Here is a 72,089-nt window from a genome sequence, read left to right on the forward strand (position 1 = left end):
AACTTTGTATAACCACTCTTCCCTCCAAGTTTGATTGAAATTGAAATCCTCAGTAGAGAGTTATTCAAGTTTTTGTAGCGTTATGGACAGACGACGGACGGTTGCCGGACGGATGACAGACGGACGACGGACGGACAGACGCCGCAGGCAATCCCTTAGTCTCCCCACACCTCCGGTGGGCTTGACAATAAAACTGCCTCTGCAGATGTAAAACTAAAACTCAATAACGATGATATTTCACAGGTTGACAATGTCAGTTTCCTTGGTTTGATTATTGATCAGAAATTATCCCGGGCCAGTAATACATGTATATTTCCCGCAAGATAAGCATGAATATCGGTGTTATGCATAAGATACGTACTATAATGTTATAATTAAATGCCTTGCATGCACTGTACAACAACTCTATATTACCTTACTATAACTACTGTAACCTCATATGGGGTTGTGCACCTTCCTGCCTTTTAAAGAGACTAATGGTGTCACTCAGAAGGCGCAAATATTCATAATACAACTCAAACACATCAACAACAACAAGCAGGTTATTCGTCTTTGTAATGGCTCACATCCCATGCGCATACACAATACGCCCATGATCTATTTCGCTGCCTCGGCGACTTAGCTTGGTCTGATTTGGTTTGGATTTTTTTTTTTATGCATAAGCTCATTCATAATAAATTTCTATATGTTTTTACGAATTATTTCAAATGTTGTAATGAAATTCACTCAAAAGACACACGGCATCAATCTAATATTTATCCATTTTGTTTCCGAACAACTCGTGCCCCAAAACAGTCGATAAGGTTTCATGGATGTAATATTTGGAACACCAATCCGCATGCATATAGCGCACTTGAACTAATACAAACAGACAACACTAGTTATTATCTTTCTCCAAATTCTTCTGCATCTTACAAAACAGCTATATTTGCAGGGCCAACCAAACTGTTAACCAATGATTAAAAAACAAACAAAAAACAATGCACTGTATTTGAACTCATTTATTTTTGAGATATGACAATGGATAAAATATCATGACCATTTGCACTCACATATATGTAGACATGAATGCGATGTATATTAAAGATACAGTCAACTCTGCATGAGTCAAAGTCACAAAAATTAAATTTTGCTTTAAGTCAAATTTCTCCAAGCAAAATATTGAACACATAGTCAAATATTGCCCATGACATAGTTTACTATCTTGTCTCAATTGATTTCAATACTGCAGATTGGACTTACATTAGTGATGATGTATTAAAAAAAAAAAAAAATCTGTCAATAACAGCAGCAACCCGTCTACAAAAGCCATCTTTCTGGTTTCCCTCGAGTGGTCACTGTATAGATCTGACTGAAAACAGGCACTCCAGATATTATCAACATTATGCCTTTCATGGGACCTTTAATGGGAAAACATAAATGGCCATAGGAGATTGCAAGTTTACATCAATACACAAAATCATCAAGAACACAAGGTTAGGCCCAAAGAGTATAGAAGCTACGCTAAGAGGGCTTACTCTCGCGATTTCGCGTAGTACGCTCATGGGCGAAAAACTGACGCCATTAGCTGAATGACCGATAGAGGGCATATTTTATATGATCATAACCCAGATTTTATAGTAGTGACGTTTGTCTGCCTTTCATTTTCCCCCTTTTTAGGGCGCATACAGGGGAAAAGATGTAATTAGGACTTCGTTTTGTCATACAGAAGTATCATTCCTGTCTAACCATGAAATGCAATTGAAGAAATGTCATTTATTTTCCAATATGCAGTCCCACAAAGTTTGAGCTAAAGTAGACCGAGAGAGAAAGAGGTAGACGGCGTTTGTCGGCTCAAATACAATCTTTGAAGGACTACAGATTAAAAAGTAATGACATTTCTTCAAATCTTTTTTAACGTATCGACAGAAAATAAACTTCTGCTGATATTTTGAGGCCTGAAACACAATTCTACCGCTGTGTTTTTTCTTAAAATGAAGAAAATGAAAGGAAGGTAGGGTTTTCTCCATAGGCTTACGTGTTAAGAAGATCGCGGTTTTGATACTAAAATGGCCGCCGTTGGGCTCCATGAGGGGCGCGCAGGGCTCCATGGCATACTACACCCGTTTGCGTGCGAAATCGCAAAAGTATACCCTCTTAGCGTAGCTTCTATACTCTTTGGTTAGGCCTAATCAACTAAATATATTCCCCTGCATATGAATCTCAGTGAAGAGTATTTTCTTCCCTCTGACATCAATCGTGGGCAACACACTTTCATATGAATGTATCACAAAGACTCCGGTGGTACCTTCCCATATATAAAACTGTTCGCAAACATCCCTTTCAGCGCTCTCCAAGCGGTCCACTTAAAGTCCACTCATGTTTCGTGCTGCGTGATATGCACTTGTGAAGATCAATCTGATTCTTTTTCAGTTTGAAGCAATGCCACTGCATAGCCTATGCATCATTTTCATCTTCTATACAGGATGATCCATCCCCAATTCGTTTCCATCGAAGAGAAAACATTAACACATCTGTCACAAAGATGTGCACCTGTATGTCCCTACCATAGCTTTTGCATGTTCTGCAATCAATCTAGAAATCCTTATTAGTCATTCACTAGAACATGTTACTGTAAAACAAAAAATTTTTGTGTGCAATGAAACTTTCGCCAATTTCACGAGGAGCCAAGACTAACGAAAGTAAAATGCATGTTAGTTTTTGTTTACACAATGCATTTAATGCCAGTGGAATTTGCCAAAGTTTCGCCAATTTCACGAGGAGCCAAGACTAACGAAAGTAAAATGCATGTTAGTTTTTGTTTACACAATGCATTTAATGCCAGTGGAATTTGCCAAAGTTTCATGCCGTGAAAAACGATGTCATCTCCAATTTGCAAAAGTTTCCGATTTTACAGCATTCTTCCTTACTTTCTCTCTCTTTCTCCCTCTCTCAGGCTTTCTCCTTCTCCGGGATTAGCAATGATTAAAGGAGACCTCCGGATGATTTTCAAATTTTTACATTTGAACATATATAAATTAGTTATACTGGGTACAGAGTTTGAGGATTTATGATGATTGGGATGAAAAATAAGAATGTTTTCGAAGTTTATTACAAATTGCAATGAACAAGGATGATGACATGGCAGCCTCACCATAAGAATGCATGAGATGTGGCTCAAGGAAGCAGCTCAAAAGAAGAAGGCCTGCATAGATTACACACAGGTGAGCTTGCAAGCATGCGGTATTGTAATGGAATGACACTGCTACATTTCTGAGATATGTGAGGCTCCTATGTCATCATCTTTGTTCAGTGTAATTTGTTTAAGGTTTTTGAAAGTACTGTTTCTCTGCTCAAGAACCACAATAAATTCTACAAATCTATACATGAAGCTGTTGATTTATGTACTACATGATGTGAAATTATGAAAATCGTCCGGAATGCCCCTTTAAATCTGCTTGATCGTTAAAGAGTCACAGTGACAGATAAATATTCCCTCAAAACTCCATCAGATAGGTTCACAAGTCCTCAGAATTTCACCGATGGAGGTGGTCGTCCTGGCTTAGTTCTGCTCTGAGGCAGGTACATCTTGTAGCCATTAAAGTTGCGCTCCTGGTACTTCTCGTAGGGGTCGTCCACAAAGTACCGCCTCTTCTTCCAGTAGCCGCACACCATGCGGTCCAGCATCTTGGATTGAGTTTTGTTGCAGAAGACATGCTGCTTCAGACGCTGCCTGGAGAATGAACATTTTGAGATGCGCAAAATATAGATATGTAAAACAAATTGAACTGCACAAGAGTTTGCTGATATGGAGAATCAGGAAGAAGTTTGATAGGGCTTTAAAATGACAAAGTCTGACTAAAACGAAATACCTCTGCCACAAGTAGATAGACTAGGTTTTGGAAGCACCAGCCCTTTGGCCTACATATCTTATGAGCTGAGTGCAAAAATTTCCAGAAACAATATTGCTAACAGAGCAAGCTCTCACCTGTGCAAGTTCTTATATTGGCATATATACATGTATTAATATTTATCAGTAGATCTTTTGTAAAAATATGTTTTGGACACTATTGTTATGACTACCAATAATCAAGTCACACTAACGTTGGGCTGAGCAATGCAAAATAAGAATGCTGAATGAATTGTGTTCATGAATTTCAATGATTTGATTCATTTCTTCATGAACGCTACAATTTTTTGTATTAGATCAAAAATATTCTCCACTGAAAAAAAAAATCCAAAACAAAACACTGAAACATACATGTCTTACCTATTGTCTTTTTGAGAGCACTTGCAAGGCATTGTTAAAAACATTAAGAACACTATTATGTCAGTACAACACTCTACCTTCGTCGTCTTGACTTCTTCCACAGTTTCTTGGCCCTCCCTGCCTGAGTGCGCACCCATAAGCCACTGTTTGTGGAAAAAAGGAAAACAAGGAAAACAGACATAAAGGAAGAGTTATTTGAGGGAGGTGGGGTGTGTGCATGTCTGACAGTGAGTTTCCTAGTGATACACAAAGCTGCAGTGACTAGTTTCAACTATGCTGTAGCTTCAGGCAGACAAAAATAAATGAATTGAGCTCATGGCAAGACTGCTGTGGACAAAATGTTCATCATTACTCTGCTATTTGTATCTCAGACAGCCAAAAGTATAAGATTTGTGTTATTTGCGAAGAGATTACAGACTGTCCATGTTCAAAGTATATGACTACCAAAGAACATTTTTATGTTGACTGATCTGTTGTCATTTCACAACTATAACCCACTTTTCCCCCACCAGTTTATTGAATGACCACGGCCCTTGTTTCAGAAAGCTGTTCATAAAGTTACGCATGACTTAACAAATGACTGGAATATGAAGTGCCAATATGTGTGCCCATTTTTTTCCCCCTTACATTTAACAAAATACAACTGTATGTCAATATTTCATCTACATTGGGGCAGAAATACACTTTCAACTAAAAACATGTGTTAAAATGTAAGAATAATCATTATCATCTGCAAATCTCAACTTAAGCTATTGAAATTAACAATGATTACAAAACCCACTTGGTTTGCCATATTTAAGTCGTTCATAAAGTTGTACGTAACTGCAAGTACAGCTTTATGAAACAGGGCCTAGGTGATTGGGAATGTGCCATTATTGACAACTGAAAGTCTGTCTGTGTACTGTACATAGATAGATACATGACTTATTCATATACACAAATATAAAATGCATGTAAGATATGATCTGATATGTGCTGCTTGTATTCTGAGGTATCTTATACATGCCTTTGTCATATAATCAAACATGTGTGTGTGTGTGTGTGTGTGTGTGTGTGTAGATACTGCTGCCATATCATTAAAACAAAACAATGTCATTATGCTTTGCTTATTGAGCAAATTGTTAAGTCACATCTCAAAGTTCTTTCTTCCTCAGATCAGGAGAGTTTTTCATGAATTTCCATTATGAAACAAAAGCCATTATCACCACGACCATGATTTCCATGGCATTACATGATACATGTATGCATTATCTTTTTTATTCCATTGAATTGATTGAATGTTTTCCACCCTGATGTTCCTAACATACTTGGCCAGTCTCATGAATCGATCAACCACAGCTCTTGTGGTCTTCTTCTTCCCTTTCCCCTTGCTGAACCGCACCACAGTTCTGTGAGGTTGCTGGGCGAGAACTGGGTTGGTAGATACAATTGCCGGTGCTGTGCTGTAGGCCAATGCAAGGAAGTGGGTATACAGTAGTTATTTAACATATATGTATCTCACATAAATCAATTGGATATAGGCAAGAAAGGCAACATGTAGCCCTAAGATGATTACAACAGGTCCTCCAAACATAAATTTGCAAAGATTTTTTAAAGTTTAAACAGCATGGTGGAAGTTACCCTGTAAGATTAAAGCATCTCTCAAAAGGATGTACCCTACATCCAAGTTCACAGATGCCATGCTTTACTGACCAATGTGATCCGGAAAATCATGACCAAATTTAATGAGAAATCAAAGAAATAACACAATATACACTGTACTTTCAATCCACTCTGAGTGCAGATTACTATCATAATCATTATCATTACGCTTTTTCAATCTGTTTACCTTTTTTATTTTATTTTTTTTGAAGAAAAGATATCTACTCATGAGTAGCATTAACAGATCCAGGAACAAATATTGAGAGAAAGGGAGAGACGGTATATTTTAGTGAATCGTAATCTACAAAGTGTGCGATGTCAGGTTGACATGATGTCTATTCTAAATCAGTTCTTACTGAAATATCATGCCTGTTCAACAATTCAAATCCTTTTGAAAAAAAAAAAAAAACCCAACACACAAACAAACAAAATATGTTCAAACTAAACTTGGTTCATCTTAACATTACTGAGCTAGTCAACTTTGATACAATTACTGTCAAATCTTGACAAGGCCATGCAAACAAAACAACCCAGAGTTTTTTCTAACTGGTTCACTCACCGCAATGGATACAGTGCGCCAGTGAGAGGTCTGCTCAATACCAGGCTAGTCAGTGGTTGTGCAGAACCCAGCCTGCTCTCAAGATTCAGGGAGTTCAGTCTGGTGCATATTGCAGACAGAGCACCATCCGATTTGGGGAACGATGAGCGACAAGGTTGAAAAGTCCAAACCTGCTGCCCAAATGTACTGCGTAGTCTGTGTCCACCCACTGATGGTACCGGAACATTTTGGCTGGCAGCCGAGGTTTGTAGACATCGTTGACTCGCCTGTATTGGTATTCCCCTCGTTAATGACCACCATGATGAGAGCAGGATGGATTGAATGTTTTGGGCTGAAAGTGAAATGCAAATTGTTCAGAAAACAAGAGTATTATACCATAATCTTTTCAAGAGGGCACATTGTCTTTAAAATATTGCAAATGTATTGTTGTTTATATATGCTTAAAATGCAATTCAAAGAGAGCAAACTATTTCTCTCAAAAGGACTCATTGCCTATCTTGCTTATTTCTATGTGGTGCTGGCAGTCAAATTCACATCTGGGGAAGATAGTGAAAAACAACTACCGGTATTCAACTGTCCGGATGTGATTCTTGCTTGTTCAGCAACAACCAGCAAACATGTTTGAATTTTATGGGTACAGACAGCAGAGCTCAGAGCTAGGCTATGAAGAGTATGATTTTGCTGCAGTTCTGTAAACAACCCAGTGGTACACAGAGAACTATTCAGGACACATGTATCAAGGCTCTCTTATTGAAAAAGAAAAGAAAAGAAAAAAACAAGACTCAGAGAGTGAGAGAGAGAGAGAAAAAAAAAACTCAAACGGGATGCTAATTGATAACATATTCTTTTAGACATTTGGCCTGTCTACCAAAGCCTAAGCTTTCTGAATTTCAGGTAGACAGATAATTTTAAGACTGTACACGCTGACACCAATACAATCACAGGATTTAATTATTCAAAAGCACTAACAGGACATGAGGGACACTGAAGAAAAATAACATTGGTTTGCATGTAGGCATGTATGTATGGCCTAGCCGTAGCCCCAGCCTCGACCTCGTCCTCGTGCATAGCCATCGTGGTGCTCGCTCGCGGATCGCACTCGCTTGTAATGTTAGTCATCGATCTACAAGCCACATGAACATACATGCTTGAAATAAATGATGTGGTCAGAGTACCAGCAACCAAATGGCAAAACATCCTGTAAAACTGATGAATAAGAGATAGTAAACAGTAAATACCATTCCATCTACCACAAGCGAAGGTAGAGACTGCTCCTGCTCTGGAAGCTGCCATTTTGAAAACGCCCTCTCGCGATCATATCAGCGCTAGAGTAGAGATGAGACACCGCGCGAAACTAAAACGAGGAAAGGAAGAACGGACTGCGACAAAATGAGTGAAGAATTCAGCGAAAATGTCGAAGGAGAGTACTCGAGTGATGAAGAAGAGGTCGAAATGACTGCAGCAGATGTGCTACAAAAATTAGAAGAGGTAAGTGGCATAATTTAGAGCGTTTCTTTTCACGTTTACAATGTGTTTTGGTTGTGAAGTATCACAGACAGGCAGGTGCACTTTACTTGCAGCTTCTCACACTGAAGACTCACTGTCGCCCATACCCACCGGCCAACGCACGACCACCTACCCGACCAGACTCGGCGCTGCGCTGCCGTGCTTCCGTCGCGACACTGACTTGTGTACAGCGACGACAGGGCTGTGTCTATTTATACACCACCTCCACTGCCATCAGCCACTCGTGATCGTGTAACGTTAAATGTGGCCGTGGGACAGTTAAATTTCTAGTTTACAATTGCGCAAGAATGCCTACAGTACACGACAAGCGCGATGACTACTACTACTAGACTAGAGACTAGCTTGCGCTTCTAGAGCTAGAGTAAATTAAAGGACAAGTTGAACATAAGTCATAAGGATTAAGAGAATGCAGCAATATGTAATAGTACTATTAGTAGAACACATCAGTGAAAGTTTGAGGAAAATTGGACAATCGATGCAAAAGTTATGAATTTTTAAAACTTTTGTGTTGGAACCGCTGGATGAGGAGACTACTACGGCTCGTGATGTCATACGATTACGAGTACAACAGTATAAAGAAAACTTTCAAAGAAAATTCAACATATTTTCACTTTTTTCGCATAATAAAAGAGCACTTGATTGACTTGCCTCTTTCTAAAGGCAATGGGAATAATATTACTCATAAGTACCTATAACATATGTCAGTAACGAGTCAAGGGGATGTGTATTTTTTTCAAAAGATGAAAATTTGTGAAATTCTTTTTATATTTTTAGCTCACCTGAGCCAAAGGCTCAAGTGAGCTATTGCGATCGCCCTTCGTCCGGCGTGCGTCGTCCGTCGTCCGTCGTGCGTAAACTTTTTAGGTGATCCGAGTATCCTCTCGGATCACCTTCTGTATCTGTACGGATTCTTTGTTGGGTCTTCTTCTTCTTCTTCTTTCTTTATTTCTGGACAAAATTTGTGTATCGATTAGCTCAGAAAGTGTTCTTCCTATCAATGTCAAAATTATACCATATATGTATCATGTCCCAAAGACGACGGGTCAAATAAAATCATAGTGATCAGTCGACCGTGACGTCACTATGACGTCATTATATGAAAACACATTTTCATTCATATCTCATTAATGGAATGGAGTTTTTCAATGAAATTTACGTCACATATATTTCAAGTTATGCGGATTCTACTCATATTCTCAAAATTCATATTTTCTCTTAAAACGTGCGCGTACGCGCGCGTAGAAATATTTGTATGCTCAAATCGAGCTCAAAATTTTTTTGCACACGTTTCAGACCATTTGGAGCATTTTTTGAAAAATTGAAAAAATTGGACGGACGCGTACGCGCGCGCATATATACGCACGCACAGCTCATATGCAATAGAAATTTCCCGTTTTTTCACACTTATCGGATGCCTGAAATGTCAAGGAATATTTCTACCAAGTTTCAAGTCAATCCGACTCAATATGACGTCATACAGACCCGTCAAAGTTGAAATTCCGCGCGCGCGTCAATGGCGATATACAGTCCAACAATGCCAAAAAACCGCCAATTTCAAATCCGATTTTACTCGTCAGGATGGACGGTGACCCCCCATTTTCTTTACATATTCTGAAAGCTGATGAGTTGTACATGTCATTTCATGGGTTGACGATGCTGAAAAAATGATTAAAAGATATCAAATTTCTTAATAAAGTAAAAAAAGTAAATTTTCAAAATGACGTCATCAAATTTTAAGTTCATTCGAGCGTATCTCACTTATCCTTTGCCAATTTTCACCTAGATTTCAGTATGTTGTAGCTTATTAAATGCTCTTTCGGTAATATAATAACAACATTTTGATTGGATGACGGCATCATCTCGTAAAAATGGATTAAAAGTAACATTGTTAAATTTGACCAGTTTACGTGTTATCTCTATGGGAGTGCAGTTTTTCTGGAAATGAAAACTGACATGACTATCTTTATCGAGCACTAGCTCACTTATGCTTCGGTGAATTTCTCCCATATTTTAGTATGTTGTAGCTGAGACTTTGGGCTATCGTAAATGTGCCCTTCGTTTTTTCATAGGGAGTCGGCATCATGCCCAAAAACTTGGTTGAAATTAAAGCTTATCTTCCATGTATTTTCATATTCCTTTCTTTCTGCAACTTTCTTTGCAATAACTCAAGAAAAACAAGCTCTATCAGCCCAATATTTTGCACATGTTTAGTTTATGTCACGTACATTATTTCATAAAATAACAACTACTTGATCGGACACCTTCTTGGGTATGTAAATTAGGGTCAAAGGTCAAAAATGTTTCATCCTGTATCTTGGTGAATACATGTCTTATCTTTCCCATATTTTGCATACGTAAAGAACATGTTACAAGAATCATTTCACAAAATAACCACTTTTTGCTCAGACGCCATCTTGTCTGTGCAAAGTAGGGTCAAAGGTCATATGTACTTCTTTCTTTATCTTCATTATCACGTGTTATCTCTATGGGAGGGAATTTTTCTAGATGTGAAAATTGACATGATTGTCTTTATCGACGACTAACTCAATTACCCTTTGGTGAATTTCTTCCAGATTTTAGTATGTTGTAGCCAATGTAATACTCTTTAAGTTTTGTTCAATCAAAGTTTTAATCGGATGATGTCTTCACCTCGTGAAATTAGATATAATGTAACCTTGTCAAATTTAACCAGTTTACGTGTTATCTCTATGGGAGGGAATTTTTCTGGAAATGAAAATTGACATGACGGTCTTTATCGAACACTAGCTCACTTACTCTTCTGTGAATTTCTCCCAGATTTTAATATGTTGTAGCTCAGACTTTGGGCTATCGTGACTATACCCTCCATTTTTTCATACGACGCCGAGATCACGTCAAGAAACTTGGTTGAAATCAAACTTATCTTCGATGTATTGAGATATTTCTTTCTTTCTACAACTTTCTTTGCAATAACTCAAGAAAAACAGCCCCTATCACGCCCATATTTTGCACATGTTTAGTTCATGTCACGTACATTATTTCATAAAATAACAACTACTTGATCAGACACCATCTTGGGTATGTAAATTAGGGTCAAAGGTCATAAATGTTTCAACCTGTATCTTGGTGAATACATGTCCTATCTTTCCCATATTTTGCACACGTAAAGACCATGTTACAAGGATCATTTCACAAAATAACCACTTTTTGCTCAGATGCCATCTTGGCTGTGCAAAGTTGGGTCAATGGTCAAATGTACTTCATTCTGTATCTTCGTTATAGTTTATACCAGGGAGGTACCTCCCTGGTTTATACCGAATTTGGTACCAAAGATGGTAGACCTCACTCTCTTTTCTAAATGAGAATCCAAATATCACACGGCCAATGTCTCTAAACACAGATAAAATCTATATGGTCATGCCTATTGCGATCAGGACTCGAATCATTGATTAAAAAAAAAAATCGGATCACCTAATTTGTCAGTCTTGACAAATTCCGAGTCTAGTTACATTTTCATCTTCTTCTTGAAAACCCCAAGACTGATTTCCATCAAACTTGGCAGGTAGCATCCCTAGGGGGTTAGGAACTCAATTTGTTAAAATGGGCACCATGCCCCACCCAGTGGGCCCCCAGGGGGACCCAAACCCCCCCAAAATTAAGGAATCTGTAAAAATCTTCTTCTCTAGAACCAGAAGTGATAGAACTAAGTTAATGCTATGAGTTAGTACATACAGATTGATGACTGTAGTTTCAAGTTTGTTCATGGCAGAATCAGGGGTGCCCCCCTTGGGACCCAGGGGAGGGGGGTGGGGAGCGGACCTAATGGGGCCTAAATTGTACATTTTCATCTTTTTCTTGAGAACCCCATGACCCATTTTCACCAAACTTGGCAGGTAGCATCCCTAGGGGGTTACGATCTCAATTTGTTAAAATGGGCACCATGCCCAACCCAGGGGGCCCCCAGGGGGCCCCAAACCCCCCAAAATGAAGAAATCTTTAAAAATCTCCTCTAGAATCAGAAGTTATAGAGCTAAGATAATACTATGAGTGAGTATAGTAAGGGTACTAGGTCTCGCGCAGGGACCTAATGATCGCGCATAGCGTAACTGCGTATAGCAAGCGATATTACGCGTAGGAATAAGCGCAAAATTTGCCGATACGCCCATGGAATAAACATACCTGACTTACCGCTCAACATGAGAAGGAAGCAGGTAAGAAATTTTGATTTCCGACAAATTTTCCACTAAATTTCCAATTTTTTACCTTGTACAAACCTACCTTCCCTTAAAATCTGTTCTAAGGATGTTGTAGCCTAGACGTGTCGTCTCGCTTGTCTCGTTCGTAGTCGATAGAATTCGTAATTTGTTCGATCGATCGTTTACCACGTGACGTCATCATACACAAGAACAATGTATGCTGCCAGCTACGCTGAAATACTGTTAATAAATGTTGTTTTAAGTCAAATTTTAACACAACAATTATTATATTACAAAGGAATAAATATTTCAGTCTATCGAAGTTGAAGTGTGATTTCAATTTGAATTTGCTTGTGATTTCTTGCGCTAACTTGTGATATATTTGTGACAGGGGAGGGCCATAATGATACTGAAGAAAACAAATTAGATGAGAGTGTGACAAATGGGTGACGAAAATGAGAGGGTGACGAATGGGTAAGCAAACACACAAACACACACACACACACACACACAAAATATAATTTGGATTATGTTCATATTTTACTATTTTCCATTTTATGTTACGTGTATATTATTGGTTAAAGTGATTAGAAATATTGTAAGAAAACTTTATAAATGAAAATCATTAACGATTATGAAAATATCAATGATGAAAATAATGATTATAAGAATGATAAAATGATGGTGGTGGAAGTGATAATAATAATACACACGTAATGAAAATGATAATGATGATGATTATGATGATCGATGATGGTGGTGGTGTAATAATGATAACAATAATAATAATAGTAATAATAATAACACATATGATAATAATAATAATAACAATAATAATAATAATAATAATAATAATAATAATAATAATAATAATAATAACACATATAATAATAATAAGAATAATATACACAAGTTAGGTAAAACTGCTGTTGCTTAACAGGGACAAATTTAATATCAAGTGAAAAAATATTCTACGAAAGCCGGAGCACGTTACAGCCGCAGAGGGGCAGACACTTTCACGTATGAAACTACAGAGGGCAGCTGCGCGATCTTTACATACCCCGAGAAATTGAACGCAGAAAAAAAAGTCCGACATACAAACGGCGACAGCGCACTACTCCGTCATCGTATCATTAGGAGATTCTGGGAGGTGATTTTTCTGCATTTTCGTGATATTCATTGAGAAATTCAGGTACGATTATGGAATAACTTCTATTATAAGAGCATTTCAAATTTTCGTGCGCGATATCTAGACCCCTCAACCATACATTAATGACTGTAGTTTCAAGTTTGTTCATAGCAGATCCAGGGGTGCCCCTCTTGGGGGATGGGGGGTGGGGGGGGGGGGTTGGGAAGGTCCAAATGGGGGCCTGAATTGTACATTTTCATCTTCTTCCTGAAAACCTCATGATGGATTTTCGTCAAACTTGGCAGGTAGCATTCCTAGGGGGTCAGGATCTCAATTTATCAAAATGGGCACCATGCCCCACCCAGAGGGCCCCAGGGGGCCCCAATCCCCCCAAATTAAGGAATCTTAAAAAAATTGGGCCCTTTTTTTTATGCCTCCGCCACGAAGTTATGCCGGAGGCATTATGTTTTCGGGTTGTCCGTCCGTACGTCTGTACATCCGTACGTCCGTACGCCCGTCCGTCAGTCCGCATTCGTTTACACGATAACTTGAGAAATATTGACTGGAATTTTACCAAACTTGGTCCAAGTATAAAGTATGATGGGGCAATTACTTGATTAGATTTTGGGTGAAATCGGCCAAAGGTCAAAGGTCAAGGTCAAATCATGAAATTGTATCCGTTTACGCGATAACTCAAGACTGGATTGAGCAAATTTCACCAAACTTTGTCTGAGGATGATGTATGATGGGACAATTACATGTTAGATTTTTTAGTGAAATCAGACAGAGGTCAAAGGTCAAATATCAAGGTCAAATCCTAAAATTTATCTGTTTACGTGATAACTCAAAACTGGATGAAGTAGCTTTCACCAAACTTGGTCCAAGGATGATGTATGATGGGGCAATTAGTTGAGGAGATTTTAGTGACATTGGCAAGAGGTCAAAGGTCAAAAGGTCAAGGTCAAATGCTAAAAATGTTGCTATTTCCCCCATATCTATGCAATGCCCGAAGGTATTTTATTGAAACTTAGTGTAGACATGTACTACTGCGTAAAGATTCTCCAGAGAGAGTTTCATGTCATAAAGTCAAAGGTCAAAAGGTCAAAGGTTAGGTGAAAATGTTGCAATTTCACTTTTCTCGCAAATGGTTTAATGTATCTTCATAGAACTTGGTACATATGCATGTACTGACTGGCAGGGATTATCTAGGGAATTTAGGGGTCATGGGTCAGTATGTAGTTGGGGGTCAAAGGTCAAGGTCAACTCCTCAAAATTTTACTGTTTCCCTCATATACTAGTGTATATTCAATGCTTGCATTATTAGTTTTAAAACTTATACATGTTGTATTACCTAATGGAGATTCTCCGGGAAATTTCCAGCCAGAAGGTCAGAGGTCAAAGGTTAAGGATCAAAGGTCAGGTTTAAATGAAAAAAAAATAATTATTTTGTACTGTAATTACACTCTTTCTTCATACCTTGAAAAGTACTCAATGCATAAACTTATAACAGGGTCGGTCAGAAGTCAAGTAAAAATCCTCAATCCCCCAAATATGTGTACCTGCACTCTTAGACAATTATAGCAAACCCAGTTTGAGGAAAGTGAACATTCAATACATTTCTGACAAACCTGTCATATCAGTATTTTGCCAGTTATGTGAAACTGTCATCACACATTGTGAAGACATTGTAATATACACCTATTGGGAAAATCATGCATTATGGTGGAGGTATCAGTCGCCATAGTGACATTTCTAGTTTAAAATGTGATTTTCAGGGTATTGGTACACTTTAAAGATAATAAAAAGTTTTGGTACCTCAAAAATTTCCTTGTCTTAGTTTGTGTTTCAGGTTAAAGTACCTTTCATATAACTAACACTGTGAGACTTACTCGCCCCAAAGTGCTCTCATGTCTTAGTAATCATGCAATTAACTGCGACCAGCAGCCCCATACGCATAGCGTAATCGGGCTTCGCATTGTAGCATTCAGGATCATGACAGATTTAGTATCACGGGATAAATGTTAACTTAAAATCCCAAAAATTCTTCAAGTATTGAAACCAGGCTTCGGGCAACGTTTGGTTCTGCCTATAGTCCCTTTCTGTTTGAATTGATGACTGAATGTGACTCGGCCGAGAGGACCTTGGGAGAGCTACATACACCATGTACACTGAATACTACAGCCAGTGCATGCGAACACATCACATGCGCACAAATTTCAAATCCCATATCAACGGATAAGATGTTTGTGTGCGCATGCGCTGGCCGTAGTAGTCAGTGTATGCATCGGTCCATGGTGTATGTAGCTCTCCCAAGGTCCTCTCGACCGAGTCACATTCAGTCATCAATTCGAAAAGAAAGGGACTATTGGCAGAACCAAACGTTGTTCGAAGCCTGTTTTCAATACTTCAACTTAATTGGTAAGTCTTCAAATCGAAGAAATTTTGGGATTTTAAATTGACATTTACCCGCGATACTAATTCTGTCATGATCCTGAATGTTACAATGCGAAGCCCCATTACGCTATGCGTATGGGGCTGCTGGTCGCAGTTAGCTATGCGTACAATGGGCTGCACGCTGCTGGTCGCAGTCAGTGGTTTCGTACAATATTTATCGACGCTGTACGGCGACGGCTCTGGTACGAAACCATTATTGCATGATTACTAAGACATGAGAGCACTTTGGGGCGAGTAATTCTCACAGACAACGTACTTTAACGTGAAACACAAACCAAGACAAGGAAATTCAGGGAAACTTTTGAGGTACCAAAACTTTTTATTATCTTTAACATAAATGCACAGGAAGGATAGTACACTGTTAGCACAATTCCCGCTATGGTGTCAATCTTATGGTAGTGCTCTGATCCAGCACCTTACAATGCAGCACATCTATATGAAGGTCATGGTTTCACTTTATTCAGACTTCAGGAATTTGTGATGATGCATGCAAAGGAAACAAGCCAAATAGCTCTAACACACACACACACACACACACACACAAATCCAACTCAATAAATTGTTGATGGTTTTGCAAGCTCTGTTTGATAGCCAACTGTATGTTTTCCATCTGAAGAGGGCTGCATACCTCTACAGAGTTCATAATAACAAGCAATGAGTCATTGAACTGTACATGTCTTTCAAGTATTGTTCAATGGTGTGCTCTTTCTCCATTGGCTGGTTCAATCAAGTAGCATACTGTACACATGAATGTATGCCATTTATGCATGCATAAAATTTGCTATATATGAATGACCGCAGATCTGACACCGTAAAAGAATGCCTGATCACATTTATATATTCATATATATTCACATACATTGTATATATTCATATATTCATATATTCATATAGTCCTATATGTAGTATGGACCTATTGATCATTTGTGATTATTTGTAATTATTTGTAATTATACAGTTACAGACAAGCCTGATTTCACATAGACCATGTACAAAGTACAGCCGGGCCAAAGGCGGGGCCTAAGGCCGGACCCAAGGCCACGGGCCTTAGCCCGGAACTAGGGGCCCAGAGCCCAAGTGGGCCCAGGCCCAGGGGCCCATAGCCCAAGTGGGCCCAGGCCCAGTGGCCCAGGGGCCCACGGGGCCCAAGGCCGGGCCGAGGCCAGGAGCCTAAGTGCTGGCCCAAGGCAGGGGGCCCAGCCAGGGGCCACCAGACTGAGACCACTATAAAGAGTACCAGTCATGACTTGCTGTGATAATGATGTGACAGGCCTGTGCATATACACATATTATGTAAATACACTGTACAGGGCTGTGCATATTATGTAAATACAGTCAAACTCGGATACCTCGACGTCGGATAAGCCGAATATCACTTACCTCGGGGGCAAAATGAAAGTCCCGATTGTTCCTATGGAGTTTCCGTGTATTAAAATTCGCGTAGCTCGAACAAAGATAACTCGAAGTTCGGTTACCTCGAAGGGAAATCTAATGTCCCGATCTTAATTAACTTATTGTTTTTCCCAGCATGTTGCTCGAATCGAAATTGCAAACATCACTCAGCATCTCCGATTAAGCGCGCATGGACAGCGAAGACATGTCACAAATGTTTTCACACTCGATTGTAAATATTCAGAGACCCAGAACAATCGCGCGCCCAAGAAGAAATACCCGATACACAGCTGACAAGGAAAATCCCCAACACCTACCAACACACGTACATGGTATGCACATAGCACCCGTGCCAATGGAGTGCTTTTAATACGATAGCACTACGCGCTGCCCCATCATTTGCTTTTCTTTAACCACTGTGTTTTGATTTTTGATCGAGACAGTCATACCATGCGCGTAGATTTCTCAACCGTCGGGGCGACCTGCTTACCGTTGACAGTTATATCTTTGCCATTAATCACGCTCCACTGTCAAAACATCAATCTCCCTCGTAGTGCCTTTTTTTAAACTTTTTTTTTTGCCTTTCACGAAGTTTACTTCCCCGAGAACGCAAGCACTGAAACTTTTTTTTTTCCCCCAGCAATGCGATTATGAAAATCTGGAAGTATAGGCCGATCACAATGAAGAATAGAATACACAGGGTTCCGCACTTATAAGTTTTATCGGGCCACCAATATCACTGATTTTTATTTTCTAGTGGTCGAAAGTAAAATCTGGTAACAAAAAAAAAAAAAAAAAATCAGGAAAAACATAACAAAAACTAAATCAGTCCTACTAAACAGAGACAAATTATCATTAAGCATTATTGAAGTGATACAGATGCCCATGTCTAAAACAAATGAATAGAAAATTCAATCATCTTACTCTGTGTTTAAAGATTTGACAAATAGGCGTAGAGATTATTTAAAAAGTTGATGCCCATTATATTGAGGAGGTCAAAACTTTCGTTTGAAATGAGAAAATGGGAGCATTTGCTGACATTTGTTAGCATCCGACATTTGTTTTAGCATTGTAAAAAGCCGAAAGTTACCGTTATTCATTTTTAAATGTAAAAGCAAACGACCGACATTCATTTTAGAATCTTACGGAGCTGAATACTATCCTAGTCCATTTCCAAACGTGAAAGCAAACATCCGCTATTTGTTTTAGCATCTAACTGAGCGGATTAATACCATTAATCATTTCCAAATGTTAAAGCAACAATCTGTTATTTATTCTTGCATCGTACGGAGCAGAATATTACCGTTATTCATTTCAAACATCCGACATATATTTCATTATCGAACGGAGCCGAATGTTACTGCTGTCCACTTCCGAAAGTGAAATGAATCATCTGACAATTATTTTATCATCGCATGGAGCCGAATGTTACTGTTTTTCATTTTTGAACGTCAAGGCAGACATCAGACATTTTGGACCATGAAACGTATAGCTGAATGTTACTGATATTTATTTCGAAATGTACCGTAGTAAATATCCGATATTTTTTTTTTAACATCGTATGGGGCAGAATGTTACTGCTGTTCACTTCCAAACATGCCAAACGTAAAAGCAATCATTCGACATGATTATCATCTTCCGGAGCTGAATGCTATTGATATTTACTTTCGAATGTAAAAGCACACATCCGGCATTTATTTTATCAGCGTACGGAGTTGAATATTATTGTTATTCACTTCAGAACATCAAAGCAAACATTCGACATTTATTTTAGCATCTTCCGGAGCTAAATGTTATTGCAATTTACTTTCGAACGTAAAAGCAAACATCCAGCATTTATTTCATCATTGTCAGGAGTTGAATATTATTGTTACTCTTTTCCGAACGTCAAAGCAAACATCAAACATTAATTTTACCATTAAACGCAGCTGAATGTTACTGTTATTCATTTCGAAATTTAAAAGCAAACATCAGACAGTTATTTTAGCATCATATGGACATGATGGAGCAGAATATTACTGCTATTTTCTTCCGAACATAAAAAACGATCATCTGACATCTATTTTAGCATCTTCCGGAGCCGAATGCTATTGCTATTTACTTTCGAAAGTATAAGGAAACATCCGACATTTATTTAACCATCGTACGGAGTTGAATGTTATTGTTTTTCATTTCCGAACGTCATAGGAAAAATTCGACATTTATTTCAGCGTCTTCCGGAGCCGAATGTTATCCTTATTCATTTCCGAACGCAAAATCAAATATCTAACATTAGTTTTTGCACCATTATACGGGGCTGAGTCTTATCGTTATTCATTTCCAAAAGTATGAGCAAACATCCGACATTTTAGTATCATACCGAGTCGAATATTGCCGTCATTCATTTCCACAATTAAACGCAAACCCCTGACATTTATTTTAGCATCTTACGTAGCCGATTGTTACCGCTGTTCATTTTCAAAAGTAAAGGCAAACATCCGATTTTTTTTTATTTATCTTTATTTCTGAAATTTTGATTTCATTTCCGATTTTCACTCAATTCATTCATATAAAAGTTGATTCAATCCAAATTGACAAGCATGCAAACAATCAGTAGGCACTATAACAGACACCATGTTGAACATCGATAAACGTCGAACATCGATAAACATCGGATAAGTCGAAGAAAATTCGACGTACGCGTACCTCGAAATTCGCGTACGTCGAACCATTTTCTTCAGTCCCGACGAATTCAAGGTATCCGAGTTTGACTGTACACTGTACACTAACTATACACAGTCATGACTTGCTGTGATAATGATGTGACAGGCCTGTGCATACACATATTATGTAAATTCACTGTACAGGGCTGTGCATATTATGTAAATTACACTGTACACTAACTATACACAGCCCAGTCGCTGTATAAATCGCGACAGGGCTGCACCTGAGCAGCCCACAACACAGAGCAAACACGAAGCAAATTTTACGATTGCATTTAGTTTTGATACTTGACATCATTTTTTTTGTCACCTCAAATGCATCAAAGACAATCTTTGTTAATGAGACTTCATACCGTACCTGTTTTCCTGGGGTTATTTGTGGGAATTCTCCGATCTGGGTACTATTCGCAAATCTAACAACATGTGAAAATATCAACTCCTGATCATGTAACGTGCATGTGTACATTTCTGTGTTCACTGCTGTATTCCATGAACATGAATTCAACAACTACTGTTATATCCTGTAATATGAGCTGCCAGGACAAAACTCACATACGCTCTGATTCTGTGTAGCAATCGCTTTCAAAGCAATGTATTGATACATTTCTGCCAGCTAAAAATTCTTAAATGTCGGTTCACCCATGTGAACGGGTACACAAACTGAAGCCTAGGTGGTGGGTTAAGCAGAATTGCTGCTGTCCTTACAGTCCCACTCATATGTTTTCATGTTAGTCTAATGCTAGTTTGTGGCAATAAGAGAGTGTGCCAAGCAGTTTGCCAAGCAGGGATTCAGCTGGATGTCGAAAGTGATTAGCCATTCTGATACTTGAATTTAATAATACCATTTAACAATTCCATACCACCTAAAACCCCAACCCTATCAAATTCTTTAGAATTTCTGCTATCAAAACAATGATAGGATAATCTGCAGATAAAGTAGATTTTTTCTGTCACAAATCTGCTGTTACTGTGTTATTACCTCCGCCCAGGGGGAAGGTTATGTTTTCGTTACCGTTGGTTTGTTTGTTTGTTTGTTTGTTTGTTAGTTAGTTAGTTTGTCTGTGTGCAAAATAACTCAAAAAGTAGGTAACGAATTTGGATGAAACTTGCAAGAAAGGTTTAGATTGATACAAGTAACAGATGATCAAATTTTGGTAGTGATCTGAGAATTTTGGAGGAATTTATGAAGGATTTTTGATATTTTGGCAGGTAGGATCAATGAACTTGGGAGTTCAGGCTGCGCGTATATGAGGTTTGCATGCGCGCACTAGTGCGTGCTCTAGTTTCTGCTAGGGCGAGGCGCGCCATGCAGCTGAGGGTTTATGATGTAACAAAGGCTTCTATATTGGGAAATTGGGCGACTTTCAGCACACAATGCTATAAGTATGTATGGGTGGAAATCACTTCTATGGAAGAACAAGATCAGTGGTGGAAATGAGCTGCATGCTTGGCGGAGGTCTGCGCTCTCAGAGTGCTTCTGTAGTTTTGAATGTCTTCCTCTGTGAAAAATGTGAAATCAATGAAAGGAAAAAATATGGTACCTGGTAAATATTGATAGCTGTGCACATTATTCACACATCTACTATACAATGTATGACAGTAGCATATATTCACTCACAAAAAAAACACTGATACATGTAAAGGAGTTAAAGAATCAGCAGACATAGTTTTACAAGATGTATTGCAGAGTTCAATTAGTATTAGTATTAGTATTAGTATTAGTATTATTATTATTAGTAGTAGTAGTATTAGTAATAGTAGTAGAAGTAGCAATGATAATGATAATGATAATAGTGGCAACTTGTATAGCGCACAGGTCCGCTTTTTAGTGCTCATGGCGCTTCATAAATGAAAAGATAGATATAACACATATGTTCAAGCATGACAACAGAGAAGAAAATGGCAAACAACAACAAACACATACCAGATAAAGAATACAATTGTTCCGAACATTATAGACTGCAATTATAGTCCTCAGTGTGAGAGGAATAGGTAACGTTTTGAATTTTGGATTTGAATGTTTCTGTAGATGACAATTATACCTGTACACACAGAGAAAATGTTCCAGTTAAAGAGGAACGTAGTCATACAAAGTGTATGTATTTCACATTTTTCAGTATTTTCAATCTTTCATATCCATATGCAATGGGCATAATGGACTCATTTGCATATCATTTGCATAGTATGCTATCATGGGGTGTGAAAGTATGCTGAGTGTTGACATATAGGTCATCCACTCATTGTATCCCCCGAACAGAGTTCGGAGGATACTATGGATTTGGCTTCGTTGCGCCGCGTCAGCCGCAGAGATTTTCTTGTGAGCACTCTACTGGCTGCAGTTCTTCTTAGATCATCTTCAAATTTGGCATGAAGGTGTGTTATGGTAAAACGAAGACGCCTATTGTTGTTGGTGATGGTGCCCTTGCTTGTTCCGTCTTTATACATGAAAAAGTAAATTTAACAGGGTCTGTTTGTGTGTGCGACGCTGGCCTTGCTTCGTGACCAATCTTTTTTATGCCTCCGCCAACGAAGTGGCCGGAGGCATTATGTTTTCGGGTCGTCCGTCCGTCCGTACGTACATCCGTCCCATTTTGTTTTTGTCGATATCTCAAGAACCGTGTGTTGGTTTTACATCAAACTTGGTATGAGGGTATATCCTGAGGGGATTATACTTTGTTTGGATTTTAGGGTCACGGGGTCGAAGGTCAAAGGTCACAGGTTATTTTGTGAAAAAAAGGTTGAAAATTCATGTTTTTCTCCATATCTCGCAAATGGTTCAAGGTATCTTCATGGAACTTAGTATATATGCTTGTTCCAATGGGCAGTGATTATCTAGGGAAGTTGGGGGTCATGGTTCAAAGGTCAGGGGGTCAAAGGTCAAGGTCAACTCCTCAAAATATCACTACTTTCCTTATGGTTATGCAGTGCCTGAAGGTTTTTTTTTTTTTAACTTGATGTATGCGTGTATTACCTGATATATTTCTGTGGGAAGTTTCTTGCCAAAAGGTCAAAGGTCAAAAGGTCAAAGGTCAAGTGAAAGTGTTGAATTGCACTTTTTCCTCCATATCTCAAAAGTAACTCAAGGTATCATCATGAAACTTACATATTTATGCATGTTCAACCTAACAGTGATTCTCTTTGGAACTGTGAGGTCAAAGGCCAGGTTTAGATAATGCTATTTTCCCATTTGATACTGAAATTATACTTTTTCTCAATACCTTGAAAATTACTCAATGCATAAACTTATAAAAGGGTTAAAAGTCAAGTAAAAAATCATCAGTTCCCCAAATACCTGCACTCTGACATTTTTAATCATTCATCCAATTGAACCTAGTTCTAGGAAAGTGAACATTCAGCACATTTGTGGCAAACCTGTCATTTTGATATTTTGCCAATTGTGTGAAACTGTCATCACACATTGTCAAGACATTGTACTATAGACCTATTAGGAGAACCATGCATTATGGTGGAGGCATATCAGTCGCCGTAGCGATATATCTAGTTTAATTGTACATTTTCATCTTCTACTTGAGAATGCCTGGTCAAATTTTAGTAGAGCTGCGAATAATTGAGATTAGTGACTGTGTGAAAGGTGAACTTGCGATACTCAGGTGAGCGCTAGACCCGCGGGTCTCTTGTCCTTATATTGTTGTAGGCATGTGACATCATACACTGCAGTAGTCTTCTCATCCAGCGGTGACTGCACAAAAACTTCAAAAATTCATAACTTTTGAACGGATTGTCCGATTTTCCTCAAACTTTCAATGATGTATTCTATTAATATTGCTACATTCTCTCAATCCTTGTGTTAATGAAGGTGAACTTGTCCTTTTTCTGGCGGGAGCGGTGCCTATTTCTGGCGGGGGCGCTTTCATTCATCATCGACATCAGTAAAATTAAAAACAGCTCATGAACATCATGGGTGCATAGAATAGTCCCACTTTAGAACGCAAACAAGAGTTAACTCGCATAGTCGCAAGTGTTGGAGAAGTGACACCTGATTGGGCCTTTTCATCAGTGTCTACTCTAGTGAATGAAATGGCCTCTCTACTGCAAATAGAAAAAATAATGATAACCATTTTTGTGCGGGGGGAACTGGGTCAAAGTTGCGTTTCAGCCAGAACGGTGGAAACCGTCGCAATGGCGTATGTATCAATGGTGTCTGTCTAAGAAGCGAAAAACTGACCCAGCAAATGTCGTGACTATAAATGAGAAGTTTTTCGCAGAATTAGACATACTTGTCGGTCAACGTGATATCTTGGCATGGAATCATTTTTGTCCCCGCCGAACGAGTTCGAGCAGGGGACTATGAAACGGGCTCCGTACGTGTGTGTGTCCGTCCATCCGTCCGTCTGTCTGTCCGTCCGTGTGTGCGTCCGTGTGTGATCAAAATGTGATCAAAATTTGCTACTTCTCTGTCATTTATGAGCCGATTTTGATTCTGTTTGCTTTATATGATAGCACTACATGGGAACTTTGAAACTTCTACACAGAAATTCAGATGTGACCTTTGACCTTGACCTTTGACCTATATTGTACATTTTGCTTCAAAATGCTACTCCTTCGCCATTTCTAACCCGATTTCGATTCTGTTTGCTTTATGTGATGGCACTAGGTGAGGGCTTCAAAATTTCTACACAGAATTTTGACCTTTGACTTCTTTGACCTTTGACCTTGATTTTTGACCTATATTGTACATTGGCTACAAAATGCTACTCCGCCATTTCTAACCCAATTTCGATTCCGTTTGCTTTATGTGATGGCACTAGGTGAGGGCTTCAAAATTTCTACACAGAATTTTGACCTTTGACTTCTTTGACCTTTGACCTTGATTTTTGACCTGTATTGTACATTTTGCTACAAAATGCTACTCCTTCGCCATTTCTAACCCGATTTCAATTCCGTTTGCTTTATGTGATGGCACTAGGTGAGGGCTTCATAACTTCTTGACAGAATTTTGACCTTTGACTTCTTTGACCTTTGACCTTGATTTTTGACCTATATTGTACATTTTGCTACAAAATGCTACTCCTTCGCCATTTCTAACCCGATTTCGATTCCGTTTGCTTTATGTGATGGCACTAGGTGAGGGCTTCAAAACTTGTACACAGAATTTTGACCTTTGACTTCTTTGACCTTTGACCTTGATTTTTGACCTGTATTGTACATTTTGCTACAAAATGCTACCTTCGCCATTTCTAACCCGATTTCGATTCCGTTTGCTTTATGTGATGGCACTAGGTGAGGGCTTTAAAACTTCTACACAGAATTTTGACCTTTGACCTTGATTTTTGACCTGTATTGTACATTTTGCTACAAAATGCTACTCCTTTGCCATTTCTAACCCGATTTCAATTCCGTTTGCTTTATGTGATGGCACTAGGTGAGGGCTTCAGAACTTCTACACAGAATTTTGACCTTTGACTTCTTTGACCTTTGACCTTGATTTTTGACCTGTATTGTACATTTGCTACAAAATGCTACTTCCGGCGGGGACATATATTACGCACCGCGTAATTTCTACTTTTCCTTGTTATAATTGCAGTGTGTAAACTAAGATGTACAATATGTAGTGTTAACCATATTCAAGAAAATTGAAGAAACTAAATTCAAAAAATTTGCCCTTGTTTCCAGTAAGTGTCAATCCAAATGTCACATTGGTGAAGGGATATGGCACACTCGAATAAATTGCAAAACAAAACAATATAGGCCTACTGAATATTAAACCAAATGAAATGTTCTAATGTGTGTCTATTTCTCTCTCTCTCTCTCTCTCTCTCTCTCTCTGTCTTCTGCAATATCCCTTTTAGGCATGGCTGAATGAGAAGTTTGCGCCCAACCTGTTGGAAAGCAAAGTGGAGATTGTAGAATGCATGTTGGAGCAGATGGAACAAATGGAGGAGAATGTGAAGAGGTGCAAGAAGGGAGACTTCAGGATCATCGTTCACCGAATGGAGGTGAGAATACTGTATTCCTTTCCCCCCATTGGCAATGGCAACACGCCCTGCCAGTGATTTTTGTCTACTTATTACCCATCCATCAGATCTTTGCAAACTAATTTCTCGGAATATAACACAAATGTGTCGAAGTTTCCTCATATTTGGTGCAAAAGAACCGTTCAAAACACAGCATAAAGGAGAGTATCCCTGAAAGGCATCTTATCAACAGCTCAATCATGTGGTCCTTCATTTTTTCCTTCTGTCATCTTATTTTGCTCCTTTTTTTCGGGGGGGGGGGGGGGGAATGGGGTTCACTAAAAAAAAAAAATACCTTCAGCATTGTAGGCCTGTACATGTAGATCTATGTGTCAGTTGGCAGATGCCAGATGCCAAGATTGTAATCCTGCTGTAAAAAGGAAATATTAAGGATTTCTTGATCAGATCAGTGTTCAGAGGTTAGTCTTAAGATTTACTTCTCTTTGGGAGCCTAATTTTGCCATGAAAAATGAAAAAGAAAAAAAAAAAGAATAGCTTGTGCAGTTGGTCAACACAATATTACCTGTATTTCATATCTAATGGTAACCACTGCCTTTCTATGTGAGAAAACTTGTGTGATTGATGATCATGTTAGAAGCTAAAGCAGGATATTTTCCATACACTGTAATTTACACAGAGTTGATGGTCACCATCATGGTCAAAGACATACTGTTAATTTGATTGAAATTGATGACTTTGTAACCTAAATAGATATCATCAGAGAGAATGAGTAAGAATTTTTGGCCTGGAGTCTGTCCTTATACATAAGATATTCTATTACATCGCAATTTCCCACATTACTCAATTCATTTCATCCACCAACTGGTGCATTAAAAATTAATATTGAGCTCACAAGTATAATGCATATGATATGCATTATACAAATGTACTTGTATGTTTTTAAAGAAATTTTAGGTCTATATTTCACAGATTGATTGTAATGTTTGTATCTTTGTATGTTTTGTGCACTACCACAGATTGATAGGATCAGGTACGTCCTGAGCAGCTACCTAAGAATAAGACTGGAAAAGGTTTGTGAAGCAGTAGATTTGTAATGATTTTTTCTAATCTGATATATTTGATAGACTGATGCTGATCCGAAGATAATTTTTTTTTCTGTTGTTGTGGTGATGTGCATAAAATACAAACAATACATATGTTCAAAGTAATTCCCTTCATTTGATTAAAACTAATCCTATGAAATCGTGAGTCACCTTACTCAGATGTGAAAACAACAAGGGAGTATTCATGCACCTCTGGTGGAGTGGGAACTTTTAGCTAATGTTCCAATTTCATTTGAAAGAAAACTTGATATACACTATCTGGTGGAGTGAGAACGTTTTGCCATTGTTCAAATTTGATATGAAAGAAAACCTGATATACTATGATATTGGAAGATTATTGGATGTGTTTAATCTTATGATGTGTTTACTTCTAAACAGATTGCTCTTTAAAGGGTGTCCTTGTGTTCCAATTTATGATTTATGATAGTTGTGATGGTGGAAATTTGTAGTACACCAACCATTTCACGATATGCTAACGGCATAGTGAGAAATTGAATCACACAGTCGGCCTCAAGAAAAATATAAAGAACCACACACATAGAGCATGAATACATGCAAGAGCCAAGATTGATCAATTGTACCTTCAGGGAGGTCTCGACAGATTCCACTTGTAGAATATTTTGAATTTGTCGTGGAAGGACATTCCCAAGTATTGGGTTATTCACATATGACTTTTCATGAACAGTTGAGAAAGAATTATAGTGTGGCAATCTCTGTAAATAACACAGTACAATGTATGTGATAACTTGGAGATATTCTATACGCGATGAATTGTGGAGAACTTGTAGAAAACTTAAATGTTCACATATGTCCAAAAGTATATCTCTTCAATGCACTTCACACTATAGCATGGTAAGCTACAAATCCAGACTACCTCTTTTTTGCACAGATTGAGAAGTATGTCCACCACGTTCTCCACAAGGAATCCACACGAGGTCCTGATGAGCCAAACATGCTATCGCCAGAAGAGTTTGCGTTTGCTAAAGAGTGAGTGGACCGTCTGCCATTATTGTGGCAATCCATTTGCATATCTTGTCTTGATGAAGCTACAAAGTATTTTTGACACACCATTGAAATGGAGATTTGGAAGCCAAGGCTGTTTCTGCGGATTGTGATGGAAGATATAATAAGGACATATATGTATATTTTTCATTTTTCGTTTGTTCATATTTTGATTAACATTATGATGCCATTATTTGGTCTATGTACAACAGGTTTCAATCAAAATATTTTGTTGGATAACATGTAACCTCTTGATAGTTGTATAGCTCTTCATTTTTAATTCAACAGGAATTATCTGCTGCGTAAAATTTCATGAAGCCTGCTTAGCGTATTGGCTTTCTCCATTTTTAAACAAAATGTGTTCTATACATTCAGAATATTTTCACTTTATATGTTTTTTAGTCTGTTGAAGTTTGCAGCCCTGTCATTACAACTACACAATAATTTGATATGCTGGAGATAATTCGTTCATTTGGTGTGATTTATAAGAATAACAAACAAAAATCTAAAAACTTGTGTACAAGTCAGTTTAGTGGCTTTATCTATATTGCACATATTTCTGTAATAATCAATATCACTGTTTCAAAACTTGTTTCGCTGAAATGTCCGTGATCCCTTTTTGAATCCATTTTAGATAAAATGTCTACAATTCTGCGTAAGAATTGATTTCGATCTACTAATTTCATCCTCTTTGAACTTGGGTTGGTACTGCACTTTGATGTCTAGATGTGATCTTGTATTGTGCGAACAGGTTTGCAGAAAGCAGCGAATCTCATGCGCAGCAGGTCGTTCTTCGTCACATGCCACCCAACCTGCAGAATCTTGACAAGCAAAAATTAGGTAAGGCTGCCTGGGTGCAGAATTTTATGAACTTGTTATGTCATCATTGCAAAACTTGCTCTTTGTATATGATAGACAATGACATAATAGCAATGTCTGTCCGGGCTTCTCACTCTAATGACCATTCTTTCAGTCAATATTTTGTGGAATTGATATTGCACCAAAATGCTGCTTCCTGCACCAGTGATGTATAATGTTGTTGGGTTTTTTTTTCAAGGCAAAAACAAAACAAAACAAAAAATGCTAAGGTTGCTTCTTGAAGTTAGATAATGCTTACTGCTATTTGAAATTCTGCAGCAGTGATTCTCAGTCATAAATTTAACCACTCATGAAATATTATTCCTGTGAAATATATGACATGTACGGCATCCTGTCAGCATTTTGATTTTGGGAAATGACATCAGTCTTTGCTGAGAGTGTAATGTTTCACCCTTCCTGTTGACAGTTCCGAAGCCCAACCTTGATAGCTATGTCTTCCTGCGAGCCAATGAAAGACAGGAACATGTTCTCATTGAGCCAGAGCTGGAAGATGAGCAGAAGTGAGTTTTAGATACAATGTATGTTTAGATAATCATAGTAGTGTTTTACTAGTGGTAGGAATAGCTGAAATGATAAAGATAGTTATGACGATGGTGATGATGATCATAATAATGATACATGTAGTTACACAAGCTAAACAAGAACAGCAGTGATGATTATGATGATGATAATTGCAGTAATGATGATGATAATGATGATAGTATCTCCTTGGTTGTTCATTGGAAACTTCTTGATACTGGAATGTTAATGTTAGCATCCCTATATCAGTTGAAATCAGGGAAATATATATATCTAAGCAATGCAATTGATAGGCTTTATATTGAAATCTCAATAGTGTAATACATGTTCAAAACTTGTACTTAACATCTGTGAAGGGCTCAGTCATGTACTTGTATTTGCTTTTAGACTGTACCTGTATGTACCCTGGACATTCCATGAATAAAAACTAATTGGTTATCACTATTGAATCTGTATGTGATGTGATCAAGCTTCTTTCTGTGCTAGAGACTATTTACCTATGTTTTATTTATTTATTCATTTTTTTACATGTCATTGTGTAGATTTGCTGCTGTTTTGGGTGCTTTTGTCGTTGTGGCTGTGGCATGGATCAACAAAGTGAACAAACATTAAGGTTTAACTGTTTGCTTTTTTTTCTCCCTCGTCGTCTTCTTCTGATAGTGCTGATGTTGTAGACTTGGATGCAGGGTCCCAGTACATCATGAGGTATCGACCAATAGGATCACTCGTTGCCAGCGGAGCCGTCTCACTCATATGACGCTGTTGGATGGAAACTGAAAATGATGAGTGATGGCGAGAGTGTGACTTGCTGGACAAGAATGGACTTTGAAGAGAGTGTCTGATAAGTGACTGAGAATGTCTTCCCAACTTGCAACAAGCTTGACCGCATCTAACTGGAAGTTACAGTACATGTGGTAAATGTCTTCATGCTATGTTTGTTTATGCGGTCAACACAGCAGAGCAGTCAACTTTGGCTACCAACGGTAGTTATCCAGAAGACTCACTGAACATACTTTGAAGATCTGACCCATCCTTCCCACAGTGATGTGCCTTTTTTCTCTTCCTCCTCCTTTTTTTTTTTTTTCAATGGTAGGATAAAACGCAAAATGGGATATATTATATTTTTCATGTGGTTGAAGAAAATTTGTCAAAATCATTGGAACAGCATGTTTCCTGTTCAAATCATGCTTTTAAAATCCAGAGGAAGATGGTATGAAGGGGTTGAGATGCTCTCCCTTCGAGGTTCTTTACCAGAGGTACTAGAAGGTACCCCTGTGAACCACACCCATACTGTGATCTGTTTCATACAAAGATTGTTCTCACTGCTTGTATAAACCCCTGTGAACCACACCCGTACTGTGATCGGTTTCACTTACTGCTTGTATTCAAATGTTGGCTGTTACACTTTATTAGGAAAAGAATTTAAACACAACTTTGAGGTGCTGCATATGGATACAGATTATCATGCCAGGGAAAAGTGACTTGAGACTAGGCCAAACAGATGCAGCTGTTGATCCTGTCCCCTCAAACTATGAGGGACCGTTTGTGCATGACAGACTTAAGAGTTGCCAATGGGCAATGAGCTTACGTTTGAGCAAATGACGCACCAGGCTGACTGAACAATATAGTGGATTCCTGTTATAACAAAGTTCTTGGGACGGGCAGTTTTCTTTTGTTGTATCAAAATTTTGTTATAACTGAACAAACAAACGGTAAAAACATAAAACGGATAATGTTCTGGCCTGAATTTTTTCTTGGTTGTAACCAGAATTTCGTTTTGTTCTTTGTAATGGGAGTGTACTGTATACTCTTTGCCTCAGTATTTTGTGCAAATGCTTATGTAATGTTGGGAAGCATCGCCTTGTAAGTTTATGGGAGGCATTCACCTTGAGTTCACTCTTACGGACTTGGAAAGAAAACTCCTCTTTGCTGTGTTTAACTCTTAAGACACCGAGACAAATATTGTGACCTTGAGCGGTAGCCCTTTTTATGCTTTGATCATCGATTGGCATGCACATTGAAATGCCTTCTTGCACTGATGTCTAGAAAATAATTGTCAATGAGTAAAGATTACCTAATCTTCCTAATTCTGATTGAGTCTCCATGGCCTTCCTGCTGGACCAGGCACATTGATACACCTGAGTGGGCTTGCTAAATTCACAGCTGGGTTAACCCATTGAGGACGGACTGATTTTGCAACAACATGCATTTCCCATAGACACCTGCCCGAGTATACTCAACGGGTTAAAGTACAAGTTCACCTTCATAAACATAAGGATTGAGAGAATGTAGCAGTATTAGTAGAACACATCATTGAAAGTTTGAGGAAAATCGGACAATCCGTTCAAAAGTTATGAATTTTTGAAGTTTTTGTGCAGTAACCGCTGGATGAGAAGACTACTGCAGTGTATGAATAACTTAGATGTCACATGTGTACAACAATATAAGGAAAATATAAAGAGAATTTCGCAAAATTTCATCTTATGAAAAAAGTACACATTCCACTGACTCACTACCAACATATGTTATGGGTAATATTATTCCCCCTGCCTTTAGAAAGAGGCAAGTCAAGTGCTCTTTTATTATGCGAAAAAAGTGAAAATATGTTGAATTTTCTTTACATTTTCTTTATACTGTTGTACGCATATGACTCACAAGCTGTAGTAGTCTCCTCATCCAGCGGTTCCAACACAAAAATTTTAAAAATTCATAACTTTTGCATCGATTGTCCAATTTTCCTCAAACTTTCACTGATGTGTTCTACTAATATTGTTGCAATCTCTGAATCCTTATGTTTATGAAGGTGAACATGTCCTTTAAGTTTGGATGGATTACTGAATGCCGATGAAAAGATTGGCAAGTCCAGCAAAGTGCCTTGGCACATAATAGGTTTAATAGCGTAAAATCAAAGTAACATATTGGTGGAAGCTTATCAGAATTGAAGCAAAAAATAAGAACTTATGGAAATTTGCTTCACATTAATAGAAAACTGTGATATCAGTTACTGGTATCAGGTATAAGTGATATCAACTTCTGTAAAAGTCAGAAATTTTTCGCACATTTCACACAACCAGAAACTAGGGCAAAAATAAAAGCACTCACACAGATATTTTTGCGTGCAATGTGTACCACTGTGTAATGTCTTGATTGAGCAGAATTAAAGCATGCAAACTTCATCTAACTCGGCCGAGCACAAAAAATTACTTGCGCAAAAATATCCACTTTTACAGTACACATGTGCAAATTGGATTGGGTACTAGAGTAATTATGTCATGGCTGTACATGTTTCCTATTGCATTCTTACACGAATCCTCTACATTTTTAAATATGTTACAGAAAGTCTTCCCAAACATCACTTTTCTATCATGTTGTGATTGTCATAGAACACATACAGTCCCATGTCGGGACAGGTGCTCATCGGGATAAGAGATTTTGCCTTATATGGGAGACTGAACCTGCCTACCCAATGGTAGCTACACGTACATTTATAAATTTTGTGTGAACGTGTCACATGCTCGTCAGCTGGTCTGCATTCAAAATTTTTTGATAATTTGCTCAATGAACTATCGCCAGTACCGTGTCCTGATTTAATGAAAAGTTTTCTGTCTATATTCTTGCTATGATTTCGGGATAGTGAATGTCTGAATGTATGTTACATGTACATATTCAGACAATGAAAATTTGATGTGAATGTATCTTAATGATAAGTTGAGAATGTATAATTTGTGAGTTTGTGCAGGAATTTAGTTAGAGTTTAGAATCCCGATGTTCTCTGTAATTATTAGATTTAAAATAAGAAATCACGGCAAAATGGCATGTGGATAACAGAGAGATCTGGACAAAAGGAGGCCGGATAGGAGAGGTCAGACTGTACTTCACTTAATAATCACAAGATATTTTTTCTGCTGATCTTTGGAACAAAACATACCGTGCACTATCTCCACTCTGTGGCTATATTCTCCAAACCCACACAGAGCATGAGGTTATGAATTTGCTATAAGACAAGGAGTTACATGTGGTAATCCAATAGAAACAATCACAATTCTGTTACCACATTTCTTGTTAGATTTTTAGGGATGAAGAGGTGGATAAATCCAGGTATCTTTCCTCAGTGTTCAGTTTCATGTGAAGCAGGTATTCTTATTAGAGACAACACTTGTGTATAAACATGTACAGTGCTTCTGAATAGTGCCTGATGTCATAATAGGTATGAGCAGTGTGATATTTTGTAAAGAAATAAAGATCCATAATAGAGAACATTAGAGAGTATTCTCACTCTTTTTGTATGTCTTACTCAGAAGAGAAAAATATTTGAAAAGTTATCACAATTCATGTGCGTGTGTGTATGTGTAAGTCCCTTGAAATTTTCATTTCTTGCTTATTTCACACATTCGTAAAAATATGCATGAAATCAAAAGACAAAACACACTCAGCATGATACAGACTATGGAAAAGTGTACGGTACCAATAGAAAGGCAATGCCTTGTAGTTATTGAAAAAAGAAAGGTATTGTGGCTAAATGAATGGAAATGCAGGTGTGAGAGAAGCATCAATACATGTTCATATTCGCACACAGTATGAGAGAAAAAGTGTGTTTATGCATGTACAAATGTTGCCTAACACCCACACCTAAACACACACACACACACACACACACAGTATGAAAACATTTTTGCCATTATGGTACTGCTAATGCTCTAAAAAGAGGGAGCGAGAAAGTGAATATGTGTAAACAATGAATTGAGTCAAGTTCTTAAAGGGTGTGTACAGTTCTGGTTGAGGTGAGGATTTAGCTTTTGGCGTTTTGCGAGATATTCAGAAACCACTCTATGAGATGTCAAAGAGCATGCAATTCTAAGGGGTATCAAAAGTTTATTTGATGAAAATCGGTTTTGAAATGGCCGAGATATCCAAAAACAAGGTGAAACAAAGAGATCCTAATAAAAGTGTGGCCTGTCGCCTTTTATTATTATCACTTTTTGGGATATCTCAGCCATTTGAAAACCAATTTTTATCAAATAAACATTGAATCCTTCTTAAAAATACATGCTCTTTCATATTATTTTTATAAGAAGTTTCTCATTATCTCACTTAGGAATGTTCAAAACATGACTTCCCACCTCAACCAGTACTGTACAGTCCCTTTCAACGTGCAGTGACAGTGAGGGGCTTTCAAAGAAAAGTACTAGAAAACAATAGGTAGTATGTACAAATGCATATCCCAGAGAAAGCAAAATCACTTCACCGGGTGCACTGAGCGTGTCCCCTTTTTGCGAGCAGATTACGTTCTCCGAGAATAACAGTAGTCTAGCGCCATCTATTGGACATTAATTGTTCGCTGCTTTCAGTTGCATTTTGACTTGGATGGATTATGAACAACAGTTGTTGTGCAGTGTACGCGTACTGCATGTAGCTTTCCTTTTTTTGCGATATACCTTTTTTTTTATTCTAATGACAAATTCTTGCGGAAAATGTTGATGTAAATTATATAACTAGGCCTACACTTTCTTTGTCCTTTTGAGTGGCACATGAATGAGTATAGCACAGTCTTGTCTCGTGTTAATTAGCTTGCTTACTGTTGTTTTGTAACTGGCCGTCAGTCTCTCGGTGGGCCCCCAAACCTTCTGTGCCGCTTATACGTTGCTGTTTCCAATCAATCTTTGCACCAAATCTTTTAATCTAAGAGGGGCTCACATTCTACGAGCTCTGTCTTTTTAATGGGTCCCTCCGTTGTTGTTTTTTTCACACAATGCAATTATGACAAATTGTTATTTCACTTTCGTTACTTTACCAACTATTGTAATGTATTTTTACTGTAAGTTTTTAATAATTGTTTTCTTTGTATAAATTTATGCATCATTTTTGTCACTGAAGAAAGTGAGATTTATGTCTATATATTATTTCATTGTAAAAAAAAAACAACGAAATAAATTTGAACTGAACTGAACGAATGACTGAATAAGCATAAATAGAAAGATGTGAGTGAACAAGCATAGTGAAGATAAAATATGCCCATTTGACGGCAGCTGGAACAGAAAAAAAAAAATGTTTAAAATTTCTGGGCTGAAGTGCATATATCAAACGAGTTTACTTGGAAGCCTAATATAAGATTTGCTTCATCTAACATGACTGTATACAGATCAATCTGTTTTGTTCCATTTGTTTTTTACGCATATAATCTCTTTGCACATGTGGTCGGCTGATCATATACGATGCTCAATGAAAGACGGAAATCATTGACAATACTATATGGGAAGGAAATTTTTATTTCCGATTTCTGTAATGTGAATTCCAGAACACGGGGAACATGCCATGGTTACATTTAGGGCATGTTCTTTAACCTTTGAATACCAACAACTCATTTTGAATTAAACATGTATAAATCACGCATTAGCCATGAGTGTCAAGCGTGGCTGATACATGCTTCACCGTTTGTTTGAGTCTTTTGTTTTTGTAGGGATTTATAATTTTTTTTTTTTGGGGGGGGGGGGTTCGAGTGTGATGATGAAACAAATAAATTTATAGTGTTCATTATCACTGGATGATTGCTGAGGGTTTTATGATTAAAGGGACTGTACGGTATGGTTGCGAGGTGAGGATTGAGCTTGTGTAACGTTTTGCGAGGTATTTAGAAACCACTCCATGAAAATAATGTTAAAGAGCATATTCTAAGGGGAATCAAAAGTTTATTTGATGAAAATCAGCTTTGAAAGATTGAGATATCTAAAAACAATATAAAAAACAAACAAAGAGATCCTATAACAAAAGTTGTGGCCTGTCAGTTTTATTAGGATCGCTTTTTTTTCTCAGCCATCTCAGCCATTTCAAGGCCAATTTTCATCAAACAAGTAAACGTGGAATCTTTCTTGAAATTACATGCTCTTTCATATTTCATCAGAGGATTCTAATCTCACACACACACACAAAAAAAAAAATGTTATGAACCTGAATCCTCGCCTCAACCAGTACTGTACAGTCCCTTTAACTTTAAGATGTCTAAGATAAATGTAAAAGGCATCGTAGAAGACAGCAAAATAACGACTGCCGGAATCTATCTAAATTATTCGAAATTTAAAGTATAAAGATGTACAAAATCTTGAATATTGATTAACCGCAATTTATGTATGTATTAATTATGTTTGTTTGTAGTCCTTTTCATTTATTTATCCTTTATTGATTTATTAATCTGTTTATTTGATTCGTAAATTCATCCAATCAGCGATTTGCTATTATAATGTAAGTGGTTTCCCTTATCAGTATAGGCTAGTCGCATTTTGAAGCAAAGTGTATAACTTCGTGACGGAGCCACATAGAATCACACTTTACCGTATGTCCCCCCCCCCCGCCCCCCCCCCCAAAAAAAAAAAAGAAAAAAAAAAAGAATACATTTTTATTTCCGATTTCTGTAATGTGAATTCCAGAACACGGGGAACATGCCATGGTTACATTTAGGGCATGTTCTTTAACCTTTGAATACCAACAACTCATTTTGAATTAAACATGTATAAATCACGCATTAGCCATGAGTGTCAAGCGTGGCTGATACATGCTTCACCGTTTGTTTGAGTCTTTTGTTTTTGTAGGGATTTATAATTTTTTTTTTTTTTGGGGGGGGGGGGTTCGAGTGTGATGATGAAACAAATAAATTTATAGTGTTCATTATCACTGGATGATTGCTGAGGGTTTTATGATTAAAGGGACTGTACGGTATGGTTGCGAGGTGAGGATTGAGCTTGTGTAACGTTTTGCGAGGTATTTAGAAACCACTCCATGAAAATAATGTTAAAGAGCATATTCTAAGGGGAATCAAAAGTTTATTTGATGAAAATCAGCTTTGAAAGATTGAGATATCTAAAAACAATATAAAAAACAAACAAAGAGATCCTATAACAAAAGTTGTGGCCTGTCAGTTTTATTAGGATCGCTTTTTTTTCTCAGCCATCTCAGCCATTTCAAGGCCAATTTTCATCAAACAAGTAAACGTGGAATCTTTCTTGAAATTACATGCTCTTTCATATTTCATCAGAGGATTCTAATCTCACACACACACACAAAAAAAAAAAATGTTATGAACCTGAATCCTCGCCTCAACCAGTACTGTACAGTCCCTTTAACTTTAAGATGTCTAAGATAAATGTAAAAGGCATCGTAGAAGACAGCAAAATAACGACTGCCGGAATCTATCTAAATTATTCGAAATTTAAAGTATAAAGATGTACAAAATCTTGAATATTGATTAACCGCAATTTATGTATGTATTAATTATGTTTGTTTGTAGTCCTTTTCATTTATTTATCCTTTATTGATTTATTAATCTGTTTATTTGATTCGTAAATTCATCCAATCAGCGATTTGCTATTATAATGTAAGTGGTTTCCCTTATCAGTATAGGCTAGTCGCATTTTGAAGCAAAGTGTATAACTTCGTGACGGAGCCACATAGAATCACACTTTACCGTATGTCCCCCCCCCCCCCCCGCCCCCCCCCCCCAAAAAAAAAAAAGAAAAAAAAAAAGAATACAACGGGACCCTCCGCGACATTAACTTTTAACTTTAAAAATGATAAATCAATCCAAATACAATTTCAGGGTATGAAACTCCAGGTATAACATATGACCCACATCTTACAGAAAACCCCACTGCCGATTTGCTTCATTAGTCAAAAAGAAATGAGGAATTTTGTAGAGCATAATGAGTCCCTTCCCTCCAAGTTCTGTCCATTGTGTTCAGACATTATTATTCAGATCCAAGAGCATCTAAGTGCTAAACTTGAAAGAATCAGACCCATGTTATGCTTTACAACAATCCATATTTCTCTGTGACCATTTAACCACACTGAATAGGGTTTTCTGCAAAATAATGCGAAGATGTTTATTATCAGTGGGGCATTTCATGAAGCATTTTGGTCGGATATTTTTCTGACAAACTGTTATAAGCTACTGAAATCCTTGCATCTGATTGGCTGAGGACAAATTTGTCCGACAAACTTGTCGGACAAAATGCTTCATGAAATGCCCCCAGGTGTACGTTTCTTCAGTTTGTCTCCCTCTGCAAATTAATTTGTTCAGATCGCAACTGCTGATCTGTAAATTGAAAAAAAAAAAAAATGTCGGAAAAAGGGAACCAGTGGGACTCGAACCTGTCATCTACTGCTTTCCGGGTAGCGACACTACCACCAGGCTGCCCCTGGTTGCCGGCAGTGACACGATGAACATGGAACAAATAATACTCAAATTCCGAAATTCTGTTATTGTTATGTTAAGTAGTCCAAGGCAGACAAGGCATATATGAAAGAAAGAAAAATTAGAGAAAATTACACCTGAAACTTTACCCCTATGAATGATATTTTTCTTTCTTGTTTATTATAGATGGTTTAATCATATTGGAATTTCATTGTGAAAATCCAATTTTATTTATTCATTCTTTTATTTTACTTTTTATTTGTATTTTTTTTTTTGGGGGGGGAGGGAGGTGTTATACTCTATAATATGTTTAACACAGAATTAGGAATGACCTCTTTGGGTCTTGAGATGGGCAATCGTATCCGAAACAGTTTCTATGAAATAGGCAACAACGGCAATTGGAGATACAAGGATGAATTGAATCAGTCAATTATTCATAACAATTAATACACAAAATAAATAGATTAGTAAATGAATGGTAATGATTAATCAATAAGAAAGTAAACTGATCAAATTAATTCTCGTTCAGGGTAATCCAGGTTTTTGTGGGGGTTTTCAGATATGTATACTTGGTATTTTATTTTCGTTTCCATCCAAAGAAAACATTAGATTTAAGGACTATGGCATTGACCACTGAATAAGCTTTGATTGGGAATCTTTTGAAGATTCGGAGCTGAACTATTGTATAAAAACAGGGAAAAACATGGAAGCCGAACATGAAGTTTATCCTGTATTGACACACATCTCTTGTATGTTGATAAACTTTGCACTGATAACAGAATAAGGCTAATTGATGATACTGTATTTATTTGTTTATTGCAATTAAGGATATCATTGAGAATGCAGAATGACGACGTTTGTGTAATGTAGATTACGGTGCGTAGAAACATGTAATGCATTTTAATCGTGGTATATCCGATACTTTACGCTTTTCACGCTTTGCTTAAAGGGCATGTTCTTTAACCTTTGAATAAGGGCAAGCTATAATGCATCTACCACCCATAAGCTTAAGCTCTTGTGTCGACATTAATTTCATTTAGTTTGTGTGTGTTGGAGGCGGGGCCGAGTGGAATAGCAAGAACGAATCAAATGCGTCTAAGAATTCCTCCTTATTGCACTAGCCCCAAATTGTATGTCAATGTTCGTTCCAGAGTTATCGTCATAAGTATAGCACCACAGAGAGACTGCTACGAGATTACATATAGTATAGGAAATGATATGCAACAATAATGTTGTATATTATGCGATATATACAACATAATATCGTTAAACTGGTAATTATATTTCCCGAATATGAGGCTTGTCACTTTTCAACGTACATAATGTATATCGTGACGGACCTGACGTGAGAACCTCATATTATTAAATGCTTGATTAATTACCTCTACTTGCCTATACAAAGCAGGTAATATACCGTCCCATGTCTAATTGGACAGGGCCTCATTATAATGTTGCATCCCAATATTGTTAGATTATGATTACACAAATTTGTCATAACTTTCACTTTATATAAACAGTCAATGAATAAACTGATAAATTCATGAATGACTGAATAGAATAATAACAGTCGATTGATTAAACAGAAAGTTAGCCTCATTTTCAAACACTTTGAGTCTATCATTATTTTGAAATAAATGCATGTCACAGTATGATTTTATCACAAAGTTGTTTTTTTTTTCCTTTTTAGTATTAATCATTCCAAGCTAACTCAGAACGACTGCGTCGTTTCCCTATATCGAAAAACCCATTACCCCAAGATGATTACTAACTCACAAAGATTACATCAGATGTTCAAAGTAACAGACCAAAACAGCTTTTGGACCTTAAAATAAAAAATAAAAAAAAAACTAATCGGCCTATTTCGCATAATATTTCTATATCTTCGGCGACAAAATTTATTAGATTTTGTCATCGGTTCGGCGGATTGGCCTATACCAAAACAGGTTTAGGCCTACAGTAATGGTAAGACTAAAAAAAAAAAAAAAAAAAAAAAAAAAAAAAAAAAATGCCCCAACGAACGTGGTGAGTTCCAGAAGCGAGCTAGACGGATTGATAGTGTTTTCAGTCAGCAGTCGAGCTGAATTTTTACACCTATAATATGGCATGCAGGTATAAACTTCATGATTACGGAGCAGGAAACATGATTATTCTCACGCATCTGTGAGAAAGATTGGCGTTTGAAGCACGCGAGGGACAAATCGCTTGACCATTACCAATATACAATACGATGATGACCCTCGGCGTCTAGACGTCCCTTCACATGCTGAGGCCTAAGTTTGGACGTTGCCCGTAGCTCTCGCAGAACAGGCGTTATGTACCCGACAACGTACAGAAGCTCTTATGGCATTTGAAGTAATTGCAACCAGTACGATCGGCTTTGAAATCGAGTAGCACGTGATAATGCGTGCACGTGAGAAAGAGCGCACGTGTTGTATACTCTCTCGCACGGTGTACGACGAACACACAGTGGGCGCGAGAGTAATAAAGACTTCCAAAATACAGTATTATGCAGCAGAATAATTTTCTCTCGAGGATTTGACAGGTTTTCCAAACGGTTCTCATGACGAGAGTCATTGGTGTCGTGGCATATTTCTACACAATAATGTTTGTATCTTCAAACATGCAGTATTCTAATACATCAACGATAATCGCATTAGTGACCCCCCTTTTTTTTTGAGGGGGAGGTGTAGCATAATACTAGTAACATAATACGACGTCAGGAATGTGCAGGTACCATTTCGAAGACCATTTTGTGAAACAAATTAGGCTTATATTATCTATTACGTGACACAGAGCCATATTTGTAGTGCCTGTGGCCTCTTAAATGATGTCACCGGAAACGTTACACGCCCGAAACACATATACCATGATCAGCTTAATGGGGACTTTGGTTCGGTTTAGCTGAGATTTTTAATTGAATGAAGCATTATACAGACAAGCAGAGCATAGCAAAATCATTTTTGACAAAATCGTATTCTACCTGTGTCTGTGCTGCAAAATACTGTAGATTTAAACGAGAAAATGACAAGGGAAGCTTGGTCAGTGGATGGGGGTATTGCTTGGTCAGGAGGTACCCCTTGACGTTTTCCTATAGACAGTGATATCAGGGTGATTGTACTACTTGTATTACAGTGGCTAGGACGCTGAAGGAGTGCTGACGCATTCCAGGTAATGCGATGGATAAGATTTCGAAGACCGGTCAATATTGGGCCTGCGCATGTTTCGGGGCCCTATAATGCGGCCTTATAAAGTTCGATCCTTCACTCAATGACCGACAGGTGCAATAATATGCTTATGCTCTGCCTTTGACCTCTTATTGAGGTGTGTTTTGTCCCTAGATTACTGTTAATAGGCCTATTAATATTAAAATTATTCACATAGTCAATGTTGTGATATTATGATACGTGGAGGAAATAATTTTCTATGATCTATGTCCGGTATTGTCCTCATCAAACTTCCTTCTGGAAAATATGCAGTGCTATGAAACATAAAAGACAAAGGCTGTTTTTCGACTGATATTTTCTTTTTCCACTGTATACTCAGTATAGATCACGGCATGCCCTGAAACAAACTTCAATTGCTGAATAGCTTGTTTTGTTTTGTTTTGTTTTGTTTTTGTATTTTTCAAGATACATGGAAATCCGTGCTATTACAGGGCTCGACATTAGTCAGTGTCCCGGGGACCACTAAAATTGATGTCGGGCCACCAAATTTCCATAAGTTATTTTTTTTTCTGTGTTTGTGGCTCGATCGGGGCATATAAAATTCAAAATCAAGATATTATGAAGGTTAACACTTCCTTTTATTTCCTTTTAATTGTGGACCACCACAATCTCAAATTAAAAACTTTAACTTTAAATAAGTCTTGGGTCATCAGAGAAAAATGTTATAGTGTTGAGAACTGCTACATATAATTATTATAATATATATAAATTATATATATACATAATACCAGCATCAGAACAACAACTAGCGATTCTATCCAGTTGCAAGGTAATCATGTATGTATATATCACTGGAAAAAGCGATATTATAATTTAATAATATGTACCGGTATATTACTTGAAACGAGATAAAGAATATGGAACGCATAGGCTTTTGTGAAATTTTGATGCTGCACGTTTAGTGGAATATAATACTCTTGATTATGGTTAAAATAAATGACAGGACCTTCAGTTTAGATGCACCATAAAGTATGTGACATGAACGTTTATTCTATAGGGCCTATATACTAGTTTATATAATGGTGTTCTTAATTGTTTTCGTTAGATTTTCGTTAGATGCTGATGATGATAATGAATTATTATGAATGAGGTTGATAATAAGCCTATTTTATATCATTTCATAAAGATCCATTATTATGATAGGGCAATCAAACAGCGATCGTATATAATCATTTCTGGCGTGTTATACACTGCTGAGTTATTATCTCAACATTAATTTTATTTTAACCTTTGGACAGTGCACATGGCGTTTCTGCCATATATATGTATATATATATATATATATATATGTATATCCTGGAGGCTATAATCGTAACGCGAATAACTGCAACTGAAACTCATGAACGAAGCGTGTTGCTCAAATAACAATGCAGGCCTACTGATGCTAAAATCGCATGATCGGTGGATCGCCCCGGCCTGTACGAGGCTGTAAGGCCGTCCATAGGTTTTATACTAGTACATGAGTCGATCTACAGAATAATGCTGGCATAGGCATGCATGGGCATATCCAAGTAGTATACTGGTATCGACAGGTCATGGGTTCTCTTTCGATTTTTGTTTTTCCAAAGAGCCAAATGTGCGTGTATGTTGGGGGTGGAGACCACCCCGCCCCCCCCCCCCCCCCTTTCCTTTACGCTACCTTTGCAAGTTTCCGCAGAAAATATCAATGTAGGTCGATGATCATGAATTGCTCACGTGCGCCGCTTTTACAGAATCCGATCTCGGCAATGCCAACGAAATAGTAATAATCTGGTTGCAGCGAGAGAGGGCGCGAATCAACGGTGTCAGAGCACTCTGCACTCGCTGTCTGCTACATGCTGCCTGCATGCTGCCAATAATATACATTTTATCACAATATTGCAACTGATTTTGATATGACATGTGTCTGCTTTCAGGGCGTGCAATACCAAACTCGGTAATAATTTAGTATGGTTAACACATCGTGAAATGTGAGTGATAAAGTAGAATTGTAACAGTAACGACCATTATGCCACCGAAAAGGGGACACGTCAATAAGAGAGCGTATTATATCCGCGCAGTTAGGAATATAGGAGATAACACGTTCATTGATTGAAGCAGTGGACATTTTTTTTTTTCCGGACAACCCTTGTTATCATAAGAATCTCCAGGAACAGGACGATGCAATAGAATGTGTGATATGTTCTCTGTTATAGATGGCAATTTTAAATGTTGGAGAAAATGACAGTATATGGACAGAGAAATATATATATATATATATATATATATATATATATATATATATATATATATATATATATATATATATAGAAGAAAGAGTCTCAAGTACGCCATGGATCCAACGATTACAAAAAATCTATAAAAAAAAAATTGTAATCGTTGGATCCATGGCGTACTTGAGACTCTTTCTTCTAATAATTACAACATTCCAACACGTGGAAAATTCCAAGATGTATATATATATATATATATATATACATATATAACATGTATATATATATATATATATATATATATATATATATATATATATATATATATATATATATCAACGAGAGCGAAGGGGATTGCTCCATGACGGATAATTAGGCCTATAGGATGACACCAAACACACATTCACCAATAATAAGTAAGATCAGTCTTGAAAAAAAAGCTACCCAGTTTTCCATTCACAATTTTTCCCAAAAGAGGGGGAAAAAAAAAAAGAACTCTAGTAGCCTACATACTCAGCAATAGTACCCGGCGCCCGGCAATGTCTCCACGCAACGAAAGCATGGTCGTGCGTCGTAAGAAGGTCGTAAGCTCGTATTGAGCTTTAAACAGACAAACAAAGGACAAAACGTTTAAAGGGCGATGGTTCGATTCTATAAAGACCGTACCTTTATTCCTATCCGAGGGCTGTGCTGGTATAAGCTATAAAGTTGCACAGTTGGGTCGATTCTTGAATGGCGAGACAATTAATTTGGGAAAACCTGCTGGCCATCTTTCTGATTGGGATGGGAGGGTAAGCGAAGGTTATCAATCAATTCTTGATGAACTACTAAATCTTCGATTCACACTTTGTAGGCCGCTGTAGTTGAACATGCAAATGCTCTTGTAGCTCAATGTCCAGTCATAATAAAATGATCTAATGCAAAACTGTATTTTGATTTTGATGCATGCAGTTTGGCAGAGTAAATATATATATGAGTTTTTTTCTATTTCACGTCAATTCACTCGGTGACAAGAAATTTGTTTCTCGTGCGACGATGATGTTATTTTTATTTTGACCTCAAAAGTGCAATGTAGATGTTTAAGCCCTTCTAGCAATTATAAGGTGGAGGAACTGAACAAATTGGAATATCTCCTGTACATTCAGATATGTGTAGTCGAATTCAACGCGTGGTTCACGCGATGATGTCTATGCGAGAAAGAGGCATACAAAAGCGATCAGCTGTGCCTAACTTTGTCAAAACTAGGTCAAGAGGTGGAACCATGCTCCAGTGTAGCTGCAGCTTATGAATAATAATTATCTACATGCGCGAGGAGGTTCCACTACGAGGTTCTTATTGGTTGACTTTGCGCCGTCAGGGAACCTCGGACTCCTTTAGAAATATCTGATTGGGCAGATCACGTATTTCACGTGTTGGCCTGGAATATGTTGATGAGGTTGCGTTCAATATATTGTAGGGGTGATCGTTGACTGTGATTGTTGTTCAGATTTCATTTTTGTTTAATTTCTCAGATATCCAGAGGTGATGGGTATGAAAGAGTTTAAACTTCCACTCAAACTTCTTGTACGTAAGAAGATGGAGTCATTATGCAAAAAAAAATATTCATCTTTTTTAAGTCTGTCTTAAAATGGACGAGACTCAACAGCTAGCCGATCAATTCACCCAGCTCACGCTGGAATCGTCGGTCGTGACCTTGTGACGCGCACGGGCCTTTAACATCATGAGCAACACATGCAGAACATGTGTGTATGCATTTTCTTCGTCGTGCGTTGTGGATCCAACGAATGAGCTTGCTGGCCGGCTAGCCATAGCTGAAACACAGCATCCGCATGCATACTGATTACATTATGCGCCGGTGGCCGTCGCGCAGTTCATTGAATGTCTGAAGTGATTCCAAAGTCTTCTACTGGCTGCCGACTGACATAACTTTATCCCAGGCCCTGTGTGTGTGTCACCGAATAATAAATAGATTCTACGGTTTTACTTTATTCTGCTTTTGTAGAAGGCAGTCCAACGAATTGTATCTTAACACCGTCGAAAAGAGACGTCTGCAATTTCAAACGCTGTTTGCCTCTCACAACGCTGGATGCATAGCTCGTCTTCAGTGTTGACAAACCCAGAGAAACTGATCCAGGAATGAATGTGACGCCGCGACGTGAGGTGAGCTCTTTTGCTTTATGCCCAGAAACTCTACTGGTTAGTGTTTTGTTTTGTTTTTGTTTTTGTTTTCATTTAAAGCTCTCTGTCTCCATCTTTATTTACATGCTAGGAATGCTTAACGTTAGACAGAAAGATCCGTCTGTCCGGAGGACTCTTTTATATTTTGCCATTGACGCTGTCCTCCGTATACGGAGGGGATCCGTGAAGCCAGACGCAGTCTCCGCGGAACATTCCCCGACGGACAGATACAGACCGATCTTTCTGTCAAAGTCGAGCCGTAGGTTCCTAAGACCAGTCTCGTAGCTCTGAGAGTTCATACCACCACATGCCCAGGCCGGACGGGGTTAGCGCCTTGTAGATGTTGTTTTAGACAGAAAGATCCGTCTGTCCGGAGGACTCTTTTATATTTTGCCATTAACACTGTCCTCCGTAGACATACAGAGGGGATCCGTGAAGCCATACTGTGGCATACGCAGTCTCCGCGGAACATTCCCCGACGGACAGATACAGACCGATCTTTCGGTCAAATGTTGTTTATGCCTATGTAGGCCTGGCTATGCCTAGACAGAAAGATCCGTCTGTCCGGACCGCGAAGGAGTCTTTTATATTTTTTGACGTTATCGCTCTCCTCCGTAAGGAGGGGATCCGTGAAGCCAGACGCAGTCTCCGCGGAACATTTCCCCGACGACCAGATACAGACCGATCTTTCGGTCAAATGTACATGTATGCCTTACTTGGACATAACAACATCCACATGGCATCGTCGAGAAATAAAATCCATGTCCGACTATTCCTGTTTCACTCGCCTCAAATTGTCAACGTGAGCTAAACTAGTAAAAGGATATGATTCCCTTTCACTCAGTCTTTACTTACCATATGCTTACTGTGTTCAGTAGTTCAAGTCAATCAATGATACTAGTACTATTGATAGGATATAAAAATATAACAATGTTGTGCTTGATTCATACCCTCCCTCACATCACCAGCTTGACCGAAAAATCGGTCTGTATCTGGTCGTCGGGGATCTGTTCCGCGGAGCTGAGACTACGTCTGGCTTCACGGAATCCCCTCAGGAGATCAGAGAGCCGTAAATGTCAAAAGTGATTAAAAGAAAAACCTCCTCCTGACAGATGGACTTTTCTGTCTGATCACCAGCTAGCTAGCTAGCTAGGAAACCTACCAGAACTCCAACATGCCTGCGATACCGCCTCCAAAAAGTGTGTATTTTGAGGTCAAGCTCAAAGTGCATGTTCCCTTCACATTACTAGTTGTCTATGCATGTTAAGTGGGGGCCTCTCACCCTAACATACAGCTCTAGTTAAGTGTGTTGTCACCGTTTAAACTGGGACTTCAAGACTTGTAGAATTAGATATTTAGTAGACATCTACTAGTTTGTGAAGGCTGATATCTGTCTAGATGATATGAATGATTGATAGATACAGTGTCATTGAACTGCAAATATTTTCTGTTGCATATGTGTGACGCAATACAGATCAAGATGCAGGCACCTATAGTTGTACATGTACAATTGTAGTTTTGTACATTTACCTTTACCTTTACCGAAGATACTGGAAGATTGCTGTGTAGCAGCAGTCGAGCTTCCAGGTCTATCCTCATCTATCATCAGCCCACGGTGGGTGGTTTCTTGTTCAGTTCAAAAGAAGGCAAGGCAGACAGGCTGTCAGTAATTACTGCTCATCACACATCAGAATTGACTATTGGGAATAGGGGGACAGGAATCGTTGGTCTTCCCAGTGCCGATCAAGCCTAGTCTTAAGAGCATCGATAGATGGAGCTTCCACTACTTCTTCCAGCAGGGAATTCCAGTCCTCTATCACTCGATGTGTGAATGTATCCCTCCTTACATTTGTTCTACATCTCGGTCAGTGCATCACACAGGACAGTGCTGCTTGGTGCTGTATCTGTGAAACTCTAAAATCAACGTAGTGGTCTACAGGCATAAAGATATCTTTTATACAGATCTTTCAGTTTATGCTTTAATTGTTTTAATGGTACTAATTCTCACTGGTTACCTTGTTTTTGGTCTTTGATTTATCACAGAATGGTGTATGGAGAACTTCACTGAATGTTGTCATCTAACCATCAAGAAGAGTTTCACCACTGTTGGATATGCCAGCCAGAGAGAGTGTTGGCAGTGTGCTGTTTGAGATGCCTGTAAACACACTGATGCTCAGTGCTAGTCCCCCGGGCTTTGGACACAGTTTTCCTGCAGGTCCATCACCATTCCTGTCTCGCAGGACCCCAGTCCACAGTGGTTTCAACATGGGGATTGGCAGGAAGGGGGATCTCCTGCAGCACCTACAGAGGAATAAGACCATGTTGCCCTTGCGATCGTGCATCAAGTCTGAAACGGTTCTCACCAATAGAATTTCCAACGGGCACTCGGAATCTGCAAAGGGCAGTGCAGAGGAAGATCAGTGCAGAAATGAAAGGAACAGTATGAAGTCTGTACACGGTGTGGACATGGGGAGCGAGACTATTGAGAGAGTTAGCAATGGAACGCCTTGCACAGAAAAAAGGAAAAAGAGAGTGTGTTTTGCAGACAGCAAAGGACTGTCATTACAGACCGTGAAATACATGGATGGACCCAGCAACATGCCACCCAAACTGCACTGTATCCATCTTATTCAGGATGTGACAGAAGGAGCGGAGGCAAATCCTACACATCCTTTCACGTACGTGCCAGAGTTTGATCAGCCAGCGTCAAATTACCTCGAGTTTCGGGACAGGTTAGAGCTTGAGTGCGTGTGTCTTGAAAACGTATTGATCAAGGACAACATCACCGTGGTGGGAACCATCAAGGTGAAAAACATTGCCTTTGAGAAGTCAGTGGTTGTGCGCGTAACTTTCGACGACTGGACGTCTCACACCGACGTGGAAGCTTCATATGTGGTCCCGAGTCAGCCATCCAACTCGCGCGACAAGTACGACACCTTCTCCTTCAGTTTGGACATACCGCCGAACCTTGGTGGGAGAACTTTCGAGTTCTGCATCAATTATACCTCACAGTGCAAGAGTTTCTGGGATAATAACCGTGGGAATAATTACAAGATTGTCACGGACAAAAAGAAGGAGTTTGTGCGGAACAAGCAGCAGCTCTCCTTCGAGAGCTTGAGTGGATCCCATCCGTGGGGACAGTTTTCATACTGGCATGTTGGTCAGGAGGAAAGACCTTACTGGTGACACAGGAGCAGCCAAAGAAATGTTTAAATTAAAATTTATGAAAAGATCACTGCACAGTATATTGGTACTCGATGATGTGATTATGTCAACTCATTGAACCTTACTTTTCAGTTTTGTTGAAAGAGGTGCTCAGTTTGCCAATAGTGAATGGCTCTGTGAGGCAGTGTGTATTGATGTGTGGTTATGAATCAGCAATACTTACCATTAGGCGATCCTGATTTTTTCTCCATGTACCTGTAGTTCAGTTAAAGAAAGAAAGAATGAAAGAAAAAAACAAAAAACACTTCCAGGGCAGTACGTCTGCAGACTTCATTTGCACAACTTCTTTAGTTAGCATGTTGGCACAGTACAAGGAAATGGTGTTGCATGTAGCACACTATTCATCTGAATGCACGATAGGTTTGCTGCAGTGTTGCTGTACAGTAAGTGCCAAACATGCTTTTGTTCAATTCAGTTTATCTTGCTTGGGCACAAAAAAAATTTGAAACAGTATTGTTTTGGGTTTGTTTAGTTTCCCCCCAGGATGTCGTGTACTATACTTTCACAATGTACAATTGTAGGTGCACTTCTCTGAACTTTGTAGAAACAATTAATTAATACAGGCCTACCCTGTTCCTCATTTCAGTCATCATTGACACCAGAAGCAGAGTACAGTACATGTACGTACATATATCCATTCTGTCTAATTGCAGAAAGTTTTATAGCCAAGCGTTCATCACTGGAAAAAAAGAAAGTTGTCAGTAGTTCTTATTTCTTTGTCATTGAATGACTGCACTCCCCTGTCCTCGGTGTTACTCTCACAGCAAATTCCTTTGCACAGCAACTCGATGACTTTATATGATTACCTTTTCTATTTTCTATGTACTTATGAGGTGGGGGATTTTAATGATATTTTGTTGGAAGTTGTAGGGCAGAGATTGTCATTATATTTTGTAGGGAAGTTGTAGGGCAGAGATTGTAATGATATTTTATAGGAAGTTATAGGGCAAATGCTTGTTGCCTATCCTGTTAGGAGCTCAGATCTTCTTTCCTCCCTCTTGAGTAGTTCTTTACCCCCCCCCCCCCAAACAAAAACACAACAAAAACAGATGCACTCACATACAAGCCACTAATCTTTGATAATGGGTGCAAATACCCTGTTGTGTGTGAGTGTTATAGTGTGGAACTTGATGTGGTCATTGTTATTGGTAGCAGTAAGAGCTAAGTGGCTTGACCACTATTTGTTGCATGAAGCCCTTTTTGCACCTGTACTTAGGCATGCATTGGCATTATTCATTTAACTTTGTTTGCCACATCGTATGGGAACTTAATACAGAGTTAGTTTGCCTGTTATCATTCGAATTATAACTTATGTGCAATGTGATTGTATGATCCACTGAAATCTGTTCGAAGATGAAACTCTCTAGGGCCTACATAGTTAGCACTGTAAATTATTATCTGTGAAGTTGGACAGTCCATTTTTGTTGTCATAATGCTACTCAATTTACAAAGTACATTGTACATGTTCCCAAATTCAGTACAATGTACAAACACTGGTTTCACATACATGTGTACATGTACATGTATTCCATGTGAAACCTCTTTCAGAAATAGGGAGTAGGTACATTACATAAATTTGTATACACACAGAATTTCTACGGAACGGCCTTTGCACCTGGCTACATTGGAGAGAAAGTCGCTGTTGACGGAAGAAGTAAAATGCAAAGTCCCAGGGACCAGTACAATGTCTTCTTTGTCTTCTGAACCACAACTGGATGCCTTTAACAATGGTGTGAAGAAAGTGAATTGACAAGAATAGAATTGAATCATTTTTATTTTCTCATTGGCTACACAGTCTCCATAAAGAGACAGCACAGGCTGCAAAATGTGCATTAAATCTCTTTGATCACAGGCACTGGTAGACGGAAAAATCTGTCTGTCCGGAGGAGTCTTATTTTTTTTTTACTTTATCAGCTCTCCTCCATAGACATACACAGGATTCCGTGAAACCAGACACAGTCTCTGCAGAACATATTCCCGATGACCAGATACAGACCACTCTTTTGGTCAAAGGCATTGGCTACTGAGAAAACAAAAACTTGACTTCTTCCTAGTGGTGATGAGAATTATTCCTTATAAGGAAAGGGTGATAACATCTCGATGTCTTGCCTAAAGTAGCGATAACGTGTGTGTGGACCATGCCACAGGTGAACTGTAGGTGCCACTTGTATTTCTTGTAATGCTGTACGAAAACACATCTGCAGTCGGACAAGAGACTTGAATTACCATTAGAAGGTCTAAGGTTCACACGTGCACACCAAACAACTGAACAGGTCGTAAAGAAATTCTGTGTGCTGTATGGTACTAGTGCTCAGTTCTGGCTGCAGTGAGTTCCTGTACATGGTAATTCAAACCACCATTTCCTACTACTACGGACAAGAGTGAATGCAATGTGGAGCTGAACTCACATCTCTGTAGCAATTGATGTACACTTGAAGGAATCTTGCAATGTTATTAATAGAAAGTTTGTCATAAACACATGCCCAGATGTGCAGTATTAGAACACAAGGCCAGAGCAAGAGATGTTGTCTACTTTGGTTACATTGGAGCTCCCCATTCAATGCTCTGTTTTTTGTACTGCATTTCAGTTATCCGAAGAGAAATATTTTGCTGGGTAGATAACAGACAAAGCATGTATACACTTACTTATGTATGTATTAAGTGTACAAGACATACATATGTACACATATCCGGGTCAACTTGCCTTGGTGGAAATGTTGAACTGCAGTTTCACACCCACAGTGTACACAGTACATGTAGGCCTATGTAAATGGTGAATTCATGTGTTCCTACATTTGTAACTTTTAATTGTATTCTCTTAGTTTTCTTCCTTTTTTTTGGGGGGGGGGAGGGGCATTGGCATAAATTCTGAAGATATGAGCTGATGTGATGTGATATATTTACTCTCTCGTGGACACAGTTTTTGTGTATATTTTCAAACTATCTTGTGGCCAAGACACAGGAGCAGCTCCATGCTCAGACAGAAAACCAGCAGTCATTGAAAGGAATTAGGATCCATATCCTGAAGTGCAGAAATTGTATTTGCCAAGAATAGTTTGTCAACAATTGTCATGGTACAATGTATAAATATGCTAAAAAACAACAAACAAACACACAAAACTCAAGGAGGCTGTTTGCAATTATGCATCTTTTATACTTAGCACAACTCAGTATGAACTAGTTTGTGAATGGCTGTCCATATACTGTATACAGTACACGTACATGTATGAATGATTGTGTGTCCTCAGAGTGATGTGTATCATGCATTTTTTATGTACTGTTCAGCACGGCATTTTCACCATACTGGTAAAAAGCTGTCGAGAATCATGGTGGGGAAAACTTGAAAGAGAAGCAGAATGCAAGTAACTGCAAAGGATAATGAAAGTGTTATCTGATGTTGAGTCTTGTTGGAAGCAGATTAACGTCCGTAACAACCTTTCTCTTAAAAAGAAAACTTGTTTGAGGTTATTCTGCATGCCTGTCAGAAAGTGCTCTGACTTTATGCGCAAGTGCCAGAATAATAAGTAACTTATCTAAGAAGCAGAGTGATGCATACCATACTGGAGTAAAGCAGCAGAAAGATTGTTAACATTCTTGTGTGTGAATTAGTGTCTGACCATTTTGCCCATTTCAATCATGAATATTTCATTTTGATAGAGCTTGGGAAGCATGTGGACCACAAACTGTATGTCTTATGCAAATGAATGGCAGGATGAAAGTATTGGTATTTGGGTTTAGAGTATGCATTTTCACCTGTGACCCCTCCCTTTTCCCAGCCACCTCATTTACTTGTTTTCTATATCTTCATGATTCATCCTTACCTAATCGACTGCATTACAGTCTAGTGACCTGAAGAAATGACATGCTTACTGTTGGTTGCTTTAATTTCCTTTTGAATGATTGAAATGTTCTATCCAGGATGCTTACAAATGTATCCAGTTCAGAGTGACAACTTTCTGGACAATACAACTCCCACAACCATGCGATTGCATGGTACTGTACTTGATGATGTACAATGTCGTGGCCTGCTTAGGGTAAAGGGGGGGGGGGGGGTGGAACCCTGCATGCATATCAGTGAAAGATTATGAACATGACGAAAACCTATGGTTCAGCATAATGTACAAAGTGTATGTCAAATCTTTTCTTGTTTATTTCAAAGGCACAAAACCATATTGGGAAACCGTATAGTATTAGGGGTTTTGGCCCCATCATTTTCCTCGGGCCGAGTAAAAAGAAAATACCCATGGGCATTCATGTGAAGACATTCTCAAACTTGTGCATTTCTTTGAACTGTTGTCCAATGAGTTGTGACTACAGCACTAAAGTCATTTAGTTACACAAGGAAGTAAATGACACCAAAAATCACTTCCTGATTTGTGGAATGCTACATAATCTTAGTGGAACTATGAAATAGTATGCACTAGACTGTTCTGCTGTCTTGGCAAAGTGTTGCAAGTCTTTTGTTTTCTTCAGCAGAAGTTTCTATATTACATTTATGCATTTTTGTTTACTTCAGCAGAAGTTTCTATATTACAATTTTGCATTTTTGTGTTCTGCATTCTGTGTCAAGGGAAATGTACCAGTTTGCTACTCTACAACTGTACTATACCTGGTACATGTATTCAGATTCATAGACTTTTGTGGCTCACATTTTGTATGTAGCCTATTTCACTTGATCCTTTCAATTATGTGTTGTTTTTTTATGGCTGAAATTGTGTTTACACATAGTAAGTAGGGTTGGTCTTTGATCATTGGGCAAGCTTATTTGGTTACAAAATATATTATCTGTGTTGAAATGACATACAAAATCTTATATAACATTAGTAAACAGGTTTATTGACAGGTATGTTGTAAACTTTCTCATGGCTTATCACTTTTGAATCATACTGGCGAGTTTTACCCTAGCCATCTTCCAGAGTGCCAGTACACACTTAAACTTTGGTTCTCATACATGTGTATCCTACAAAGGACCGTCAAACAATGTTTGATTTCATGTGTTGAAATTTGAGCATTTTTGTTTGCCAGTGAAGTGCGAGATGTACATCAGTGTAGCGCTTTGCTATACACTATGTACTGTACATCGTACTGTAGCTCTTGGGTGCCGTGATCTTCAGAATTGAGGTAGACCTACATGTACATGTACATCAGTAAGATGAACAAATTGCAGAGTACAGTTTTAGTTTCTGGTTTGTGGAACTTGCATGAGATTTGAGAAGGTTGGATTGCTTTATTGGAAGAGTGAGGAAAAAGGAGAAGTCTATTATTCGAGTATGGATATTGTATTGTGTAACAAAAATCAAATGAGATTGAAATTGTTTTGTAATATGAAGATGAGAAAGGATTGTTTTAGATTGTGGTACGCAAGAATAAATTGTACCAAACTTGAATAAACATGACTGTGTGACAAGATGTTTATTTCCAGCTTCATGTCGTGTGGTTTGCCTGAAATATTGTGTGGGTTGTGAGAACAAAGATCATTAACATTGAAATGTTTTACACGTACATTGTACATGTAGTTGTCTTGTTTCACATAACATGATCAAAAAGGAGTGAGAAAGAGACATGTACACGAAAGTTGATGCATAGAATGTGTGAAAGTACTGCATAGAATGTGTGAAAGTACTGCATAGATCTTACTAGGATGTGTGTATAGCTGTATGTATGAGGTGGTGAAGTTGCCATAAGCATAGAATACAGTTGTATCTCTATTACTGTACAACTGACTACTTTAAGGGAATTTCAAAGAAGACATGAAGAGTTTGTTCGCAAAAACCGATAAGTCCATATTTGCCAAATGGAGATATTTGCGATTAAAGGTCAAGAAAAATAAAGAGAATAATAAGAAAATTTTTGCTTCTTTTGACCATAACTTCAAGAATGTACCTTTATATCTAGTGACCAATATATCATTTAAAAGGTATTATTTTGTACTTTATCACAGAGACCGTACTTCAAAATCTTCAAAAATGGACTTATCGGTTTTTGCAAACAAACTCTTCACATGTTTACGCAAAGGTGACGTCAACCTTTTCTTGTATCTGTACAGTAGCTAAGAATAGAGTAGCCGTTCATGCATGGAAAGAGTTTTGTATTGATAGGGGAAAAAAAAGAGGCCCACACGGGTGCCACACGGCACTGGAATCGTTAGAGTTTGAATAGACGTTTGTCTTTCTCGGTACACGTATAAACCTACAACTAACTGTGCAGATCACATCGCATTCCCCACTGCAATGACCTTTACCATGCTGGCAGTTAGACAACTGTACTTTGATCGAGACACATTCAAAAATAGTTGGGAGACGGCGCGAATCCCACCATTTGATCAGAGACAAGAAAGTAGACCTTTGCCTGTCTGGTTGTTGTTTGATACCTTCTCGTTGGGCTTTGTCCGAATAAACGTGATTCAAATCGTAAGGAATGATTGTTGATTGTGTTTGCTGAACACGTACTACATTCACTGTGTAGTACAATGTAATCCTATTACATAATGGGATTCACACTTTTGGTTACGTTTAAAAAGAATACTGGTTAATTCTTTGGCAGTAGACCTTGGATACAATTTGTTCATCGTCAGCTATCCTTAATCAACGTACACGTACTATCTCAGAATCTGGTACTTTCTTATTTGGTACGTTTTCAATTGTGATGGGGTTAGATCGTCTGAGAGATTTTGACGTGGATGATACACTCTTGTCTTGTTGAAATAGAATTGTACATACAGTCAGCGTTGCCAGGTCCCAACAGAGCAAAATCACCAAAAGGCATGTGAAAAATCACCAAAAGCCATAAAAAATCACCAAATTTGGAAAAGCGTAGGTAAGGCTAAATTTCAAAACAAAATTATGTCAATAAACCTTTATCAAACACTCTCCGCGAGTCTCTGTGCAATTTACGGTGTGCCGTAGTCACACACACTAAATGCAAAATGTGTACGATGTGTTAATTGGGATATAAGAGTGTTTGTGTGGACGTGTGTTGAGTGACAAAAAAGGGGCACATGTTATGTTTCTACAGGAAATAAGGGGAAAACTTTGGGCGAAATGCATTTTCGTTTTCGATCAGTGTGATTATTTTTCATTGGTCTCAAAATCACCAAAAATTACCAAAAATAACCAAATTTTGATTTGGTTACCAGGGTAAAATTTTGTCACCAAACAACTTCAAAAATCACCAAATTTCACCCTTTTTGGTTCCCGAAATCACCATCTGGCAACACTGCATACAGTTTGTATTAATTGTAGTGCGTTAGCTGCATGCTGACAGTGCAGTCAAAGATCCTACACTGAGCCACTACGCTGGATTAGTATTGCGCTTGAGGATTCTATTCGCATTACAGCGTGTCACAAACTGCTGCTAGTCTAGATTCCGAACATTAAAGGAGACCTCCGGATGATTTTGAGATTTTTACATTCTATTGAACAAATATAAATGAGATATACTAAGGACAGAGTTTCAGAATTTTAACTGGAATGAAGAATAAGAATATTTTCGAAATTTATAACAAATTGCAACGAACAAGGATGATGACATGGCAGGGTCACCATAATGAATGCAGAAGTTGGAGCTCAAGGAAGCAGAACAAAAGAAGAAGGCATGCATAGATTATACACAGGTGAACTCTCAAGCAAGCGGTATTGTAATGGAATTACACTGCTACATTTCTGAAATATGTGAGCCTCTCTGTCATCATCCTTGTTCAGTGTAATTTATTTAAGGTTTTTCAAAGCAGTGCTTTCTGCTCAAGAACCACGATAAATTCCACAAATTTACACATGGAGCTGTTGATTTATGTAGGGCCTACTACACGATGTGAAATTATGAAAATCGTCTGGAATGCCCCTTTAAATCAACATCAAATCAAATACTAGTATTGTGCAGGGAAACTCGGTATGAGGAGATCCTTGGGACAGTTTCTTTATATCAAATATCTTGTTCTACCAGTAGTCGATAAATAATACAAAACAAAGGAAATACATTTATCGGGACCGGAAAAATTAGTTTGTTATAACATTAGGGGGGCATTTCATGAAGCGCTTTGGTCGGATATTTTTCTGACAAACTTTATATACGACTACTGAAATCCTTGCATCTGATTGGCTGAGAGCAAATTTGTATGACAACTTTGCTGGAAAAAATGCTTCATGAAATGTCCCCCCCCCCCCCCCCCGGTATTTTGTTATATCAGATATCTTCATATCGAGTTTCCAATGTAGGACCTACTAACAGAATCGCAAACACACACACACACACACACACACAACAAACATCTATCGATTCGGGATGGCGGGTTACAGACAGAGGTGTGCAGAGGTGTGATAGCATTGCATTTTAGTTAACCCATTGATCCACTTGTCTTTTTCTTTTGTAAATATTATGAAAAGTAAGGGTATGAAGCCCAGACTACTACCGTGACCGTATAGAGGTATGGGTCCAGGCCGTTCACATTGGTACTCAAGTATTTACAAACGTTTCTAGAAACACATTCATGCTTATCCACGTAAATTTTGTCATTTGGAATGCGGGCTAAAATTACGTTTTCAATTGAAATTTCCCCGCTTACTACCGCACAGAGGTACTTTTTTCAATGATATATCATACGCCACATACATTCTAATTCGAATGAAGCGCTTTCATCTTTTTCCTACTAATGTTAAATCGTACAGTGACGAAATTCATTTCTGAAGTGAATCTAATGTACAATGTATTTGTCAAATGGAATTGCTTTCTTCTTTAGTGTTTGCGATATAACTTATTAATAATTGCATTTATTGGGCGAATGTAAAACGACATTGGTTAACAGGTATGTATTCAATCTAATACACGATTGCTGTAAAGATTCGCGTTTCAGACGAGATTTCTTTTTTGTTCTTTTTTTTTTTTCATTTCGGAAGCGAGCACTGAAGATAATAAATTCGAGAAATTTTGTCATTTGACCGGCAGGTCAGAATCAGCTGGCCCGCGACGCAGCGAGCCAAACAAGCTCGGCGCATACTGGTACTTCTATCTCGGCCTACACTGCATAGCAGACCTACTTGGTATTTTAGTGACCTCATAACTACACAGGATAGTGACATTATAGCATGCATGTAAAAGTAATCGTTCTACAGAGGGTATAATGTGAGTGGTCTGTCGCATAACACAATGACGGACAGTAGTACTCTGGGAAGGTTATTTTTCTCACTGACAAAATCCTTCACGAGGTATATTTATGCCAATACGCTTTAATAGTTTTTCCTTTGGCACTTCTGAATATCTCGATGTAGATTTTGATTCATCCAGGTAGTATGCTAACAGCGTGTAAATTAAATCTGTTCGACTGGACTTATACTTGTGAAAATCACGGAGAGAACCCTCTACGGGTGAATGCTCGCCAGCCAGACAGAGCTGAAGAAGTGACTCGGACGAGTCACGAACTGTTTTCTCCGTGATTTTCACAAGTAAGTCCAGTCGAACAGATTTAATTTACACACTTCTGAATATCCATTCTTTTCTTTTCTTTTCTTTTCTTGGAGCTAATATACTTTGTATTCGTCATATGGACAAGAAAAATGTAATCTTTTATCATCGACTTTTCGTCTTTCTGGCCATGATAACATCGGAATTACATCATAATGTTACTCACCACAGACAAGTCCTTTCATCATCAAGATCATCTTTTATCGAAAGAATTAAAAAATTTTGAAGTTAAGGTAAGCGTGTAAATCGATGCTTAACCCGAACAATCAACATTAATCAGCCGCATTGTACTTAATATGACTGTAATATGGTCAGGATCAATCATTATCATTGTCATTGAGTCCTTAGAATCTATCCACTATTTTTCTTTTTCGCTATTATAATTATGCTTCTGATGAATCCTTTAATCTGATCAGGTGACTTAAATGGCATAGAATGAATTACACTTGAAAAGAGAGGGGGAAGGGGGGGGGGGGATGGGGAAGGTCATAAAAAGAAACAGCTGTGTAAGGCCCAACAGTGGTTAGCTTAAGGACCAGATGTGTCGACAGTCAATATTGACTCTCTTGCTGGGCGAAAAGATGTCATACCTTTAGATCAATATGTGAATAGTACTTGTGGTGGAAGTCTGCCCTGAAAACATGAAGTTCACGCGGGAGAGCTAACCTGATATCACTAATGGATTCTAGAGAAAGAATGCAAACAGCATGTTTACCTTTAATGTACCAAACGAGCAACGTATGCCCCCATCGGGGAACTCGTGTGTTCTCATAAAAACTTTCAGGCAAACAGAAAGATGCAGAACAACCGTGCACAGACAGGCAGACAGACAGACAGACGCGAATTCGTGCCCTCACATTGCCGTCACAAATATGACTAAAATACTCATAAAATAGTGCAATGCATGAAGGCACGGGTTTGGAGGACTAACCGAAACAAATACGTCAGCTGTACGTATGATCAAACAAGGGAGTGGTGCTCAATACATTCAAATGCCAATTTTATCCATCAGTTCTAAAAGCCGGCAACGATACAATTACATTGTAGGCCCTATATACACAAATTAGATTTTAAACAAATTTGGACCTGACATTCTAGTAAACTCAAACGGTCATGAAGGTCACTCGAGTCAGCTCACACAGCCTATATTATTATGCACAATGGTTAATAGGGACGTGATTTTATACTAAGGGTAACCTCCGTCGGCCCCTATTATGCAGAGAAATATTCTCATCAAGGGCCAATTTTAGAAAAGTGCTCGCAGTTGATATAGGTTGCAACGTGGTGACCGTGTGTAACTATAACTTTAATTCTTACTGCTGATGGCATCTCTCTGTGCTGCTACCATGGAAACTATCCAAAAGGAATGCATTACTCTGTCCATGTTATCGAACTCTTCATGCAAACGCCACACGTCATAATGCATGCATGAGACGTCTTTAAAACGTCACATTCTGTAATCCCTCAAGTGTGTATGTGTGTGTGTCTGTGGGTGTGTGTGCGTGTCTCTGGGTTTTGCGTCTGGTGTGTGTGTGTGTGTGTGTGTGTGTTTACGTCTATACAAAGTAAATGAAGAGTGACTACAAAAAGAAAGCGTACCATTATTTTGATAATTAAGACCGCTACAACGTTATTTAGAACGCCCATTCTTATCAGAAGCATTGGGGGAATTTGCCATATAAAATTGCCATCCAGACGGTCACGGTATTCATCCTGTTCGCAAATTTCACATCATATTTACCTTGTCAGGTGCCCCATTATAAATTGCCTTCGCTCAAACCAGATCTTTTTTTTTTTTTTTCTAATCGGTGTGTACTTTCCTTCAATCAACGTATTCGTCTTGGTACGATGTTATTTTCTGCATGTGCCCTACCTTCACATCTTACTTAGAAGAGAGTATTAGTTTTGAAAACCGTAGAATGGGCTGTTAACTGTTCCAGTTATTTTTTTTTGTGTGTGTGTGTTGTTGTTGTTGCTGCTGTTGTTGATTTTTGCTTAATCATGCGCAGACACCAACAAGTACACACACACACACACACACATACACACACACACACACACACACACACGCACACACACACATGAGACCAGTGATCACTAGAGACCTGCATGGCATAAAAGAGCCAGGTATTGGAGACACATACTCGCACGGACGAACATACACACACATACAAACACACACAACGCACACACACGCACACAACACACTCCTGATTATACGCACACGAGCCATGGGACGCAGGAGCAGACGACAGTCAATCAGATCGATAAAATCATTTGGTTTCCCTGAGCTAAAATCGGCATTCTGTCACGTACGTATCAGCTGGATGCAGACCAACCGACGAAATCTGACCCGCCGTTGGCAAGTTTTACCATGTCAAAGGGTAGAATAAGAAACTCACCTTAGAAGGCCTCATAGGCTAGTGTTATTAACCTAGAAATAAAAAAAAAAAACTGAAAGAAAACCCAGATTGAGAGGTGACAATGAATTTTCAAGAATTAAATAGGAATCATTACCATTGGTATAATTATACAGTTTCTGGCAAACACGCATTTTTTTCTAACAATATTCGATCGTGGCCCTATCAACAGCATGCATAATGAATTATCATCTATTTATGTATACAAACAGTACAGCAACTTTCGAGGAACAGCGTCTAAGAAGGAACAGCGTCAGTGTCTTTCTAGGCCCATTATTATTTCATTTATTCGTCTTCGCAGAACGTACGAGGAAAAAACGTGAGAGAGAGAGAGAGTGACGAGCAAGTCGTAAACTTCTTCAGTTACATAAAGTCTTCCGTGTCCATTGTCTCATAATGTGTTTTAAAATGTCTCACATTGTGGATCGCTCAACCGCTGCTAATCTCGGAAGAACGTTTTCGAACACGTGCAACACCTGTGCACGGCTGAGAAGAAGGGGAATTTGCATGATTGCTCTTCGATTGGATTGTGTCTGTCGTGCATAAATGCAAGTGGAACAATAGGTGAAAAGACACTCTCAACGCTCAAATGACGTTGGTCAGCTTCTTAAATGCTTGGTCGATGTCAAAAATAAACAACCTCGGACGTTTCATGTTCATCCATGTTGCAACGATATATACACATAGGAAGTTGCTTACTGCTTGACCCCTTGTCCTCGATCCCCTTCTGTTAGATTGTGGGAACGCCTTATAAATGAGCTGAGATGGGACTCTTTTATACTGTCAATGAAAAGTCTCATTAATATCTCCTATTCGGAGGAACCCTATTTGATGAACAGCTGGGAGTTAGCAGCATAGATTGAAAAAAAAAAGTTTGTTGACTGATGTAGCACAATACAGATACAATGTATTTCAATCAATTAACTATAATGTAACAAGCTGCATACCAGCATTCCAATCATTCGTTCCTTCTGAATGGCGTTTTGAATATCATTAGGAATGCAGCTTGCGTGCATGTTTGACCCCGTTTACAGTGCGAGGCTCGGCCGCGGCCGAGCCGCGGCCGAGCCCAGCCCCGCTTCAGTGTAAACGCGCAAAAGGCCAAATGCGAGGCCAAAATTGGCCTCGCATTTGGCCTCGCTCTGGAGGTGGTCTCGGCCGCGGCCGAGCCGCGGCCGAGCCCGGCCTCTTCTTGGTGTAAACGCAAACTGGGCCAAATGCGAGGCCAATTGCGCGGCCAATTTTAGTCTGGCTTCCAAACCCTCTGCCTGTATCTTTCGCTATTCAGGATATTAACCCCCTCAACATGAAAAACTAGTATAGTTTAAGGTGGTTTTGTCCTGCAAAGGATTTTTTCCTTCGGCAAAGGCCTTTGCCCGAACGGCGACTTCGTCGCCACGGAATTCATTTGGCAAAGGGTCTGAAAACTAGACAATACCAAATTGCGTTTGTTTACAAGCAGAGCGCCACTACGACAAAATATTGAAAGGTTTGAATCAAAAGCGCGGCCGAGCCCAGCAGTGTAAACGGACAAAATTGCGAGGCTCGGCCGCGCAATTGAGGCCGGACTCGGCCGCGGCCGAGCCGCGGCCGAGCCCGGCCCCGCACTGTAAACGGGGTCTTAGTTTGCTAAGTCGGGAAGACGTACTTGGTTGTAGTCAATTAAGGACAACTATGAAGCCTTGAATGCATTTTGAAAAGAAAATACACCAATAAATCTCTTCATGCATACAGCTTTTAAGACTCGAAAGAAAAACGGGAGAATCGCGTTATACACGAAAGCTTGTACAATGCCTGCATAAGATCATAAGAACTGAATAAGAGCCTTGGTATTATGATACTGTAATTAATTCCAATTCCATTTAATAAGCTGCAGGGATTTTAAGAGATAAAGGAACACCTGCAAACGAAAATGGCTACATAGACTAAGAATAGTATAGGATGAAACGCGCAAACGTATAACTGTATGCATTGAATCGAATCAAAATAACACCCATTTCTCTCTCTCTCTCTCTTCTTTCGATCTTTAAAATAACAACAACAACAAATAACACTATGCATGCATCCGTGACATGCGAATGATCCCTGGCAGTCACGCTCCATGCATGGTGCATGCTTTTATCCGACAAAACTTTTCTCCGAAGATAGCATCTCTCGAAGCTCTTGTGAATGGGTTACGTAAATAAGACCGCTGCACCGCTCAAGCGCGAATAAACTCACTTTCAGCAGAATAATGCGCAAACCCGTGCTTCAGAGGTCATGTAAACTGAAAAGTTTGACAACTGCATGGATTAAAAAAAAATGACAAAGCAGGGTGTCACACTGTGATCACCTGGTGATGCTTTTTATATCATCATAGTTGCTAAATGTCTGTATACTTTGTCGGGCCTACTAGTGTTCACTGAATGATGGCATTAACGCCTAACGACCCCCCCCCCCAAAAAAAAAAAAAAAATAAAAAAAAAAAAATAAAAAAATAAAAAAATAAAAAAATAAAATAAAATAAAAAAATAAAATAAATAAATAAATAAAAAAGTTAAATAAAATAAAATGAAATAAAAAAAAATAAAGAAATAAAGGGGGTCTTTTGATGAACATAATTATATCATAAAGCTAATGTTAGTAGCCATTAATACTGTTGATTTGTTTTTTCTTACCAGCATTTCGTATGCAACAATTAAATTAATTTTGTAAAATCATGTGTGGTTGTTTGTCAAGTTTTTGTAACTTCTTTGAAGCTTTGTATATACATTGTGATCTCTTCGCATCTCTCATCTCTCTGAGTAGAAGACACATCTTTTGATGTTGTTTTGAATCAGAAATAACCATGATTGTACTAAGTATAAGGGTCAAGTTATAACATTAGAATTGTTTGGGCATCAAGTAAAAGCAATGCCACTTTTAAACATCAAAGTTTTTACTTCTGGGCATAATTTACCATTTGCAGTGATAGAAACAAAAACTGTACAAATTTAAATCCGTATAATCGATGTTAAGTATTGTTTAAAAAAATGGGAACAATAGTTATAACAAAAATGTTTCCATACTAAACCGTCTACAGATAAGTTGAGAAAAATACAGATATCCCCTTTTATTTTAGGCTTTATTGCAAAAATCTTATAATAGGATGTTTTATGATACATCAGACCTACACATACGCATCAAATGTAATATCTTGATTTTTTTGTTGTTGAAATTACTGCTCCCAAAGGTAAACATGACCTTTAAACGAAAGAAACATTACTATAACACGGATGACTAAATCTGTATGGACCAATATCGGTAGTAGTTTGTTTCAAGGCACCACGTTTATCATTACGAGGGATGTTGTACTTTCTCTCTCTCTAAAAAAAAAAAAAAAAAAGAAAAAAAATTCACTCTTGAAGGAGTGACTAACAGAAAAGAGTGAGTTTAGAGTGAAATTGGAGTGAATTTTGAGTGAAAAGGTTTATTTTCACTAATTTTGGAGTGACCTCATGGGGATCACTCCAAAATCTTCGAGTGATCCCTGAGGTCACTCCAAAATTAATGAAAATGAACATTTTAACTGAAAAATTACTCCAATTTCACTCGAAACTTTCTCTTTTCTGTTATTCACTGCTTCAAGAGTGAACATCTTTACTCTTTTTTTTTTCTTTTTTTTAGAGAGAGATATACTATTTTGAAAATGTCATAAAAGTGACATTATTTTGCAAGTAGTACGCTATGGAGTGTCAAGCATGCTAACATTCTGACATAACTGAAACAAAGCTATAATCACGTGAAGCTCTTTCAACCAATCACTACAGGATAAATCTGTGATCCCAAGACAAGTATAAGAATATGGTCTTATAAATTAATAACCAGGGTCATAGCCTCTTCAGTAACAACACTGTTCTTCTACTAAACAGGGCCCTCCCATTATCTATTACCTCAACATTGTCAGGTATACTCTCTCATGCATGGGTCAAGAGGACCATGCAGTTATGTGAATGTTATGCGCAAAATTTCTCGTCCAATAAAGGATGAATGCACCGAAAAGGATTTGAACCCAAGACCTATTTGCAAATCCACAGCCTTTCTTGTCAGCTATACACCGTGCATGCAGTGATAGCACTCTACTCTGCCATTATAGAGACGCAGATTTTTATGGTTCAGTACGTACTATCAGCCCACCACTCATGACGAAAAATATACTCAGGAGGGGGGGGGGGTGTTAATATCCTTCGAACTCTCTTCAAGGCTCATTCATTTCTGTTCAATGAAACTTAATTAATGAGCATAGCATTGTGATTTGCGTTCGGGGATTGATTATAATCATAATATGCTGAATCGCCGTTGCATCCACTCGCTTTGATTAATCTTTTTTTCCCTGCAGGCGATAATCTGTTTTTCTACAAAGGATAAACTAAGACATTATACATTTTATTAAACGACAAAATTTCTTAGATGAATCATTGATTTCTATATTTGAAACGTTACCGCAGGAAATCCACGTTATGAAGCAGACTATATGGTGGTACCTGATAATGCTGTCCTACATGACGTTTTTTTTATTTTATTTATTTATATGTTTTATTTTCACAGGGTGGCTCCGTCAGTGGGTTAAACACTGTTGTTCTTGGAGGCCCTGCATGAACACATACATACAAATAAACACAAAAATGTATGATAATCATACAATACCAACAACAAAATCATATTTGCAGTATCAAATCTGTATACTGATATATATTAAACTCAAAATTTAACAAATATTATGCAACACATTACATCCTCATATCCTTAAGTTTCCCCTACCTCAGAAAGGAAAAAACAAACAGAAAAGAAGAAAGAAACGACAACAACAGAACTATACTTGGGCACAGTGGAGTGCCCTCCAAAATTGGGCTGAGAACGAATGTTTAGATGACGTTATGTATTATCAGGGAGGTGGAACCCGGGGGTGGAACCTTCCTGGTATTTACAGTTTAAGTTTACGGAGGGAGGGGATGGGAGTTCTGGAACAGATGATTGGTAGTTGCCTGCTGAAAACGACATGGATGAATCAGGGAGATGAACGCATAGCCATGATAGTGATCTTTGCTGCCCGTTTCTATCAAGTAAGGGTATATAATATGAAGACAAATCAGGATCTGTAAATCTTAAAATGATTTTCTACATGGCATATCCATCAAGAACGAGCGAAGTATAATGAGAGCCAACACACTATTTCCAACGAATATAATGGAAATGATTTGCAAAAGAAGAGTGTATTGTTAACATATCCTATAAACTGTCTGATCTCTGTGGTCATTTGTGTCTGAATAGCGAGAAACTTTCACATTTTGAGCATCATGAGAGATTGGGGGGGGGGGGGGGTACTGACGTGGATGGGTGGCCGAATGTCTTCAGCAAATCTCATGAGCAACCAAATCAAGGGTATCCTTGGATATGGTCCAGCCCTATAATAGAATGCATCCGAACATACCAAAGGCTGTAGGGCGCAGCATCCAAAGCCTGGTAACCATCCGAAGTCTTGGATAACATCAAAAGACTGGTATAGCATGGGAAGCCTGCAATCCGAAGCCTGGAATAGCATCCAAAGATAACTTTGGGATGAAATGGATAAGGTCAATTTCAATCAGCTGACTCGGAACCGTCTGGAACTGGCTCTATGTATGTCGGTTGCACCAGGGGCAGGTAAAAGCTACTACAATGCTTCTACATGCTTTCATGCTTTCAGCTATGATTTGAATGTAACATGATTATATTCATCGCAAAATGTTATCTTGAACTAGATTAGTTCTCACATCAGTCACGTCAGTATAAAACATCCGTGTAGAGACGTTGTGGTGATCGTTGGCACAAAAATAGAACAATAAATCTGTATAGATACAAGGCCTGTGATTTGTAAGTTATTGATGTTGCATTCATATGTCAAACCATCTCGTTTCACCTATTTCAGTCCTTTGAGACTTTTCTGGTGCATTTCTATATTCGAATTTTCCACATTTGATTTTCGAGCACAGATTTTTCAAGACAAAAAATACCCTAACAACAACAACAACAACAACAACAACAACAACAACAACAACAACAACAACAACAACAGAAAAACAGTAAACTCCTTTAGCTACTTAAGCTTGTAAATCTACCATACAAAAGAGATTTTAATGGTTGACTTTTGGTGACTCAAGCTGTGATCAATATCCCAAAGGAGGAATATAATCTTCTCCACCCCGCATAAAAAAAAATCCCCAATCTTAGGAGCCTTTCCGACACCAACATGACATATTTAGATATAGAAGACCCACTGACGTAAATTTGATAACATGATTATCAGCGTGCATGTCTTGAACTGTTAATCTCTAATTATTGTTGTTAAATCCACATTGTATGAGAAGTGCCATGACATTTGAGAAAGTGCGTAAATCGTGATCGCCGCAAAAATATGCCGAATAGTATATGCTCCTAAAGTATATTGTTTAATTACAAACGTGACTCTCCATCGATTGAAATTGTTGATAGTGGCAACAAAGACATGACAAAGATAATGATGATACAAACAACAAATTTCAGCACGAACTGAGACGGTCGTTGAGATATATGACAGAGTTCATGGCATAAATCGACATTAATCTAAATCCAAGACGATCTAGATCTAGAATAATGCAACTGCCGGGATTGAGTGCGGTCACGCTCGTAGAGAACAATTCATATCCTCAACGATCTGGCCCCATGCAGGGGCATTGCATTAGGGACTTGCATTGCAGTTATCTTACGATCGAGATCAAGATGCTACAAAAAGGAAGAAAGTAAATTCATAATCATTATGAATTTTCATGACTTTGAAATACATACGATAAAAACGAAAATCTCTGCCGAATTTCTGTTTTGTTTTGTGTGGGTTTTTTTTTTTTTCTGAGAAATGGGTGAGTCGAAAAGAGGAAAATTATCATCAATCATGCCAATAAGACGAGTACTCTTGGGATAAGGGTGAAAAATCAAACCGTATCAGGGGACCATTAATTTGAAAAGAATGATGGTTACCTACTCCATAACGCACTGAGATGATAAATCACGGTCGTCACTGTACGATCCTCATGCGGCATAGAGACAGTAAATTGTATTTAGAAACTGAAAATGCGCTGATAATGAGAATATACATCATCTCTAAATTCCACACTGCGCTGTACCTAATTCATTACGAAATCTTCTTTCAAATAGGCGAAAAGAAGAAGACAAGTGGGATCCTAATCGGGCGGCATTGCCTTTCAACTTTGGGGAAACTTACATCTATTATGAGTATATATTCCATCTTCAACTTGACTCCAGTCGTGCTAACAGACAGGGCAAAATGTGTTTGTTGGTTGGTTCGTTTATTTTTTCCAAAGTGGACCAACAGTATGATTATAAGAAAGGTTAGGAATTAAAAACTTCCACTGCTTGCACGAGAAAGTGTTTCTATTAATGTGTGTGTGTGTGTGTGTGTGTGTGTGTGTGTGTGTGTGTGTGTGTGTGTGTGTGTGTGTGTGTGTGTATGTGATGTGTGTCAGGTACGGAAATATTCATATGCCATTGGTTTGACTATAGTCTCTCATTGGCTTGCACACAAATCTCTCCAGAAATTCCTTTTTTTTTTCAAATTCATAAATTGAATTATGACTTCATCACCTCATTCAAGAGATAAAAATTATTGTTTTAAATACTTTTCAAATTAAACAATTATAGAGATACCAAGTTGTTTTCAGAATTGACTAAAAAGAAATTAATCTTAGAATTAATGATTTTTCAAATCATACTCTTTTGAGGAGAGATTATTATCAAGTTGTTTTAAGAATTGAGTAAAAAGAAGTTAATCTTAAAATTAATGATTTTTCATATTATACTCTTTTGAGGAGAGGTATCAAGTTGCTTTTTAGAATTGACTTAAAGGAAATTAATCTTCAAAAAATGCATCGTGACACTCGTGAGACAGTGACATTATCGCATTCAGTGAGAATTCACTTTTAGAAACCCCATGGAACACCATTCATAAGATTCTTGTTGATACAGCTAAATTGGTGATCAATCTTCATTCATTGTGTAATCAGACATAGTATATTGATCTATGCAATACTGGTATTGAAATTGTTACCTGTCAGTGCATTCTATCTTTTTTTTTTTCTTTTGCTCGATTTAGGAGAACAAATAGATACGACAAACAAGTAAAGCATGGAATGGAACGGAGTTTGCCTACAGGCACGGAATGCAAACGTTGCGGGTCTCTACTTGAGGGTGAGGGTGAATTATGGGTAGTGGGAACACCGTGATATGAGCGCCACATTATTTCGTCTGGGCTGCTGCACGACTCGCTAATACAAGAATGGCGAGCGGACTCATACGTAAATATTTATGTCTGCTCGACTTGACATAAAGTGCCCTTCGTAAGTGTTACCATCTTCAAAAAGATCAACCGGCAGAGATACAAGGCACTGACGGAGACGATGATGTGGAAGAGGGAATTACCGAGTATTTTTCTAAACAGGGTCGATCTCTAATTCTGCATGGTATGATAACTATTATCAACATTTATTACGTCATTAGATGCCATTATGTGATTCGCAGATGATGTGGGGAGGAAATGGGTGTAAAAGAACATTTACATCTAATACTGTCATAATTATGCTTTTTATTGTCACAGACATTTGCTGTATGTCAATGGGCAGTAAATTGGACTTAAGTCGAGTGAGACCACTTTCTTGTCCGTCACAGTGGTATGGCCATAGAGAGAGAGAGAGAGAGAGAGAGAGAGAGAGAGAAAAGGAATTCTATACCATAGGGATTTTTTTTTAGCTTGATCAAAGAGCACATTCTGGAATATTCTTTTTTTTTCTTCACTACCAAATCATTTTGCTACATTTGTACTACTTAACATCACAAAGTAATAATATTGTAACCCTCTGATCCAAGAATAACGATGACGGCATGCTTATATGGATATAACAATTTGCCTATTACTATTCCTATATTTTGAACGGATTCTCCTCGAACGATTCTCTTCGAAATTCATTAATGATTATTTCTTGCTTTGTAGTCCAGTTGCATTCACTGAACTCACCCCACTAATCATGGTGGGTTCTGTTTTGTTTTGTTTTGTTTTTCTTGGGTGTTTTTTTTTTTTTTTTGGGGGGGGGGGGTGGGGCAAATAATTATTGTCCATACAGGTGAAATTGACCTTAACCTGAGGTGGTGATCGTGTACTTATCTTTTCAGAATAAAGCGAAGTGGAGGGAGGTGGTATAGCTAACGAGGTATAATACGATCATACCTCGGTGATATAAACAGGTGGGAGGCAGGGGCAAATGATATTCTTATAGGCAAATGCTTGGAAAGTAATCTCGATAAAGGTCCTACTCTTCGCCATAATACGGAAACCTGTGCTTTCCTTCGAGTGGTGCTGTCATTCCTATTCAAAATCACACAGAGAGAGCGAAAATCAAACCCACCCATACAGAGAATGAAACAACGAAGTTCCTGCGGTTTTGTGATTGTGTATAAAACCAGAGCTGGTAGAGGACGAATAGCGAGGGAAGTCCCCAATGCCAATTAAGAAATCTGACGATCACGATCCTACAGTTCTGGTTGAGGTGGGGATTCATGTTTTGAACATTCCTAAGTGAGATAATGCAAAATCTCTTATGAAATATGAAAGAGCATGTAATTTTAAGAAGGATTCAACGTTTATTTGATGAAAATTGGTTTTCAAATGGCTGAGATATCCAAAAAAGTGCTAATGATAAAAGGCGACATGCCACAACTTTATTAGGATCTCTATGTTTCGCCTTGTTTTTGGATATCTCAGCCATTTCAAAACCGATTTTCATCGAATAAACTTTTGATACCCCTTAGAACTGCATGCTCTTTGACATCTCATAGAGTGGTTTCTGAGTATCTCGCAAAACGTTAAAAGCTAAATCCTCACCTCGACCAGAACTGTACACACCCTTTAAACAACAACAGCAACAACAACAACAACAACAACAGCAACAACAACAACAACAACAACAACAACAACAAAGGGCAACACTCGTATATTTCCTGGAGGTGCTGTTCACACCCTAATTGAGAAACAGAAAACAAAGCTTAAATAGCAAGAAAAAAAAAAAAACAAACCCCAAGATAATACGGGACCAAAAAGAAACCTTCCATGTATGTGGTTAGACCAAGGAGGTATTAACTAGTACCTCCTTGGTTAGACCACGTAGACATTGGTCCAAGCCATTTATTGGTATATACCCGAGTATAGGCATCTTTTGGGGTAAGCATGCACACGCCGTTGAAATAACGAGTGTCACTGTTCAGTGTATACTTTTCAATATCTAAAAAAAAAAAAACACCCAAAAACAATGCATTATGGAAACACAAAATACTTTACATAATAGTACACAAATGAAACTATTTTAGTCTCATAAAAGAAATATGCAGAAGAAATTGTACATTCACGGTGATGCTAATATAGGCACGATATCCCAAGTTGTAAATAAACAGAACAGCGAGAGATAACCATGAAGGAAGCCTCCGATGAAGGCAAGGTGGTATCAAATAGTATGGTATTAAAATGGACATCGGAAATTATTCAAAGCTGACCAAAACAATTATTGATATAAAACGACCCCCTCACCCCCCCCCCCCTCAAAAAAGACAAGAAAAAAGAGAGAATAGAAAATGCGTATAGAGCAAACCAGACACAATAATGATACGTTTGAATGTGACTGATTATTAGGTTTTTTAATACAAAGTTATCATTCAATATAAACAATTCATGTTTGAAAGCATACATAAAGAAATGTATTCTGATTTATTTCAAGGGGCAAATTATTCCGCTGTTTCGATCCTATGAACACAAATGTATTTTGAACATATAATTTGAACATAACATACGAGTAGACTCTATTTAGCCATGTGCTCCTCCACGTGTGTTCCATAAGGCTGTGTTTCATTTT

General features: G+C 38.2%; 3 protein-coding genes across 3 annotated transcripts; 2 read left to right on the forward strand and 1 right to left on the reverse strand.

The window, feature by feature from the left end:
• Positions 1–283: 283 nt before the first annotated feature.
• LOC140241401 (uncharacterized) lies at positions 284–7,742 on the reverse strand. Its single transcript, XM_072321132.1, has 5 exons — positions 7,688–7,742; positions 6,450–6,780; positions 5,557–5,691; positions 4,327–4,392; positions 284–3,712 (listed from the first exon to the last, which is right to left on the reverse strand). Exons 1-5 carry the CDS (start codon positions 7,740–7,742, stop codon positions 3,508–3,510), a joined length of 792 nt encoding a protein of 263 aa, XP_072177233.1. The 3' UTR covers positions 284–3,507.
• A 65-nt stretch (positions 7,743–7,807) lies between these two features.
• LOC140241741 (DNA replication complex GINS protein SLD5-like) lies at positions 7,808–31,038 on the forward strand. The gene is made up of 7 exons (XM_072321491.1): positions 7,808–7,937; positions 25,639–25,785; positions 26,781–26,834; positions 27,757–27,854; positions 28,621–28,709; positions 29,155–29,248; positions 29,928–31,038. Exons 1-7 carry the CDS (start codon positions 7,839–7,841, stop codon positions 30,022–30,024), a joined length of 678 nt encoding a protein of 225 aa, XP_072177592.1. The 5' UTR covers positions 7,808–7,838; the 3' UTR covers positions 30,025–31,038.
• A 14,962-nt stretch (positions 31,039–46,000) lies between these two features.
• Positions 46,001–49,482, forward strand: LOC140242092 (protein phosphatase 1 regulatory subunit 3B-like). The gene is made up of 2 exons (XM_072321851.1): positions 46,001–46,024; positions 48,086–49,482. The coding sequence occupies exon 2, from the start codon at positions 48,155–48,157 to the stop codon at positions 49,226–49,228; it is 1,074 nt and encodes a 357-aa protein (XP_072177952.1). The 5' UTR covers positions 46,001–46,024; positions 48,086–48,154; the 3' UTR covers positions 49,229–49,482.
• Positions 49,483–72,089: the final 22,607 nt, after the last annotated feature.

This window comes from Diadema setosum, chromosome 18 (assembly GCF_964275005.1).
Source record: "Diadema setosum chromosome 18, eeDiaSeto1, whole genome shotgun sequence".
Taxonomy (NCBI): domain Eukaryota; kingdom Metazoa; phylum Echinodermata; class Echinoidea; order Diadematoida; family Diadematidae; genus Diadema; species Diadema setosum.

What these genes read in the sequence shown, in the direction of transcription:
- LOC140241401 (XM_072321132.1), bottom strand. Translation starts at nt 7,742, where the DNA reads ATGGCAGCTTCCAGAGCAGGAGCAGTCTCTACCTTCGCTTGTGGTAGA. An exon ending in GGCGCACTGTATCCATTGCG is followed by an intron (nt 5,692 to 6,449) that starts GTGAGTGAACCA and finishes ATTGGCCTACAG; the next exon opens with CACAGCACCGGCAATTGTAT. An exon ending in AAGAAGTCAAGACGACGAAG is followed by an intron (nt 3,713 to 4,326) that starts GTAGAGTGTTGT and finishes TTCATTCTCCAG; the next exon opens with GCAGCGTCTGAAGCAGCATG.
- LOC140241741 (XM_072321491.1), top strand. Translation starts at nt 7,839, where the DNA reads ATGAGTGAAGAATTCAGCGAAAATGTCGAAGGAGAGTACTCGAGTGAT. An exon ending in TAAGAATAAGACTGGAAAAG is followed by an intron (nt 26,835 to 27,756) that starts GTTTGTGAAGCA and finishes TTTTTTGCACAG; the next exon opens with ATTGAGAAGTATGTCCACCA. An exon ending in GAGTTTGCGTTTGCTAAAGA is followed by an intron (nt 27,855 to 28,620) that starts GTGAGTGGACCG and finishes TTGTGCGAACAG; the next exon opens with GTTTGCAGAAAGCAGCGAAT.
- LOC140242092 (XM_072321851.1), top strand. Translation starts at nt 48,155, where the DNA reads ATGCCAGCCAGAGAGAGTGTTGGCAGTGTGCTGTTTGAGATGCCTGTA.